The 72,089-nt window shown below is 37.7% G+C and overlaps 4 protein-coding genes, 3 long non-coding RNA genes and 1 pseudogene across 10 annotated transcripts; 3 read left to right on the plus strand and 5 right to left on the minus strand.

The window, feature by feature from the left end:
- Nucleotides 1-1,145: 1,145 nt before the first annotated feature.
- LOC144969202 (uncharacterized) lies at nt 1,146-1,904 on the minus strand (annotated as a pseudogene).
- A 9,349-nt stretch (nt 1,905-11,253) lies between these two features.
- LOC144967567 (uncharacterized) lies at nt 11,254-31,360 on the plus strand. Of its 4 annotated transcripts, none has more exons than XR_013644417.1 (4): nt 11,257-11,395; nt 17,251-17,407; nt 18,886-22,264; nt 22,586-22,716. XR_013644417.1 is itself a non-coding variant. In XM_078905014.1 (2 exons), exon 2 carries the CDS (start codon nt 12,211-12,213, stop codon nt 12,613-12,615), a length of 405 nt encoding a protein of 134 aa, XP_078761140.1. In that variant the 5' UTR covers nt 11,254-11,395; nt 11,761-12,210; the 3' UTR covers nt 12,616-15,193. The 4 variants fall into 4 exon arrangements, 1 of the variants encoding a protein (XP_078761140.1); XR_013644416.1 differs by lacking the exon at nt 11,257-11,395 and adding an exon at nt 15,243-15,515; XR_013644415.1 differs by lacking the exons at nt 11,257-11,395; nt 17,251-17,407; nt 22,586-22,716 and adding exons at nt 15,243-15,515; nt 27,276-31,360 and having other exon boundaries at nt 18,886-19,252.
- LOC144967570 (uncharacterized) lies at nt 22,121-22,723 on the minus strand. Its single transcript, XR_013644419.1, has 2 exons — nt 22,583-22,723; nt 22,121-22,257 (listed from the first exon to the last, which is right to left on the minus strand). It is a non-coding gene; the product is annotated as an uncharacterized LOC144967570 (long non-coding RNA).
- LOC144967569 (uncharacterized) lies at nt 22,618-24,130 on the minus strand. Its single transcript, XR_013644418.1, has 2 exons — nt 23,618-24,130; nt 22,618-22,755 (listed from the first exon to the last, which is right to left on the minus strand). It is a non-coding gene; the product is annotated as an uncharacterized LOC144967569 (long non-coding RNA).
- Nucleotides 31,361-32,822: 1,462 nt separating the features above from the next.
- LOC144967571 (uncharacterized) lies at nt 32,823-39,497 on the minus strand. The gene is made up of 3 exons (XM_078905016.1): nt 39,330-39,497; nt 38,784-38,852; nt 32,823-37,410 (listed from the first exon to the last, which is right to left on the minus strand). Exon 3 carries the CDS (start codon nt 37,341-37,343, stop codon nt 36,990-36,992), a length of 354 nt encoding a protein of 117 aa, XP_078761142.1. The 5' UTR covers nt 37,344-37,410; nt 38,784-38,852; nt 39,330-39,497; the 3' UTR covers nt 32,823-36,989.
- A 952-nt stretch (nt 39,498-40,449) lies between these two features.
- On the plus strand, nt 40,450-43,505 carry LOC144967565 (uncharacterized). Its single transcript, XR_013644414.1, has 2 exons — nt 40,450-40,698; nt 41,675-43,505. It is a non-coding gene; the product is annotated as an uncharacterized LOC144967565 (long non-coding RNA).
- A 24,519-nt stretch (nt 43,506-68,024) lies between these two features.
- LOC144967572 (histone H2A) lies at nt 68,025-68,522 on the minus strand. The gene has a single exon (XM_078905017.1). It carries the CDS (start codon nt 68,470-68,472, stop codon nt 68,089-68,091), a length of 384 nt encoding a protein of 127 aa, XP_078761143.1. The 5' UTR covers nt 68,473-68,522; the 3' UTR covers nt 68,025-68,088.
- An 869-nt stretch (nt 68,523-69,391) lies between these two features.
- LOC144969203 (histone H2B.1/H2B.2-like) lies at nt 69,392-71,933 on the plus strand. The gene is made up of 2 exons (XM_078908316.1): nt 69,392-69,442; nt 71,602-71,933. Exons 1-2 carry the CDS (start codon nt 69,392-69,394, stop codon nt 71,884-71,886), a joined length of 336 nt encoding a protein of 111 aa, XP_078764442.1. The 3' UTR covers nt 71,887-71,933.
- The last annotated feature ends 156 nt before the right edge of the window (nt 71,934-72,089 follow it).

Genomic DNA, 72,089 nt, shown 5'->3' on the forward strand with positions numbered 1-72,089 from the left:
GACTCACCTAGGAAAAGACTTGTTTTATTTTTAAAAAAGAAAATTTTAATTAATAATAATATATACGCGATTCTCCGTGTGTCAATTTTGATCATACGCGTGGCCATCTGGCAGCATTACTAATACAATAAATCTGACTTAACGTCTTGACACTTCTTCCTAGTAAAATAGCAGTATTCTACTCGTTGCCTTTCCGTTTCATGCTGCACCTTTTAGATATGTGTGAAATTTGAACGTTTTTGTGTGGGAAATACTACCTTCGTATAGCAGTATCTTAACTGTAGCCATTACTTTAAAGACAGTATTGTCGGAAGAACGGTCGTCCTACTGTTGAGACGGTCAGTTAAGGAATTTCTTTGATAACGTAAAAGTTGTTGAGGTTATGTTATGGCAGCCCAATAATAATCAATGAAAGATGATAACACAGAAGTGACGATTTAATTCGAGTTTATTAAATAAAACTCATGGTGATTTTCATCTGTCTAACATGGACAGGAAAAAAGGCAAAAAGGAAGTGAAAGTAGAATCTATTAATAGGTACATAAACAAAAATATCGTATAATGATAAATTCGCTCTATTATTCATGGTAATTAATCAATGATGGGATCATACTCAACACCCTCCCATGATCTCAGCATTGTGAGCATTTAACAAAATAATTGGTATTCATCAATATATATACCCTACAAGAAATACTAACTTAGCAAAATGGCATCTGTGCTTGTTACTTGTGCAATATAAAAAAAAAATATATCTACCTATACCTATTTACTGAAAAATTTGGAAATTAGTAATACAAATAACAAGCATATCAACAGTTTCATTGAATCAAAACTGTGTTAATTATTGTGTTAATGTCTAAAAGGACTTTAAGACAATACATTATATTTAAATTTAACATAAGTAGTAAATGCACAGAGTGACCATGAATCAAAATAATAATAGTAGTTTGTGATCATGAAGTATATTTGCAACTTTACTTTAAATCTTGAATAAATGATAGTAAAGAGCTAAAATAAAAATGGGATATTTGAAAAAAGGAGATAAATCAAACAAAAGTAAATTAATAGTAGATACTAAAAGTATCATGCATGTTATTTAAATCATTTAGTTTTCTTTATGCAAATGAAAACAATTGGGTTATCTACCCCATAATAGCAGTTTTAAATTCTTGCAATTTGGCCTTAGAAGCAGGTTTTGTAAAAACATCAGCAACATTTGAATCTGTTGGTATGTAATAAACAGACAATCTATTCTCAGATATCTCATTTCTAATGAAATGGTATTTTATATCAATATGCTTTGATCTTTGGTGCTTTACTGGGTTTTGAGCAAGTGCAATAGCTCCTTGATTGTCACAGAAAAGAGTGAATTGATTTTCATTTAGATCTGATATTTCTTTGAGAAAAGATGTCAAATATTTTCCTTCTTGGATAGCTGAAACAAGAGACATGTATTCAGCTTCACAGGTTGATAATGCAACTGTTTGTTGCTTTCTGGATTTCCAGGAAATTAAGGGACCAGTTTCTGAAATTCTATAACAATATCCTGAAATACTTTTTCTGTCCTGGGAAGAGTTAGCCCAGTCAGCATCACAAAAACCAGTAATTCTAAGCGGTTCCCCTGATTTCCTGAAGATCAATTTTTCATTAATTGTACCTTTTAGGTATCTTATTACATGTTTTGCCATTTTCAAGTGACATTGTTTAGCATTAGACATGAATTGAGATAGCCTAGTAACAGTGAATGAAATATCAGGCCTTGTGGCTGTCATGATATAGATAAGAGCACCAACCATAGATTTATACAATCTTAATTCATTGTTATCAAGTGGTTCAGAATGATGTTCATACTCAGATGGTTTCATTTCAGATGGAATGGCTTTAGGCTTACAATCAACCATATTAAATCTTTCAAGTACATTGTTAATGTAAAGGCTTTGGCACATTGTTATTCCCTCATTTGTCTTATCAAACTGAATTCCCAAAAAATATGAAACATTTCCAAGATCTTTCATTTTAAAATCTTCCTGCAAGACATTCTTGACTGAGTCAAGGTGACAGGGTTTAGCTGCAATTAGCAAATCATCTACCCATACTAAAATATAGATCTTTTTGTTTGGATCAAAATAGAAGCATGGATCATTAATTGACCTTACAAAACCTTCATTTGTCAAATGTTCATCAAGAGTGTTGTTCCAGTTTCTGCCTGATTGTTTCAGACCATATAAGCTTTTCTTTAATTTCAAAACATAATTATCACCCTTGACTATGAACCCTTTGGGTTGTTCTATATAGATTTCACAATCTATGGCGCATTGAGATACGCAGCCTTGACATCCATTTGATGGATCTCTAGGTCATTTTGCATGGCAATTTGTGTCAGTATTCTGATTGAACTCAGGCGTGTAGTCGGGGAAAATGTCTCAAAGTAATCAATGCCTTCAACTTGAGCATAACCTTTGGCAACAAACCGTGCCTTGTAAGTTTCTTTCCCTTCCTTGCTTGTTTTTATAGCAAATACCCATCTTCCACCAATGACTTTCCTGTCTTTTGGTAGAGGCACAATTTCAAATGTGTTGTTATCTTTAAGAGATTCCATTTCAGAAGTCATTGCTTCTTTCCATTTCTCTGCGTTGTCGCCAGAGATGGCTTCACAATAAGATTGTGGTGCATGGCTAAGACTATAACAAAAATGAGTATAGACATGGTTATTCATTTCATCATCACAATAATAATCATTAAGATAATTTGGCTTACGCCTTTCTCTCTTCATGGGTACCCCATCTGAGGATGATGATGCTGATTGGTTGGGTGAATTACAAGAATGTTCAATGTCGTCATTATTTATTTCAATTTCATCAACCGTATCATCATTCTCATATGGTGGTGTCAATGGTTCAATGTAATCAGAATTGTTTTGTGACTTATCAATCAGAACAGTATTTTATTATCATTGTCATCAGTGTTTACACATGGTTTTGAATCAAAAAATTTGACACATCTTACTTTCCTTACTATTTGTTTCTCAGGTAGGTATACAAGATAGGCGGGGCTATCTCGGTCATAACCAACAAAAACGCCTCTTTCTGCTCTTTCTTCCAGTTTCTTTGGGTTTTGGTTCAATGTATAGCAAGTTTGGCCAAAAATGTGCATATTGGATATGTTAGGTTTAATGTTGGTCATGGCCTCAATAGGAGTTCCCCTAACCTTCGGTTAAAACACCTGTTTCTTATATATGCTGAAGTCATAACAGCATAAGTCCAAAGGGACTTTGGTAATTTTGCCTCAATTAGTAAGCATCTTGCCATTGAAAAAAGCGTCCTCCAATTCCTCTCGGCCGTACCGTTCTGGTGAGGACTATGGGGGGCACTTTTCTCATGGCGTATGAAATTATCAACTAAAATTCTTTTAAACTCATTGGAAACAAATTCACCACCGTTGTCACTTCTGATTTTACACACTTTACCATAAGGCCTAATGTCAGATAGAAATTTCTTAAAGGCTTCTGCTGTATCAGACTTTTGCTTAAGAAAATATACCACTGTTAAGCTGGAAAAATCATCTACACAAATGAGTGAATATCTAAAGTCTTGAGCTGCTGGTTCAACAGGACCAGCTAGATCTAAGTGCACAAGTTCTAGGGGCCTTTTTGCCCTGGTATCAGGTTGTCTATTTCGATTATCACACATTTTACCTAAAATGCAAGTTTCACAATCTAGGTTTGGGGATTTATCTCCAGAGATTTTCATTCCATCAACTTTGTTTTCTAAACTTATGATGTCGCGCACATTTGAATGTCCTAAAATACTGTGCCAAACATTGAGGGACTGATTGTTTATTTTTGTTTTCTTCAACATGTTCAGGTAGAATAGATTGTTTCTTTTCTCAATATCAAACGCATGTCCATCCATCTGAACGACTCCTTTGTCTTTTGAAAAATTAACGAATGCACCAGCTTTGGTTGCAGCTGGAATAGAAAATATGTTTTGATCAAACGATGGGATTAAGAGCGCATCTTTTAAAACAATTTCCCTTTTTTGACCTTGCTGATCTTCGAAATACAATTTAGCATCTCCTTGTCCCTGAACAATGTTTTTAGCTTTTGTCCCATCCGCTAGTTGAATGGTATAGGACTCTGGGTTGAACAGCTTGTTAAATCTTATGAACTTTTCACTTTCTTTTACGATATGTGTCGTCGCACCACTGTCAATAAGAATATGATTATTTTCACCACATGATGACTTGCTCAGGTTATTAACGCCGAATGTGAAATGATGATTTTCATAATTAGTATCAGGATCTGTTGTTAGTGACCGTACCGACTGCTGTTTGTTTTCTCGTTTGAATTTGGACCTGCAGTATTTCGTTTCATGTGTATACGAATCACAAAAACTACAAAATTTTGGTTTGTTTGAGTTTGCATGTGGGCGAGGGTTGTTAGGTTGCCACGACTGTGGGCGTGGGTTGTTAGTTTGCCACGACGGTGGGCGTGGGTTGTTATGTTGTTGTCTAGGTTTCTTGAAGCATTCACTGGTATGGTGAGATTTTGTCTTGCAGAATGAACACCAGGTAGAGTGCCTTTGAGGCTGTGGCTCAGCGGCCATTGACATAATTGAAGACGATGTGGTTTTATTATTGTGTAAATTCTCTTGGTCTTCGTAATTTCTGAGAAGAATTTTGAAATCAGCGAAATTTAAATCACTTTCTTTTTGATTTATTACCGCTGTAAACGCTTTGTACTGCGATGGAAGAGCTTTCATGATCATGGCGATCAGAAGACCATCACTTATTATTTCGTTCGCATCGCGTAATTGTGCAGCAATTGTTTCAGCTCTTATCAAAAATCAGTTAAGGATTCCTTTCCAAGTTGTAAACTAGTAAGCTCAGTATAAAGGGTTATAATTCTTGGTTTACCCTTTGGGAGGTAATGTTCCTTTAGAATTTTCAGGGATTTTCTCCCATCATCGGTTGCGTCTCTCATAATGAGGGACAATGAACGATCATCTAAGCATTGGATGAGCTCCGCGAAGCATTCTGCGTTTTTATCCGTATCTGGAGTTTCTTCATTGATGAAGATGTGGTGTAGACCTTTAAGTCTCATAAGACCTAAGAACTTCAGGTGCCACATTTCGAAGTTTCGTTCATCGCCGTTAAAAATTGGTGTTTTGTAGGCTGCCATTGTCTTATATTTTGTTGACATTCGTTTGTTCGGTTATTTTACGTTCAGTATCCTTGTTCGGTTATTTTACCTTCAGTATCCTGGGCCCATAACCTGTTGAGGTTATGTTATGGCAGCCCAATAATAATCAATGAAAGATGATAACACAGAAGTGACGATTTAATTCGAGTTTATTAAATAAAACTCATGGTGATTTTCATCTGTCTAACATGGACAGGAAAAAGGCAAAAAGGAAGTGAAAGTAGAATCTATTAATCGGTACATAAACAAAATATTCGTATAATGATAAATTCGCTCTATTATTCATGGTAATTAATCAATGATGGGATCATACTCAACAAAAGTGACATCACTTCCCCACCCGATGGGGAAACGGTTGGGGGAAAGACGAGAAAGGAATGCCTTTGATTGTCACCGACATCTGCATATCATTAAAGCCTGACGACAGGGATACTGTTATATATGGGGGAAAAAAAAAAACACGAACGGCCCCGCAGGATGCAGTAAGTGGGCAATGATCTGTCCTGTATATGAAGTCCTAGGCTCGAGGTCATTGGTCACATTGCAAAATGTGCTCAAAGTGACCACAGCTATTTTAATAAATATCTAACATCGCGATTGGTCATTTGATTCAGTTTGACACATGGGTATGTTTATAACATTTGTAAACAAAGCAGCGTGTTTACATTTGTTAAGAAATATCCAATAGTTGGAGAGCAAGTGATTGATGACCTGGTTGGACGAAAACATGAATATAGAATTTTTTTTTTTTTTTTTTTTTTTTCGGCGGGAAATCCAAGGTGGCGGACGTGTTTACATTTCTCTCCTGATTCAATCTTCTTGATCTAAATTCTAGAAATATTTAGGCAGTGACAATAGTACTCAATATTATTATTCAATATTGATATTGAATCTTCTCGCTCCCCTCACCAGAAACACAAAACTTGAATGAAATATCGGACATCAAAACTTGTTCATTTTCGAATTAGATTTATGTAATTTCTGCCTTCGAGAGGATTCCGGCTTGTGTGTGTACTTGAGATATCTAGTTGAGATTAGTTAGATACTTATCAGATTGGAGTGAACAACAAGATACAGTGATACAGTACAGCTAAGACTTAGATAGATCTATTCATTTAACAAGTAAGAAGATGAGCTTAAACAGCAGTAGTAGGAAAGGTAGATCTGGCAGTGCCAGTACTAGTAGTGGCAGTAGTAGGAAAGAAAGCCCTGCACCGATGAGTACAAATAAGGCAAAAGCAAAAGCTGAGACTGAGACTTGCGGAAAATGTGAATATGTATGCAAAGAGATTGAGAAATGCTTACAGTGCGAGCTCTGTGACCAGTGGTTTCATACTTTGTGTGAAAAGATAGATGATGACACCTATCAACTGTTGAAGAAAGACTCAGAAAAAGAATGTCCGCTACTGCATTACTACTGCTCTAAGTCCTGCAACAAAGTGGCCTCAAAGTTCTTGGGCAATTTCATGCAGCTTGAAAAGGAAGTAGATAAACTCAGGAAAAAAGTAGAAGACGTAGATAAAAGTGTGAATATCATTCAAAAAGGTGAATTCACAGAGGAGATGATAGAAATAGTGAAATCAACAGCAAAGGATGAGATAGAGGCCTACCCTATGTCTGAGACGAGTGAGATTAAGGAGAGACTCAAGAGAAGTACAGAAGAAAAGTCAGATAGAGTAAGACAAGATATAAATGAAATGAGGAAAATCAATGAAACTGAGGAGAAGAAGCAGGCAATGGTGAAAAAGAACCTGGAACTAGAAGAGGAGAGAAATGAAAGGGCTAAGAGAGTGAAGAATGTAATTATGTATGGCATACCAGAAGCTAAAGATGGCGACAACAAGGAAGATATAAGAAAAGCCCAAATGGTACTCAAAGAGTTGCAGGTTCATGGAAACAAAGACAGCCTCAACCCTATAGAGCAAGTGATCAGATTGGGCAGAAGAGAAGATAGACCAAGACCCATGAAAATAAGTCTGATGTCAACGGATCAGCGTAACACTGCTCTTAGGAACAGCAAACAGTTGAAAGACCACAAACGGGAATGCTTACAAAAGGTGTATATTGGAGCTGACCAAACAATTATGCAAAGAGAGCAGGCCAAGGAGTTAAGAGAGGAGCTGAAGAGAAGACGAGAAGCAGGGGAAGATGTAGTCATATATAGAAAAGGGTCATTTTCAGGGAAAAGTTTAGTGAACAAATAAGAAAGAGAGACAGCGATGTTGGAGGAAATGACTGGGACTGGGATGAGGAATGACTATATTGGAAACGTGTCAGTCCAATTGCCCAAAATGTTTCTGAGCAAGGACTCGAAGACAACAAGAAAATTCAAAAAAGAGAAGTACCAGTGAATGATAAGGAGGGGCAGCACGTGAATATGAAAAATACCCTGAAGTTCATGTACACGAACGCAGACAGTGTAATGAATAAGAGAGAGGAGCTAAAGGCTATGGCAGAAGAAGAAGATCCAGATGTAATAGCAATAACAGAAGCTAAGCCAAAGAATGCAACAACACACCCAACCATAGCAGAGTTAGGTATTGAGGGATACACTATAATAGCTAGCAGAGATTTTGAAACTTCCGGCAGAGGAGTATACTTATTGGTGAGAGAGAACCTCAAGGTTAACCCCATAGAGGAACTCACAGATCACGACTTTAGGGAGAGCGCTTGGTGCTCGATTGGAGTAACTGGACAAAGTCAGATACTAGTAGGAGTGATTTATCGGAGCCCAAATAGCACAGGAGAAAATAATGAGAGAATGTTGGAGATGATAAGGAGAGCATCACAAAAAAAGCATTCAGAGATAATTATTATGGGAGACTTCAACATGCCGGAACTGGAGTGGAAAGGGATGGACGAACCAAAAGAGGGAAGCCTGGAGGAAAGTTTCATAGAAACCATTGAAGATTGCTACCTACAACAGATAATAAAAGAACCCACGAGACAGAGAAAAAACCAAAAGCCCAACGTATTGGACTTGATATTGATGGAGGAAGAAAATGACATAATCGACCTAAGACTGAGCCACCCACTGGGAAAAAGCGACCATGCGACCATATTCCTAAAACTGAGGGCGACTGTAGATGAAAAACTGACACTCAGATATAGGAAGGCTGATCTAGAGAGTATGAAAGAGGAACTGGGCATATCAAATGGGAGGAAATACTAATCGAGGACACCGTAGGAAATAACTGGAGTAGATTTACCAGAGTACTTAACCAATGCTTCGAGAAAAACATCCCGAAAAGCAGAGAGAACCGGGTTGGGAGAAGAAATCAACCTTGGATGACGCAGGAAGTGAGAGAGGCATTACGGAAGAAGAAGGCAGTAAATAGAAGATACTCTAGAAGCAAAAAGGAAGAGGATTGGGACAAATACAAAAGAGTGAGAAACGCAACTACTAAAATAGTCCGACAAGCGCATCAAAAGTATGAGAACAAGATAGCAGAGGAAACGAAAGAAAATCCTAAAGTATTCTGGAGTTATGTAAACAGTAAAATGAAGACAAGACAGGGAACCTGTGACATAAAAAAAAGAAGATGGCACTTGGGCATCTGAAGATGAAGACAAGGCAGAGGTGCTAAATCTCTTCTTTGCAAGTGTCTTTACAGTGGAGAACCAGAAAAACTTGCCAGATATTGCTAAAAGAAGTAATATAGATACTACACAATGGCCGATTACTGAAGAGAGAGTAATGAAGAGACTACAAAACCTAAAGGAGAGTAAATCACCTGGACCTGACAAACTTCATCCTTACATCCTAAAAAACTTAGCAGAGCAGCTAGTAGAACCCCTAACCAAGATATTTAACCAGTCGATGAAAGAAGGAAGACTACCAAGGGAATGGAAAGAAGCTAACGTCACAGCCATATTCAAGAAGGGAGACAGAAAAAATCCAGAAAACTACAGACCAGTGAGCCTGACATCTGTCGTCTGCAAGCTCATGGAACAGCTGATTAGAGAAGAAATGGTTGATCATATGACCAAGAACAAACTATTCAGCAAAGATCAACATGGTTTCATGGCGGGAAGGTCTACAGTAACAAACCTACTTGAAACAATGGATGACTGGACGAGAGACCTGGAATTAGGCAACAATTTAGATGTCATATACCTCGACTTCAGAAAGGCATTTGACAAAGTTCCACACTGGCGCCTAATCAGGAAATTGGAACAGTATCAAATTAATGATCAGACAGTCAAATGGGTCCGAGATTTCCTCAAAGATAGAAGACAAAAAGTGATAGTGAATGGAACAGCATCAACAGAGAGACTGGTAACAAGTGGAGTTCCACAAGGAAGTGTACTGGGACCAGTTCTCTTCCTGATTTATATCAATGACTTGCCAGACAATCTATCATCTAAATGTAAAATCTTTGCCGATGATACTAAGCTCTATGGAGTAGCTAATACAGAAGAAGAAAGAAACACCTTACAACAAGATTTGAAAAAGCTTGAAGAATGGTCCGAAATATGGCAGATGGAGTTCAATGTAGATAAATGTGCAGTTCTTCACCTAGGAAAAAACAACAGAGAAGCAAACTATATAATGAAAGAAAAACCCCTGCAGAAATCCAATGGGGAAAAAGACCTAGGAGTATTTATTGATAGGAAGCTAAACTTCAAGAAGCAAATTAAAGATGTTCAATCTAAAGCTAGTAAAACACTCGGAATAGTGAAAAGAAATTTCAAGAATCTGAAAACAAAACACATGACTACCATCTACAAGACTATGGTTAGATCAAAGCTGGAATATGCTAACTGCATATGGTATCCGAAGTTTGAGGGAGACAAAGACTGTTTGGAAAGAGTGCAAAGGAGAGCAACAAAACTTATCACACACCTGAAAGACAAAACATACTGTGAGAGATTGAAAGAATTAAATCTCCCGACCTTAGATTACAGGAGAAGAAGGGGAGATATGATCCAAACATATAAAATAGTAAAGGGAATAGACAGGGTAGAGGCAGGATTCCTTAAACCAAACAAGAACATTCAGACACGAGGAAACAGCAAGAAACTGAAAAAAGAACGTTTTAAAACAAATGAAAGAAGGAACTTTTTTTCATCTAGAATTGTAAATAACTGGAATAAACTACAAGAAACCACAGTATCAGCAAAAAATTTGAATAAATTCAAAGCAGAGTTGGAGATAAGCAACACCCTAGGAAACAAGTTCAATTATAAAAATTGGTCCAATCATTAATAGATGAGGAGGAGCGAAGGAGACTACACCAAGTCTAAAAGCTCTATACAGAGGTATCCAGGTAGGTATCCAGGTATAGCTCGCTCCTCGCTCCCATTATCATTAAAATCCATCAGAGGGTTGTGGAGATATTCGCGTCAACGCGTGCGCACGGACAATAGATAGTATGCGCTTGAGCTTGGCTAAGAAGTTCACAACATTGCCATCATTGCCACTGACCAACACACAAAATTTAGTGTAATCATGAACTTTTATAGTCTGGTTAATACAGTTTAGTGAGTATTACTCATAAACGTGGATGAAAAATAACAATAACAAAGACCAGATAGAGTGACGTCAACTTCATTCTATCAATAAAACTTGAGTCAAACTGAAACATTTGTAAAAAGGACACAAATATTAATAAATCAAAAACAAAGAGAAGAGAAGTCATAATAATATAAGGGAACAAAACCAATGAACCAAAAAAAAAAAAAAAAAAAAAAAAAGCACCAACAACAAACAAATAAAACAAAACAAGTTACTGATAGGCTTTATTCAACCACGAGAATAACGAGTTCTTGAACGCCAATCACCTTGTACCAACTTGGCATTTTAGATGCTTCTGTCGATCATATTTTTACTGCTTTTTTTTCCTTTATAAATATATTTATTTCATCCAATCCTCCCAAAAGATAATTATAATTAACGTTCTTTTACTTATAAACTGCTGTATTAAATTGCACCAAAGCAACATTTAAGGGGAAAGGTGATATATTTGGCTTTATTTACATATAAAATAAATATTATTTTATATATTAAATTTTAGAAATATGGTATCAAAAACATCTGGTAAAAAGTTGCCGCGCGAGGGCTTGTAGCAGACGACAAGTCGTCAGTCGACAGAAAGACGGAAAGATTATAATTATGGATCTCGTGGGACAAAAAATTACTTATTTCTGTATTTTTCGTCTAGACTATTTAGCTTGACCAACATTTGCAACGTAAGTAACTATATTAGCTAATGATTCAATTTTCACTATAATTGAGACTTCTCCAAAATTAAGGATGTGTATAATAATTTATCGACAGGCGACAGTAGCGCGTAATCGTAAAATCACCGGACGTATCGTGTTAGAGAGTTTTTTAGTCCAGTTGGTTAGAATAGTTTGCATATATCTAGACTGTGTCATTCCTGTGTTTACTAGAAAATCAAATCGAAAAAAATGCCACCTAACTGAATATCAAAAAAATGTCTGGACGTGTATTGTGTTATAGTGTTTCTAGGTGTTAAATTATACCTTTTTGTGTTAGCTTTATTTAATTTTTGTTTTTTGTTTTTCTTTTTCCTTTCCTTTTTATTTCTTAGCCGTTAGGGAACTTCAGTGTTGACTAGTTCGGTAGAATGTGCTTACCTGTGCCAAAAATTTAAAACAACTGGATGGCGTAAGTAAACGGAAGACCTCCCAATAAACACCAGTGTTTATTCCCCATATCCCCGCCCTACACCCGTACCCCCACCTTTTGTACCCCATTGTGATGGAGCATCTCATTTCCTCCCAACTTCCTTTGACCCCAACCTAGCGCCCCCCCCCTTTTTTTTTTTTCCTCCCTTTAAACGTTTGTTAAACTCCACTTGCTTTACCCCTTACTAAGCAAGTAAGTCCATACCTAACCACCCTCTAGCCCCCCCCCCCCCCCCCCTTTTTTAAAATTAAAAAAAAATATATATATAAATATCACCACAAGAGGGGAAATATCCCTCTATGAATTTTGTATTTACACCTCTTCTTCTCTCTCCCTCTCTTTCCGGGCCTCCATGGCAGTTCACCCCAACGTAGTTGTGGTGAAACTATCCGCAGAGGATCTCAAATTCAATGGGCCTCATCCCCCAAATACGGTTGAGGTATTCTTAAAAGGACCTGAAACGAACCAGGCCAACCACCTAAAAATCAAGCTGGCCCTCAATAATATGGGGGTCAGTATGGACGATATTGCGGGAGTCTACCGTTTCATGGACGCCCGCAAATACTACGTCACCTTCCAAAAAGGAAGGGAGTCAAGAGGTGGAGAAACTGCACGGCGTAGTGCACCCCCACCCAACCCTAAAAATAAACCTCCACATCAGGGATGTAAACAAATCCCTGGTGTCGGGGGTATTGAAATGGGTGGCTCCCTCCGTCAAGGAAGGCAGCCTCACCAGGGCCCTCGCCCCCTTCGTTAAGCCCGGCACCATCGTTGTCTGCAAACCCAGACGGGACGAGCTGGACTCGTACACATTCCGTCTGGAGAAGATAGATGGGGTAGAAATACCCCACTATCTAAAATTTGAGGTAGGTGGCGCCTTCCACCACGTAAAAGTGCACATTCCTGGGCGTGTACCGGCATGATCCACATGCTACAATGTGGGGCATCCCTTCTAGTTGTGCCCCACTAGAGCACGGTACACACCAGGAGTGATTTCGGCACGAGATCCCACTATCCCTCCTCCTATTCCATCTTCATCTTCACCTATTGTTTCTATCACGCCTTCCGGCAACCCCCTGCCGGACGCACCGTCCCAATCCCAAGAACCTTGGAACCAGGTGGTGAAAAAGGGGAAGAAACACTCCAACACACAAAAAAACAACACACCAAATACACCACAACCCACAAGCTACACCACTAAACCACAGACACCAAACATAAACCCACAAAACCCACAAGACAACACTCCAAAAGATACCAACACAACAAAAACTGCACCGAGTAAACAACCAGAACAGGAACCACACAACTCCCCATACACACCAAAACGAATGTCATCCATGACAAATCTACACCAACACATCACACCAACACCACCAGTAATAATCCCTTTAGAAAGGGCAACATCCCCCCCACCCCCATCCACACCCCCCAACCCCAATAACAAACCCACAAACTCTCCCCAAAAAAATAAAACCACACCATCGCCCTTCAGAGCACACACTTCACTCACACGTTCACCACCTGGGGCTTGCCCAAGAGCAAGGAAAAGTCACAGAACACACCACCCAATACCTACACAAACACAAGCATACACACCACACCAAAGGAGCTCTTCCCTCAAGAGGAAGACTCCACCCATCCAAAACATTGAGAGAGAAAGGTCACTGCCCAGACCACCACGACACATGGGAGACGCACCCCACAATATTTAAACAAAACAATACACACACTAAACCCTAGACATGCAGCCTACAGACCACACGTATATACCTACATACATACGCAACTCTAGATACAATAAACACACCACCTCTAGAGAACAAGCAAAATCATACACTAAAAACAAACCATACAAAATAAAAACAACCTAAAAAGAGGATGACCTCCCACCATTGACAATCATAACACTCAACATCAGAGGTATGAGACAGAAAATACAAGACATAAAAAATTTAATAAGGAAACAAAGACCAGACTTCCTACTGTTACAAGAAACGAACATACATGACAAATACACACAAGAACGAACACTTTTCGAACTTAAACCAGAAGTTAAAAGTATATTTTGGACAATCGACAAGAAAAAAAGAAACTTTAGAGGAGTAGCCATAATAAAAATCTCCGACAATTGGACTGTCACCCAACACGACCATGACAACACAGGATGAATAGGGAAAATAGACGTGACTCAAGACGGCTACAAATTCCAAATTTACAACATCTACGGACCTGCCTCAAGAACAGACGAAAAAAAGACAACTTTCCTAGACTTAGAGAAAAGAATGGAAATAAACCCATCAACACCCATCATCCGAGCAGGGGATTTCAATAACACAATACACCCCTGCGACACAACCCACCATAGAACATAACAGTCATAGACAAACAAATACTACAACGCATTATAGAAAAACACAATTCTAACAGATACATAAAGAGAAACATTCCCACTCGGAAAAGAAACTTTTAAATCAACTACAAACACAGGATCCAGACTTGACAAAATATACATATCCAAAACAACTCCAATATCAGAAATTAAACACTTAGAAAACACACTGGACTACACAGACCACAAGGCTGTCTACAACCAGTACGGCACCCAAATTACAAGACCCAAACAAAAAAGTGCCTACTGGAAATTCAACAACAGTCTCCTGCAGGACTGGACACAAACAACAACATCCGTGAATGGTGGGATACCATCAAACAGACCATACAAACCCCAACACAAATGATAGGGAAAAAAATACAACACAAAACCAACAGAAAGGAAACAAAGTACAAAACAATCATCGACATTGACAGGGCGAGTGACAACAAAACAGAAACACACACAACAACATGTTACAAATGCCATAAATAAACTGAAAGCAATAGAACAAAAAAATACAGTGGCCACAAAGTAAGAAGCACATACAAAACGCGCAATGACTACACAGAACTAAATGACACAATAGCAAGAATAGAAAACAAATTACACAACAGACGAAAAATAGACAAAATCAGAACCACAGATGGGTCAATAACAAAAAATGAGACCGACATCCTTACGACCTATGATTTTTACAAACAACTGTACACAAGTGGCAAAATATCAACAGACATACAAGACCACTACACCGATTTCACAAAGAAGCTGACAGAATCCACCAACATCACCAGATCTGTTCGCAAGTGAACCAAACATTCAAAGACCTACAAAACAACCCTTCCCACACTCCATCCCTCAGGCTACACACATCCCTCCCCCCACATGTAACCCGTCCACCTTCTCCACCTAACTCCCTCCCCTACACCCCAGGAACTCTATACTCTTCCCTCCCTAGAAACCTTGTAACCCCCCCCCCCCCCCCCCCCCCCCCCACTCCCATAGCAAAACTCCAAATTTCAAGACACAGACACCAGAATCATTCACAAGCAAGCGGAACATCCAAAGAACACCACCGGACAGATCTTATAAAACAGCATTGACTTCTCCAACAAAAACATAAATACAAGAAGAAACGCCATCTTCCTGTTACCACCATCACAGCCATCCTATCTAAAGACAACTTCCTCTCTGGATAGGAAGAGAAAACCATCACCTCTGGAGGAAGGTAATGGAAAAGTTCAATGTTGGCCACCACACCATAAAGCAGCACAAGCATGAAGGTAAAAGCAAACTTAACACCCACATACAGATATATAGACAAATCTCCATAGGCAAAACATTCACATACAAAGACCACACATCCCAAAATCACCCAACATCACTACAAACACAGGACATGACCTACACTCACACACATACATATACACACACCCACAACCATATACATACCGACTTATAAAGCAACTCACCATGAACAACCAACATTATAACATGCATTCACCCATAACCACAATACAACACAACAAACACAATAACTTCACACAAAACACACGCACAATGACAGACAAACAACTGACAGAATTGATAAAACATACACAAACAGGAATGAAAAACGATCAACCAATAAAGCATGAGTCAAATACAAAGATTTAGCCATCCTAACACTAACATCAAAGGATGAAGAAACAAAACAAACTACATTCTTGACTTTATCAAACAAACAAACCACTGACTTCATACTTTTACAAGAAACAAACATACCTGACAAACATACACAAAAACAAATAGAAACTAAACTACACTAAAAAAATATTCTGGACAACAGACAAACAGAAACGAAATGATACTCATGCAACATTAGTGACAGATGGAGCATAGGTCACCACGAATTTGACCAAACAGGAAGACTAGGGATGATAGATATACGAAAACACAGTAGTCAATACCACTTATATAACATTTATGGACCAGCTAATAAAAATGGCGACGAAGAATAAAAGAATAACACCAACAAATACAGAACACATTGCAAGCACATTATCATTCACAGACACAAAGCAATATATGCAGTTTGGCCAACCACAAAAGAAAAGAAAACAAATGCGCATACTGGAAATTTAACATTAATTTACTAATAATGATGGCATAGATTTATAGTGCGCCAAACATTCCTTCATCTGGAGGGCTGGGGCGCATAAAAGAGATTAAGCCCTAACACAGTACACGAACAACGCTAATTATACACATAATCAGAAGAAAGCCTTTCTGAATAAGAATGTCTTCAATCGATGCTTGAAATTCTCAAATGAAGACAAATGTATCTCAAGTGTTGGCAAATTCCACAACCTTTGACCAGAATGCACTAGGGAGTCCCGATAACTCAGTTGATAGAGCACTCGCTTCACATGCAAAGGGACCGAGATTGATCCCGGGTGCATTCAATATTTCCCCCCCCCCCCCCCCCTCCCTAGCCACCCAGCAGTGAATGAGTAGCTGAGTCAGTTAGATTTGGTGGGAAAGCAATTTCTATTCTCCGTTTCACGCTATAGAAACTGGGATGGGCATAATGGCTCTGAAGGACTACTTTGACCTGAACTAAAAATAGCACTTGAAACAGGGAAACTAAGGGTTGCGGAACAAACTATATGAGTATTTTGACAGGACTTCCTAAGTTTCACACCACTTTATAATACATAATATAAGCACACGTAACCGCGCGCACCAGAATGCACATAAACATACAGAGAGGAAAAATGTCATAACTTGAATTATTGAATATAAATCGTATGCGAACATTTAAACAATAATGGCAAATGAAGGGATATTATATGCCGTGAGAATTCTGATGTAACACATGTATATCTTACAAAATCCAATGTTAAGTTATTGTGCATACTTGTATATTAGCCTAAATAATTTTAGTGTTATAAAAAAATTATATTGTATATTTAGTTGGATGTTTTATTTAACATAGTGAGCATCTCATAAGATGAGATTTTAATTTCTTTTTAAAAGATGACTGCGAATCCACAACCCCGCTCCTAACACTAAATGGTAAAGAATTCCAGACAGCGGGAGCAGCATGAATAAATGCACGATCAGCAAAGGTCTTAGATCCTTTTTTAGGAACACATAATCGTAATTGAGAGTTGGATCTTAAAAGAGTGAGAGGGTGAGTAAATATTGATCAAATCTGATAAACAGGGAGCCAATGGAAAGTCTAAAACAAAGGTGTGACATGATCACTTTTTTCTTCTTCAAAACTAATTTTGCCTCGTGCGGCAATATGATCTAGTGGTATGACACTCGTTTAGGTATCGGAAGGTCCTGGGGTCAATCCTCACTCAACGCATAGTTTGAGTCCTTGGAAAAGGCTCTTTACTCACATTCTCTCACTGTACTCGGGTGTAAAATATGTACCTGGCCATTTACAGTGTTGTCTCTGTCCTAAAAATTGTAATATCGCCTAACAGGCGTCATGTTAAGTGTTGCTGTTGTCCAGGGATCCCTTGTAAAGTGCTTTGAGCATGTTCAGTGGATATTGCACAATATAAAAGCTCAATAAGGCACTACAGTTTGCTGATTATTTGGAATATTAAACATGAGCATGTTACAGTAATCAAGTCTAGAAAACATCATAGAAGAAATGAGGGTTTGAATAGGTTTTTGAGCTAAAAAATTAGCCAATTGTGAAATTCTTCTTTTCTCGGTGTATATATTCTTACATAAATTATCTATATGGCAATGCATAGAAAGGGTAGAGTCAAAGTAAACACCCAGATTTCTAGCTCTGTCAGTAAAATACTTTTTCATTTTCAATTGTAATATTTTTATATTCTTTTTATAATTTTTTTAGGGCCATACAAAATTTCTGGGTTTTTTTCTTCGTTCATTTTGAGTCTATTTATTGTCATCCAGTTTTTTCAGATCTTCTATACAAATTTACTGGTTTTTAATTAACAAATGTAATTCAGACGGATGGACAGAGCTATACAACTGGGTGTTGTAGGGAAAATATGGTAGCTGACCTCATGCTTTTTTTTTTTAATTCTTCCCAATGGTTGTGTATAGAGATTATAAAGGAGTGGGCCTAGACGGAACTTTGGGGTACTCCATAATTTAACGTTTGTGGCTTCGATTTTATTTTGTCTATCAGGACTGGTTGTGTATGACGTCAATGTATGACTTGAACCATTTTAGGGCATTATCTCTAATATGGGGAAGGACTGTGTCACTTTGATGTTAACCAAAAACTAGTCATTCAGAGCCATACGACCCATGGAGCCTGATTTTACCCTGGTTTCTGTATCATTAGATGAACAGTGACAATTGCTTACAACCATTGTGATAGGATGATAGTCTATCACAAACTACCAGTGATCAGATTTGATCCAATGAGACAAATACCTAATCACTTATGGCTTCTGGGTGTCCAGAAAAAATCACTGCACCCGAGATTTAGGGCTAACCCACACCAGAGACTGACTCTGACGACCCAGCACTGCCATCCTCTACCATCAGGCATAGACAAAATACTAAGAATAAAGATAAGAGCCACTAGTTCTACCTTGTTCTGGTCTTTGTAGCAAACTCATAGTTAGCATGACTTTTCTTTTTGATTTTAATATATTTGAAAATTTACCAAAACAGATGCCGACAGACTGTCTTGGTTCCCCACAATTAGTCTTGAGAAATATATGGCAAATCTTCGGTCTTTGCAAGATTTCTTAGGAACCTCCTACTGCAATGCAACACTGAAAACCTTGGAAACCGTGACCACTAGATGGCGATGGATAGGGCATGTCCTCAAAATGATTCAATACCAAAGGTTACTCGTTGCGGGATATCCAAAGGCAAAAGAAAAAGAGGCAGGCCAAAGCAGACATAGCTATGGACAGTTTAGGAGGAGATAGAATGTAAGATGAGTCCTTGGGAGCTCTGTGTCAATTGGCTGTGACCAGTGACAGAAAGTGGAGATCTTCAGTGCTAACCTACACGTCAGTGGGCTCAGAAGACAGTAAGGTTTTTTTGTTTTGTTTTTGTTTTGTTTTGTCCTTTGAACACAGTAAAGAGTAGAGAATGATTAAAATTCGATTTTGTATTTTACCATTTTTCTGGCATTCAGAAAGCCTCATAATTGGGTGGGGTTCCTGGCCTCCCATAGTGGGCAGGGTGGTACTTACTGTGTCTTCTATCCCTTTATATATGTTTTCCATTTGCCTTCTGTCTTTGTCTTGGAATGAAATTGCTTGGTTTTCTCCTGGCCCTGGACGTCCTTGGCTGGGAGGGAAAGAGTCAAATTCATAGTTAATGTTTTGGGAGTTATTTTTTTCCCTTGTAAATCATCTCTCTGTTATGTATTGTTATATATGTTATTTTGAATGTATAATGTAAACATTCGAGTGTATTCCTCATTGTTAAATCCTGTTCCTCTGTCTGGATGAGACTTATAGGTTATTTCAAAGTGCTTGTACATTGATGGGATTCTACATCTGGTTCCTATTCAAACCAATTACACTTTTTCTTACTTTTTCTTGGGTGCTTTAATTGTAATTCTAGAATTTGATTATCCCATTTTCTTTCTTTTGTACTGACGCCAATATGCCCTAAATGTGTTGCAAACCACACAAAAACAAAGCCTCCTAGTCACTACACAGGGGCTTTAAGACTTGAAATAATGTCACGTCATTATTCTCCTGTGATGCATCAAAGATTGTATGTTTGATTAGCAATTTAAGTATCGAGTGCTCTTTAGGTTTAGATCTGGAGGTCTCAAACTCTAAGAAAAAAGATATCATTTGGACTGTATTTTTCTAAAGGTACAACCAACCACTTACATTCTAGCTGAATATCAAAATGTCTGGACGTGGCAAAGGAGTATATAATGGAGTATAATTTAGTTCTTTTTGTGTTTGTGTTAGTGTTAGTGTAGGTTGTTTGTAGAATGTGCCCCTTCTGCGTACATACATAGGTTTTGTTTTTTCTTTTAATATTATTTCAAATATTTTGTGAGCATCGTTCAACATCTAGCAAGAGCTGGATGGCATAAACGGAAGCCTGCTGGTAAAATCAGGTAGTGTATTATTCCCATCTTACTGCCCTACACCCACAACCCCATTCCCTTGTGTCCCTTAAGGGGGGACCTGTAGTCAAAAATCCATTTTTGATTGTAATGCTAATATTGCTATTCCCTTGTTATTTTAAGGTGGTAGGAGGTCTAATTTGATGATTAACACCAAAAAAAGCCAAAAAAAAATTTTTTTTTAGACATAGTGAGAAAAAATAGGCTAAAAATAGACCAAAAATCCCAAAATTTCTTACAGTAATGCAGCCAAAACCAACGAATAGATCTCTTCCAAATTCACACACAATGTTTCTTACAACAAGAGCTATACCATGACGTGAAGGTTTAGCAATAGTCCTGAAAATAAATTTTTAAGAATTTTTTTTCGATTTCGGCTGAAAATTTGGCGCGGAATTACAGTAAAAATTCGATTTAAAAATTCATAAAACTGCTCAATTTTAGTTTACCCCAAAACCCCTACGTCATGGTACAAAACACATTATAAAAAGATTCTGACCAAATTTGAAGACAATCTGATGGAAAATGATCCAGATATGAATGTTAGAAAATCAGAAAATGACGCAAAATGGAGATTTGAGAAAACGCAAAATTTGTCTTTAATTTGATAATAAAGTTAATTTTGCAGACAAGCAAAGGAAAACATCCATCAAAATTTCAAAGTATATTCAATATGGAACAAGAAAACAGTTAAATTTTGTACATTTATCAAATTCTGAAAAAATTATGATCGATTCGCTAACCCATACCCCTAAGAAAAAATTTGCGGAAAAATTGAATGATATCAGTTTTTTACAAAAAAATTAATTTAGCGATCAAATATGCTTTATATTTATAAAATTCATCAATTAAATCTCATAAACTAATAATGTGATGTATAATTTGATGTTAAACACCCAAAAAAAACTCAGAATTTTTTAAATAAAATTTTTAAGGGGCATTATAGGCTAAAATTAGACGTAAAACCCTAAAATTTCTAACATAGATGCACCAAAAACTAGCATATAAATTTCTTTCAAATTTAAACACAATGTTTCTCACATAAATAGCTATATCGTGATGGAAGAATTTATCAATAGTCTGGAAAATAACATTTTTAGAATTTTTATTTGATTTTGACTGAAAATTTGGCGCGTATCGACAGAAAAAAATGAGTTTAAAAATTTATAAAATTGCTAAATATTAATTTACCCCCAAAAACTTCCATCATGATGTAAAAGACATCATAGAAAAGATTCTGAATAAATTTGAAGATGATCTAAAGGAAAATGGATAAGATAGGATTGCTAGAAAATCAGAAAATGACATAAATCGGAAATTTGAGAAAGCGCAAACTTTTTTAATAATTTGACATTGAGACTGATTTTGCAGGCAAGTAAAAGAAATGATCCATCAAACTTTCAAAATATGACCATTATAGGACAAGAAAACAAGAAAACTTTAAAAATTTATAATCGATTCGCTAACGCATACCCCTAAAAAAAAAAATACTATAAAATTCAATTTTTTCCGTATTCAGAGATAAAATAATTTTGAGGTCAAATATGATTTATATCTTATGAATTCATTATTGTAATCACAAAAACTAATTATTTACTGTATACAATAGATTATAAAGAGATTTCTAGATATATTAAAAAGTCTCGAAATATGATTTTGTAAAATATGATATGGCGCGCTACCCTCATTTTTCAATGCTGCTTGAGAGACAAGTCATATAAAATTAGATATCTAGTCAATTTTAACTGCAAAATCAATTCTATTTTAGACAATAAAACAGCTAAATGATGCAAATAGATATAGCTCAGAATAAAAAGCAATTTGCTTTCCCGAGCCCCTTGGAAATAAATTCCTTTCGCCTCAATGCAGGAAAAATCAACACCACTTGTTTGCCACCGCTTTTTTAGTACCGTAGTTCCACAAAGAGGGTTGATCTTGCTCTGGTTGGTAAAAAAAAAAAGAGATATTTGATTAGCAATTTTTGGAAATACATTATAAGTCATTGACATAAAATGCATCTGTCAAAGAAAGACCAAAAATAAAATGGTCATCATTCACACCAACACAGTTGAAATTTCATTGTTTTTACATCCACAGAACAGAACTCTTGGCGACAAACAATTTTCTGTTATTAAGTTAATATATTCAGTAGTAATTCATTTCAAATGATGTTTTATCATTTTCATTTAGAAAAATGAGTATTTACTTTATTGATCATTAATCAAAAATGTAAAGGCGCTATGTAGATTTGGAAACATTACTAACCAGTGTCAAAAAGTACATGCAGACACTCTGCTGTGCTGGCCCAGATGATGGTTTGCTGGTTGATCAGTTTGCCACAGGAGGGCCTCAACACACCTTTCCAGAATAGCCCTTGAGCCAGCATCTTTATTTATTGTCAGGACACCAGTACAGTCAACTGAATTCTTTCATGTTAGCTGTCGATGAAAACAAAAAATTAAATTAAATTCACTGCAGTGAAAATGGCACATATGCCAATGCCATTGCTAAAGTTTAAAACAACAACAACAACAATAATAATAATAATAATCATAATATAATAATAATAATAATAATAATAATAATAATAATAATAATAATAATAATAATAATAATAATAATAATAATAATAATAAAATAAATAATTTGGAAAAAAAAAATTATCTAACACTGTCATTATCATTATCCTAGACATTTCAAACACTACTAAAACTGCTACCACTACAGACCTTATCATTATCTATCATATAGATATTTACTCTCCCTATCACTATCTCTCGAACATAACATTCCATACCCAATTTTCCGATATAAATCCCCCCCCCCCCCCCCCCCCCCCTCCAAAGAAAAAAAATTGAAAAGTGTGGACGATGTATGCAGTATCAGCCAAAATAAAGATAATTACAATAACTGAATGAAAAGTATTTTTTTTTAAAGGGTCCTGAGACTGAGAATGTCTTTTCTTCTTGTGAGTCGCACGAACTTCACGAACCCTCTTGAGTCTTGACAGTCTTGATCTTGACAAATTTGGAAACATATTGACTGGGAATCGAACCTTGAAACATCTGATCAGGTCTAGGTTTTATCGCCTGACATGGAGGGCTGATTTTGTTTGGAGAGGGAGGGGGGGGGGAGTAGTATTTTATTATTGTTTGGCCCTGTTATTTTTCATAAAATAAACTTGCGATAACAACGAGTGTGTCAGCTGATGCACAGTCGAACAAACACACAATCTCACAAGGCATGTTTAGTTATAAAAATAAGTAATAAATTAAAATGTGGTGTATTTCTTATGCTTACCTTGTAAACTGAGTATTCTGTGACTTGAATAGAGTGAAGAATTACCAAAGTTCATCAAAATCAACTTGTAATGCGATGAGTGAGGTCCAAAAGCGAATGAATTCATAATATTGTAAACAAAGGCAGGGTCAGTCAGGGAGCGGCCATTGACGCTATCGTGGTGCATTGTGGGTCACTATTGCCACGTTCGAGGATAAATTTAGATCGGAATCATGTTTTGTTACTAAATTTAGACGCACCGTGACCTGACCTCTCAAATCAACCAATGAGAGCTCGTGACATTGTATAAATGGTATTCACTATTTGACCTTGTGATAATTCATGTTTATAATCATGATGTCGATGTTGCCAGATTGAAAAAGAGAAATGGCTAAGCTTTCCATCGATATGCGCCATGACCGGGTGGATAGGCTTTGAATAGCTGTTGTCAAGACCCAAACATTTGACAATATAGACCTTTAGAAAATAAAACGTGGATACCTACGTTATAAAACTGCATCAAAAACACGTTTTTAATTGAAAATATGAAATTGTCTTTATATTTTAGGATTCTAGAATAATTAAACTACCTGAAAAGTGGACTAGCCCAATTTGGCCGAAAAAATGTTTTTTAACCAAAAATGACTACAGGTCCCCCCTTAAACGTATATATTTATGACATAGTGTTTCTTTTTTATTATCGCCCTACCCCTGGTCAAAACTGCTAAAAAAACAATTTGGAAAAAAAAGATCCACCCCTTGCCAACCTTCCCAGACCAAAAGCTATTGAGGAGGACATATTCCGAGAATGTCCAGCCTCATCTTCACCTACTCCTACTGCTCCCACGCCTCATCCTCCTACCCCTACAATCCCAACCTCTATGAACGTCTCAACTACAACAACCCACACCCCATCTCCTCAGGTCACTCCACTACACCCACGACCCCACCAACCCCCCCCCACGTAACCCATCCTCCTTCATCTAAACCCATCTCCCCGTCACCCCCCTCACACCTCAGCACCTCTACAACACCCCCTAGACCCCCCGTAACCTTAAAAATCCATAGCAAAGCATCAACATCTCCAGATCCCTTCACCAGCAGACCAATCATCCCAAGAAAAAACCTACAAATTAGCACCGACAACAACACAAGCAAAATTAACAAGAAGACATTCCATTTCATTGATACCTCCTCCCTCTCACCATCCCCCCCCCCCCCTCACAACTCAGTACCTCCACAACCCCTCCTAGACACCCCCTCCACCCTGTAACCCTAAAAATCCACTCCCACAGCAAACCACCGACATCACCAGACCCGTTCACCAGCAGACCTATCATTCCAAGAACACCTGGAGAGAACATACAAATCAGCCCTGACAACACCAATAAAAAGAAGACACTCAATATCACTGATACCTCCACCACAACCTATCTACTTAAAAAGAATTTCCTCTTGTACAGAAAGAGGAAACCATCACCCTTAGAAGACGGTAATAGGAAAATGCGTTGGCCACCACACCACAAAGCAGCGCAACCATAATATTATAAGCAACGAACAAAATAACCACACATACAGACATGTAGGTATATCTCCTTAGACAAACAACAAACTCTTTCACATACAGACACAGCATACACCACAATAGACTAACACCACCACAAACACACACACACACAAACACAAACATATATATATATATAATTGCCGCAAGTAAGTAACCTAACATGAACAAGCAACATTACTTTGCATTCACCCTCAACCACAATACAACATAATACACACTATAACTTCAGGCAAGACACACTTGAACAATGACAAACAGACAGAACTTAACACACACACGCACACACACACAAACATACATTAGAATGAACAAGGATCAAATGACAAAACACACGCCATATATAGACTTGGCCATACTAACACTAAATATAAAAGGATTAAGAAACAAAACAAGCAACATCGTCAACATTATCATGCAAACAAAAAACAAACCACTAGATTTCATACTGTTACAAGAGACAAACGTACACGACAAACATGCACAAAAACAAATAGAAACAAAACTACATCCACACGTTAAAAACATATTCTGGACAACAGACAAAAAGAAACGGCATTCACGCGGCGTAGCCATACTCAACATTAGCGACAGATGGAAAACAAATCACCACGAATTCAACCATACAGGAAGACTAGGGATGATAGACATACAAAAACATGACGCCCAATATCACTTATTCAGCATATATGGACCAGCTAAAAACGACGAAAATTTCTATACAATACTAACAGATTGGATCGAAAGAAACACTCAAAAATAATAATTGCAGGGGATTTCAACGTGACCATAGACCCAAATGACAGCTCGACAGATGAAACATGGAGATAAAAACAGAATCGGTAATGCTCTCATACTTATGGCATGGCTAACACAGATTATTTTAATGATCATTCAGTGTTGACTCTAATAAGTCTGCAGACTTGTCTATTGAAGGATTTGGCAACACAATTAGTACAAGTGCGTTATTTACCCAGGCATTATACTCGCTTGTTATTTAGCCTACGGGTATGATCGTCCGGAATCAGGACAAGCATCCAAAAATATTTTCAATTGAGGTTAGAATACCATACTTGAGTCAAATTCTCAGGGACAATCAATTGACTTGGTGATGAAATATTTGCTTTCTGGCTTATGCAAAGCACAGCCATCTTGTGCGATTGGGTCTTTTTTGTATTATATGACTCAATAGACAGTCCTCCGTTACCCGATTGTTGACAAGATTTTATTTGGCAAGACATTATTTATCTTTACATTTTCTTTACGAAGTGGCAAATAAATAAACTAAGATTGGCCATGACGGTTGGCTGCCTTATTTAAGTGGTTGCAAGCATAAGTTCGACTGAACTTGGTTTCATCCTGGCCCAGAAGGAAGCAGTCAGATAATATAGTATTAGTTTTGGGATATAATGTCTTTTCTTGTAAACTATGTCTTATGTACTTTTATAGTTTTTATTTTGTATATTGTAAAAACATGTGAGTGTATTTCTTTTAATAATGGAATCTCGTGCTTGTGTCTGGATGGGACTTTTTGTTGATCTCAAACTTACGTGGTTTATTTGTGCTTGGAATCTACATCTATTCCCGATTTGAACCAATCCCCTTTGACACTATATCTTGAGTGCTTTTAATTGTAAATCTATAATTTTTAACTCTGATTTTCTTCCTTTTTACTGGCACCGAAATGACGAAGTTTCACAAGTACCATAAAACCTTTAAAAGCAAACTTATCTTTGTACATTATAGATTTTATTCAAAACCAACTGCTTGTTTCCATCAAGAGCATCTTTTTCACCTTAAGTCTGCAAACTGTACCCATTTTAAAGGTTTCTTGTATACTAACTGCAAATGAGTTTGTAATATAAGACAACAGCTTTTTTTAACAAAACATTTACGTAAAAGATGTGTGCATAAAATTTTTGTGAAAAGACATGTTCGTCCAAAAAGGCCTGGCTTAAGAACCCTTAAAAACATATTTATAAGCTGCAAAGTCTACAAATAAAAGTACCTTTTTTTAATGTCCCAATTTGTAAGCAGCTTACTTTGAAGTTCGTGTTTTTTTAGATAGGTAATCACAATATAGAGAATAATTATTGCTCTTCTATTATCTTTCAGATGATGCCCACATATCATATTCAAAATGAGTCTACCTATATTCAGTGCGAGATTAGCTACTCTGACACATTTGTGAAGCTTTTTCAAGACTTGCTGTCTCAATGAACCAACAGGTTGTGAGGATAACCAATATCTAACTAACAAGCTCAATCAATTTATTTTTCATAGAATTTGATCATCTTTTATCCTGATGAAAAATTTGAAATATTATAATTTATACACACAAATTGTATTTTGAATCCATGACACATATGAGGTAAAAAATTCAACTGCTTCCACCACGTGGGGGAATTAGGGACATGGGCAAGAGGTTTAGGAAAGGGACATGGGGTTTTTATGTCAAGACATGCTACGATGTAGCTGTAAACAGTTTAGTTTTAAAATATATTTTTTAAAAAGAGCCAACAAAAGATTGTCTTGATCTGTTTTAAAACTGATATATTCCCTAAAGTAGGTGCTGTATCAAATTGATTGCAGGCTTTCCACCAATCACATGTAGAGAACATAATACAAATTAACATTACAAAGAATCTTAAAATCATTGCAAATTTTGACTGATGGATTAATTTGATTTAAAACAGGTGTTTTGTGGCCTGTTCCATTTTATTTTATAGGTAACATTTATGTGGATAAGATCTGCGGGCACAGTGTGCCTTTTGCATCTTTTGGTCTGGGAACTTGAACTATTATTGACAATTCAAAAACTGAGAAATCTAGGATTCTTCATTAACAAACACCGTACGATGAACGATCATGTTTCAAAATTATGCCAAGTCGTTAATTATTGTATAAAATGTATTAGTAGAATTAGAAACCTCATGGATGAAAAATGTACGAAACTGGTAATGTACATACTTGCCATGTCTCACTTTTGACATCTGGCGCCAGTTTGTCTAGACTGACGTCATTAAAATGGGAGTGTCACCAAAATTCATGCAACTGAGCACAGGTGTCAAAATATGACACAAAGCATGATGGGGATTTTGTCATGGATCCACCATTTGACCTGAGCTTTTATTAGAGGAAAATATTTGACACGGCAAAATCAGCGGAACATTTCTTAGGAAATCCCAAAATCCCAGAATTCTGCGGAAACAGATTTAATAGTACTTGACTTTTCAAAAGCCATTGATACAGTACCTCACAAACGACTTCTTCAGAAATTAGAAAACTACGGAATACATTTGAAAATTATACAGGCCATCTTGAACTCAACTTTCGGCTCGACAGACAACAAATGTAGTTGTTTCAAAACAGGGATAAATTTTTCCGCGATTGCCACTTGGTTTATTAAAATAGGGTTGGTGGCAATATAAACAGTGTCCGTTGATTAAAACTGTTGGTTATGGTGAGGTGGTAAAATGTGTGTCAGATCGATAAAAGTAAAATGTCTTCGTTAACATATTGAAATACTTAGTTGTTTGATAAAAATGGATAAAATATACACCGGGATGCGTACAGAAGATTCACAATAACACCAATATAAAATCCATAAAAAAGAAATGAATATATCCAGGGGAATTTCATAAAAGAGTAGAGCACACAAGCCATGCGAGGTGTGTTACACAATGCATATTGTATATAATATATTGTTGATATTTGTCCTTGTTTAATTTCATTTTGTCTATGATTCTGTTTGCTGACACATCTACAATTTCTTTGACGTGTCTTTTGTTTTGTGTTTGTTTTTCAATGTTTTGGATGATTAGTTCTAGTATATTGTTGTTTGTCCTTAGTTTTTGACTTCATCTAACTTCTGTCCATTTCAAAAGTTTTAGATCTTGGGAGGTTGGCAATGCTTGGCTTAGCTTGAATTCCTTCTAAAATATATTTTTTCTGTATTTTTTCCAACACCATGAAGGCATGTTAAAGATTCTTCATTGTTTAGAACAATGAACTTTCTCAGGTCAGCGAACCAGTAAACACCTAACACTGTCCAAATTCCTTTGAAGATGGGCTATGACTTGGCACCGACGGCGATATTGCTTGCATCCACATGGACGTGCTCAGGCGCTGATTCATTATAATATACTATCCCATTAAACACACTTAAAAATGAAATCCACCATTGTAATTCAAGATGAAATGAATATGACAAAATTATTTTATGCTGCTGCTGCTTTAGAGGCTTAATTATGTCCAGGACACGACGTAGAAAAATCTCCCTCCACGAATTGCCTGGCATGCGTAGTTCAATGAGCCTTCGAGACTCTGTAGCTGCTGTTTGTTGGCACGTTTTTTCTTTTTGAATGCATTGAGCTGCTGCCTTAAACGAATTATTTTTTCCTCGCCTAATTCGACAGTGCTGTTAGAAGTATTGATTGTTAATCCAAGAAACAATGTTTTGGGTCGGTCCCACAACTTTATTATAACTAATATAAAATCCAAGTTCACGAAGTAGCTACATAAGTGTAAGCATCCAATATTTACATTCCTCATACGTTGGGGTAGTGATAAAAGAAATCATCTAAATAAGCTACAACCCCATTGCATCCTTTACGATTCATGATTCGTTTAATAGCTTGTGATAGCGGTGAAAATGTCCTGGACCTTTAGTGCTACCAAATGGTAACCTAGAATCAAATAGGAAGGTGGGGTGACTGTCACCCTCAAACGTCCAATGAATACCAGTGGCTACGTAATTTTCTGGATGTATAGGCACTGATCTATAAGCTGCTTGGAGGTCGATTTTTGCACAGTAGAAAAATGGTTTGGCTAATTTGCATGCATCACGAACGGTTTGAAATTTGGTGCTTTCTGGTAGAGAATAATCATTAATAGCTTCTCCTACTGGTCTACTGCCGTCATGAATTAGTCGAATATTTCCATCCTCTTTCGGGATTGCAGCAAGAGCACTAGTAACTGTTGGCTGTTTAGATGCTACAACATAATGACCTTGAGCTATTTGATTCTTTAATTCCTTCTCCACTAATGTTTTAAAACGAAAGGAAGAATAATGGTTATTTTCTATCACATTTTTTAGTTGACTATCTTTTTCAATAATTCGAAATAATCCATGCTCTACTCCGTCTAAAATGAAATCTTTATCTTTATCGCACTCTAACATTTTCCTCCAGGAATTTAATTTACTACTAATGGATGCTTTATTACCTAAAAATTCACATTGGTGGGGATTGATAGGAGGAAAGGGGCTTAACACTAATGGGCTTTCCTTACTACTATTTGTCTGCTGCTGTGTATCCTATGCTGAATTGACACCCACATGGTGATCTCTGCCTCCATGCTCTTTGACTGCCACACAAGCTACATACGTGGTTAAATCGGCATGTTGTGCCATATGTACAGGCACCTCTGTTGAATTGTCGACAGACCTCCTTGTTGCTGAACTGAAGGGTATTGGGTCCACGAGACGATTCCCAGTGGTTTTTTTGTCGTTTGAGGAGTGTGATCACGAAGCACTACTGTCGCCAGGTGAGGGGCGTCTGTCCCCCATATGAAGTTGTCCACTGACTGTCGCTGATGATATTCGTCGTCGAAGATGAGAACTGACTGCCATGTGTATCTCATGGCAAGTTCACCCACCATCTCTGTGTATTTGATGTATTGATGTACATCAAAATTTGGCGATAATCCTATCAACTTAGCCAAAATCCTTGCATTTGCTATCCACATGGCTGGCGAAACCTTGTCTAGTTTCACTTTCGCGTTTATGCGAAGGCTAACACTCTCTGTGATAACTTCCTCGTCGGTAACCAGCGAGGGAGAAATAAAATCAACAATTTTAATGTAGGTACTCCTACCTGAGACACTCGACTCTTCAGAAGGTTTGATTCTTACAGCACCAAGGAGGCTAGATAGGCCTCCATCATCATTCGAAGACGCACACATAGGTCCCTTGCCTTGAAGACATTGCAGGTTTTTGACTGCCATCTTTAGAATGGCTTTGTGTCCTTTTTTAATATCTAATTCACCAATATCGCTGTCCGTGGCACAAAGAAGGGCTGCCAAACTGTCGAACCCCTCTTCAACCAAAACATTAGCAACTCCATTTGGAAAGTCTTTAGCGAAATCAACAAATGTAAAATCCATGGCAATTATAAAGGTAATAAAGATTGAAAAAGAAATTAAACAATGTATAGAAAAAGTTGATGCTGCTGCTGCTGCTATATTACAAATGATACCTAATGCAATTCTCACCTACTAACACCCTTCCTTTCCCCCATCCCGCCCCATCCCTCCAATTCAACACTGTACTCATTGTCCTCACTTTCGACCCCCATACTTCACACATACCGACACACACACATACGCACACACACACACACATACGCACACACACACATACTCACACATACGTGTATTCGGCCTTAAATGAGGTCTGTGTCATTCAAACGCACAATGAGGCCCTATAGAAAGAACTGCTTTAAACAGTTTTTATAAGACGTTCTGGCAAGAAGCAATCATCCACAAGATGACTGCAACTTTAAATTTGAGTTAAATATTATTTGAAGCTTTATATTGCCACGAATCAAAATGGGGACATGTGGCCAAAGGAGGTCCAATGATGGGTAATGTGTAACCAGTGTGTATGTGGAATGAGGCCTTATGATTTGTGTGAGAACAGATTGAGGTCATAGAATAAAAAAACCCATGACCATAACTTGGTAACTAAGACTCATGAGAGTTGGAGCTTATTCCAGTTTGGGTAAGAATGAAGTAAGACACCAATGATGCATTACTCTCAATAGGATTCAGGATGCTAGTATTATCGCAGAGACACTTTCCCCCAACAAAACCGGTACTTGTTACACCTAGGTTGAATGGAGCAATCAGTAAATTTTCTTGAAAAATTGCAATGGACTTAGCCAGGTTCGAATTTGGACCGCTTGATCCATAGTCCAATCACCTGCCCATTAGCCCCATAAGTACAATGCATCTCATATTAAGCGATATGGTAATGAATAGTAGATGAAGATTAAAGAAAAAGGATTTTTAAAAAAATCAAATGAAACCAATGCCAGCTCAACATGCCTTCTCTCTGTGCCTTTCTGGCACTGATTTGCCTTTAGCTAACTTGTACAAATTATTAATAGTAGTTATAGAGGTTCAAATCCAATACATGCACAAATTTGCTTCCAGACAGGTAAGAGTCGTATTGAATCAGGACCACATCAGCACAATGCATCTTGTACAAGCCGAGCTGGATCTAACCAAACTCCAGTAGCACTGTTTGTTCTTTTGATAAAAACTTCAAACAGCTCTCAAATTTATTTGCAATTTTTGTGAAGAGAACTGAAATACCCATTTTGTTTTTCTATAATCCAGCTACAAAATCTCCCCATGAGCAATATGGGAGCAGGCACTGATAAAACATGTGCAATTGGTGGATTTGTATGGGACAGTGCGATACAACCCTACTGATTGCATACAACCTCCATCCAATTAAACGTGACCTCTCCAGGCATGGTGCACTGTATGAAACAAACTTAAAACGCCATCATGAATCATAGACGTGTGACAAAACAAACCACAATGAAACATTTTAAAAATTGCCACAACTGTTGAATAATTATCAAAAGGCAAGAATAAATTTTAAATGAAACTTTATTAAACACGTTTCGATTGACTTTGTATTAATTACAATTACGTTGATTGGGAATGTTCACGAAACTAAATTAAATAAGTGTTGTCATGTTTATCATGAACCAAGAAAATTTCACTTGATTGTTAGTGATATACAACCAACCAAATAATATTTCGAGGGTTCAAATCATAGATAATTTTAGTAGCTTTGAATGCCGATTCATGATGTATAAAGATCAAATATAAAAGAAAAATACACAACAAAAATTATAAGCTACATGTAAGCATAACAAGTAAGTTTATGGGGAATATAGGATCCTGTGTTCACCTGTGTTCCTCTTTAGGATCAGGATAGAATACATTTAATAATAACATTTAAGGTTGATGAAAGAATGAGTAAAAATAAAACTAATACTAACCAGAAAAGGGTATGATAAAAGTCTGATGGACGAATGAAAGCTACTACTTTAGGTAAAAAATAAATTCAAGTTTAAAATGAGTAACACTGAATTGGATTTATATATCAAGTAACAGCATTAACCATGGCGGTAAGGGTTAGAGGCCAGGGGGAAAATAAATTAAAAAATGATCCTTTTTGAGTTCATCCCATCACACAGAAAGTGCATTGAATTACATTTATCTAAATCATACAAATCATTTAAAAAGTGAAGAAATGTAGGCATCATGATTCATATTTTAACAAATAACATTTTTAAGGTTTTCAACCAATTTTTCAAATACAATCTATATAATCATAACAAAAACATTTGTGAAAAAAAAATATGATGGTGATGATGATGATGATGATAATGGTATATCACTTTTATTTACTATTCATGTACTCAGATTAATTTTCTATTTTAACTTGATTAGAAATCTTCGGTACTTTATTTCTTGTTGCCATCAATTCCCTTCCATATTTATTGAGAATTCTAAAACATAGCATTTCCAACCTTTTCACAGTGTTAAATTCAGTACTTTTCATAAGTCGTAAGAAATTGTGAATATTAGGATTACCGATTAATCAACATTGAATTAGACAACATATATTTCTTTCATTCACATTCGAGGAAAAACTAACAGACAGTGATATTCATATTCTTGTTTGTTTGTTTGTGGGTTTAACGGCGCTTTCAACACAAATTAGGTTATATAAGAGCCAATATCCATATTCAATAATCCCACAAAGCTCACATATATACTTTTTTCTCTAACTTATTTTTACCCCATCTCCCTCGTTCTATTAGAAACAAATGCAAACTTGTTTGTTTATCCAACCCCTGAAAATACCGTATATTGCAGTGTAGTGGTCAACTGTGCACTAAACCTTAAGTACCATTTAAAGGACAAGGTCAAGTGCAAGTTGGAGATTACTATGGAACAGGAAAAATAGACAAGCAGGTGTTCAGCCCACTGTATCCTTCCTTCACTGGCTCCATGAGTAAATACACTCAACAGTATTAATCATACAAGGCCAATGAACAAGTTAATGTAGCCTATTTAGCCTCTCCCTAATGCCAACTTACTAAGTCTAATTTTTGTGATAGAAATACGGTGAGACATGTTCACCATATTCAAGTATTCTTCATATTTAAATTATGACCTGATGTTCTTGAAAAGTTTAAATGAACCTGTAATTGCCACCTCTTCATTCCATTCTTGTATATACATGCCTTGTATTCTTTGTAAAGAGACAAGAACAAATCAACATGTTTTACACTTTGTAATTCCCAATAAATCCCCAGACCACAATGGTACAATAAAGTTTTTACTAGACTAGCCCAGGTGACTGCATTTGGATTACAAACAGTCATTTTTAACAATTCATCATATATAAAATTATTAACAAAAGAGAGCATTTATACAACACAATATCCACTAAACGTGCTCAAAGCACTTTACAATCGGTCCCCAGCCACAACAACACTCAACACAAAGGGCGAGTCATGCAGCATATTAGACTCGAACATTAGTTTTCGGGACATTGACAACATTGTTAACAGCGAGATACTCATTTTACACCAGAGTATGATGAGAAAATGGGATTTAAGCGCTTTTTCCAATCAAGGACTCAACTACTCAATGGGGTTTGAATCCATGACTTCAGTTAACACTGGATCAGAAGTCGTGTTGCTAACCTCTAGACCACATAGCAATACAAATTATCATGTAAAGGAAATAATTTTAAAAGTACTCATGTCACCACAAAAGTTATGTGTGATAGTGCAAATATAAAACACAATCGTCCATTAAAAACACTATTGAATAAAAACTATGTTTGAGTTTCATAACAATCATCCATTAGCTAAAAAAAATCTTCTTTAGCAACAGGCAATTTTATAGACAGACATGTTCAGCCATCGTAAGAGTCATTGATATCTGAAAGATATCATGTACACAATATTTCTTATATCAAGAGGAGGTTAAAAAAGAAAGTGACAACAATTTTTATATGGATTTGATATAATCAATCATGTAGGTTACTGTTATTTTTGGACTAATACTTTCCTACAGATTTTTTTGTTTCGTTGTAACAGAATCCTTAACATTTCGCCATGACCTTGCATTTAGACATTGTTCTTGATTTATTGCTCTTTCAATATCTGCTTTACCGGGTACTTTTTTCATTCTTATGAATACCGAAAGGTGTTAAAGAACTGCATGTCTTTCTGCTTGTGTCCATTTATGCCTTTTCCCACTTTTTCTCGTATCAGAGGAATTCTCATTCAATCCCACACGTTCATATCTGTCTACAATAGCGTATGGCTCCTTGATCTCACTTGGCCCTAATTCTTGTGTCTTTTTGGCATTTCTCCACTTCTTCATCCATATCTGACTCTCCTGAGCTACTGTTGTTATCTGGTTCCAATTCAAAATTTCCTTCCAGTGAGTAGTCCTCCACAGAAGTGCTTTTCCCAGCGTTGATTTTCATAAGTATTTTTGCCACTTTGGCCTTTTGGAGAATGTCATGAGGTAAGCGATAAAAATCGCGGTGAACGCGGATATCATGTCCCAGAAATTGAGCTAACTGGTCTTGTTCAGTGTCAGAAATTTCTAAAGCTTGGGATATGGTTGTAACTTGTTTTCTTAAAGACGTCCAGGTAAAAATATGTGGATTGGAAACACCAGCTTCAATTGCCATAACTCTAATGACATCGCTTCCACAATATGGCCTCTCTCCATTTGGAGTAGCGAAGAGGTATTTGCTCTTTATTGATAATCTATCTCTTTCCCTCATGATGGTGTCAATCTTGGTCAACATTGAGTGTGTCAGTAGTACAGCTACCCGGCGATTGAATTTGCCTCTGATTTCTATGCGAGTGGCTGTTTGAACAAGTCTTCTTTCTGTTTCTGTAAGAGATTGAATGATCTCATCATCAACGGGTTCCTGATTTTTTTTGCCCATTTCTAAATTCTCTAGAGTCAAACGCTGAACCTCACCACCTCTTTTTCTGTTGAAAAGAGAAATTTCACACAAAGCTCTTTTGCTACAGAGGGATAATCACCCACTTTTAGATTCTTAACATAACTGTACAGTTTTTCTACATCCTGACAACAAGGGAGTAGTTGGGGGCTGTTGAACTTCCTTCTTTCTAGTGATTGGCTTGCTGATGATGAAATGTGATCACACCAGTTTCCAGTGAAAAGGGATAAAAAATTATCAGCATTATCTTTCTGCATTTGGTCACTCTTTTGGATGGCATGTGACTTCAGTATGAATGCACATTTCTTTACAGAGAATCCGAGCTTGAGAGCAAGGGAACCCTTCCCAAATGAATGTGTTTCATCCGAATACTCTGCAACACTGCGGACAGATTCGACAAGGGTGTCAAAGTTTTTCACAAGGAGAGCATCTGTGAGGGATTTAATATTTCCATTTGACCAATCTTCTAAATCTATTACGAGTCGCGCAAGATCTCTCATTCTACCACTAATATGGCCAGCAGTGTGCTCTTCAACATCACGTTTGTGGTATGTTCGCTCTCCAAATGCAATAATCAATGCATCGCTTTTTGCCTTCGGGGATATCGAGTCATCTTTCATCTTTAGTAAGACATTTTGCCACAAGGACTTTGAAACATTCTTTGGTACAGGTAACATAAGACTCCCTTGCCTATAGGCCCGTCTAGGTTTTCTTGTACAGCGGGTTAAGGAATGAGCTGCTACTTTCTATTTGCGATATAAGCCTATACAAGTGGGACAGGGAACAAGTGCATCAACTTGTACATTTTTTCCTTGATATTTTGGAATCAATATACCTTCTCCTTTTTCCAATACATCAAAGTTATGTTTGTAATCTCCTTCTTTTATTATCTTCACCCAAGCTTTCCTTCTCTCATTAGACCCTTTTGGCAATGACAATATTTGGCCAACAGATAACTCATTTTTGTGCTTCATTTCTAAATGTCTAGCCATTTTGATAATCTGTTTATCACAATAAAAACATGAATGATATTTACTCCATTTCTTAAATTGTGGCTGTATATCAATCGGTGGAGCGTTCGTGTTTGTTGTGAACAGCATGGGATACTGAGGGCTTGCACTTCCAGAAGAGGAGCAAGAATCGCTGATGCGTTGATCCACCGGGTAGCTGAGAAATAAGAAGAAATAGAACAATTATAATGTGGCTGGATAAAAATGGAGTGCGATTTTCTTATTTTTCTCAGTCCACTCATGAAAAGATACAATTTACATGAACATTTCAATGAATTTACACTCTAGCCAAAAGCAGTCAGTTAGGTCGGCAATTTTTTATCTTCATTTTTTCACCCCATCCACCCACCATCACAATGGATTCCACACATGTTGGACCTCTATTTGAAAATGTCCTCATTGTGTGGCTTGTGTAACCTATGGATGTCCTCATTTTGACGCCTTTACAAGAGCACAAACACACACATGCAAATAAAAAAGAAAAGAAAAGATAAAAAACATTACCACACAAAGCAAACGTCTACAAAGACCAGAGATAAAGAAAAGACGTGTATCATAATAAGACAGAAATAAGTAAGCCAAATGGTTATGTCACTCGCCTTTGGTCCTTGAGGGCAGGGGTTCGAATCCCACAGTGGAATTTTTTTCTCAAAACCAGAGTTTTCACGGCTGTATCCCATAGTTCTATCGCACACATACTTTAAATCGGAGGTGTCGCCTTTTATATAACTTATTCTGTGTTTAAAGGGGCGTTAAAAAAATACCCTTTTTTTTAAGATAAATAACAATATAAAGTCAATTTCACATTCAAGCACACTTTTCTCTCCTCACAAACACCGTGCTTGAATCCGGCATCTATTGTAGTAGTTGTAATAATAGTGGTCGAAGTGGAACCACGTCTCATCAATTGGAATAGTCAAGCCATATTGAACATGATGGGTGAACGGATGGGTGACAAAAAACTTGTCTCCCAGAAATTATTGTCAGGGCGTTGTGTCCTTTAAATGCAATAGCTCACTCAACTCAGGTGTAAATGAGTACCTGGCAGTTAAGACAGCTCTGCCTTTGTCCCATTACATTGTAACGCACCTAACAGGTCGCCTGTCTTGTCCTATGTGTTACATGTTTGCTGTTTATTGGGGAAAGTGAATTGTCATTGTAAAGTGCTTAGACCGTAGATAAGCGCTTTATAAATGCAACCTTTTTTATTCTTTTTACCATACTTTGTTTTCATAGGAGATCAGTTAAAATGAGATCTCAATTATAATGAGACATTTTGATTGGAATGGAGGTCACAATGCTTAATACGAAATGTTTGGGAACAAGAAATTACCTCAGATTAACCGTCTTTCCAGATTATTCACTATAGACAATACAATAGAGAAATAGGTTGGGTTTGTTTTTTTTGCATTCGGATTAACCCACAGTTTTGGACTAGCCTTTCCGGAGCTTATGTATATATTTAATTTTTATTTACTTAGCAATATAATTAACACTGGACTAAGAATTTTCAAATCCCCATTTGCCTACCTTGAACTTTTATTTGATATCTCTTCGTCTGAAAGTTTAATGTCTTCTTCATCGGTGGAATTGGGCTCCCTGGAAGAAAATGGTTTCATATATATATATAATAATAATAATCTGTATTTGTTCCTTTACAGAACAATTGAACAAATAAAATATTTAAAAAAATAAAAAAAAAAAATTGCTACATAAAAAAAGAAGAAAAAAGAAGGAACAGGTACCACAGAACATATAATTTATTCTAACAGCTTCCTGGAAACTTACACAATATTCATGGTAGTGTAGTACTCTCACCATATTCACATCTGTGATGAATGTCGTAATAAATGTTAAGTGTCTCAAAAGGTCACACCGACCAGACGGAAAATCACATATTGCTCATGGTCATTAGTCTGACCACTAACCATCAAAATTATTATCAATATCAATATTATAGTCAACGTGATTTCTCTTAGTAATTAAAAAATGTTGAATCATTCCAGGATAGTAGATAATTAATTTTCAAGAAATAATGAGGTTAGCAATCCCAATTATTTTACTTTTAAAACATACCATTCACTAGAGGAACTATCAGTGAAAGGATTTCTGATAGAATCAGGGTCACTCGGGTCAAGTTCTGCTTCTGGTTTTAAGATGTCGTGTTTCCTGTTTACTTCATTATCTTCATCCTCTTTCGGAGATTCTGATACTTTGTTGTCTCTTTGTGATTTTCTGTGTATGAAATATCAAAACCCAGTGATTAGGTCTACCATTACAAATGATAAGACGAGATGAGCAAAGACTCATTAAAAGTAAGTGACGATAACAGCAACAATGATAATATTAAAGGTAAAAGTTAAAGCATTTTTGTTGACAATGGTGATGATGGTCATGATCAGAGTGTGAGTTCAGTGACTGTAGGTAGTGGTGACAGAGAAAAGGTTAGTGACAGTGATGGAGAACGTTATGGTCAAGTGGTGTTCTTACTTAACTTATTTATATTAATAAGACATCAAGTTGGGGTTTTTTTTACATGACTTGATACAAGAAAGCGAGCACACAGGAAAATTTCTATCAATGCATTATTTAATTATATATCAATTGGAACTGTTTCAGTGTTCACTGCCAACTTAGTTTCCAGCCTGTTATAACCCCCACCCGAGACACAACAATGTAGATCGAAGTAAGCGCGTCATGACCAGATCTAAACATTGACTTATATTCTTACAACTACACATTTGTTTCAAATTTTACAATAGATGCTGACACAATAAGGATATATTGCCATAGAATATTTAATCCGAAAGAAAAACTAATGACACGGTTGGTATTTTTCTTCAATAGTCAAAAAAGAGCACAAGTACAAGGCACAGTCACAACTTTGTCGAAGTCGAAACTGTGTTTACATGAAAGTCTGAAAGAAAGTTATGAAGAATAATTAGTGTGACTACTAAGTAATAAAAACAAAATACTATAATTTAATATCTTACCTTTCATTTAATTGCTGCAAATGCGAAAAAAAAGTTCTTGAAAGTCAAACGTTTAGTAGACATGTTGATTTTAGAACCTCGCAAACTTTTTCCAGGAAATCGAAACTAGAACAATCGGAACTGCTATTACTACCTAAACTCTTATTTGATTGGCTGAAATCAGCCAATCAAATAAAGCATTTCAAAAGATGACACGAGAATAGGATTCCACAGTCTGACGTCACGTCCGCCTAGCAACGAATCGGCTGGCTCTAAACAAAAAAAATCCGTGCTTGGTCCAGGCAAGGAATAATTGGAAAATCGCTCAAAAAAACAATTTTTATCTTAAATATGGTCCAGTATTTTGTACCAGATTGTCTACACCAGTCAGAGAGTCACTCCTGCAAGTTTTACAGATTTCCAAATGGACAGGCAGACAAAAAATTGAAGAAAAAGTGGACCACTTTAGTCAGGTAAGCACGCACGCCTCGTCGAACATTTGATAGAGTTCGTAGTCCAGATCTAGGTCAAGTTCTAGCTTACGTAGACCTATATTTTATGATTAAAGTGTACAATTGCACGAAATTATAAATAAAAATACATTCCAAACTAGGTTTTTATTGAAGTTGAAGCAAAAATGATATCTCAATCGTTTTGATGTTAAGGCTGATAAACTGAATGAGAGTTAAGTTCTACTGATAAGTGATAATTTTTTTAAAAGGAGAACAAGAAGAAAGAGAATAAAATATTTGTTAAAATCTTACTTTAAACTCGATACCTTTATGGCAAAATGAAAATAAATAAATAAAATAACGCAACCTCTCCCCCCCCCCCCCTCCCCTCACGCAGATCTCTATCTCTCTCTCTCTCTCTCTCTCTCTCTCTCTCTCTCTCTCTCTCTCTCTCTCACACACACACACACACACACACAAACACACATACTTTCCTCTTTTTTTTTGGAAAGTTTCTCTGATTCTCTGCCATGCCTCCCCTCCCCGACAGCCGAGGTGGCAACTCTGTGTGAACAAAGCAAGATGGCGGCAGGGACCTCTCTCCTTTACCTGTGCCCGATTGTTGACACTCCAAAGTTTCCATCACCGCACTGTCCAGTACAGTACTGACTGAAATAAAGAGAAAACGCAAGTCTTGCCACACTCAACCCCAAGATCAACTTTAACTGTGTAAATTTAAGAATTCTTATTTTTATATATACCTAGTCAAAATCATCAAAAGAAGTAATGAGGAAGTGCGACATTTTGCTGAATGTGCGATTTCATAAAAGACAGGCGAGAGACCCACCAGTAACCTAGTCTCTTGCACACCTTTGATTTATCATGCATTGAGCTGGTGTCAAACAAGATAGTCTAAAACAAAGTACTTATCAAATTAAATAATATACCCAATATGCCCAACAGAATTATTGTTTTTTTTTTAATCTTTTCATTTCAGGTGAAAGGACAAAAGATCCAACATCATCATCAAGAGTGTGTTCTTGTCACTTCAGAGATGGTGACAAAGCCAACCTCCCTGAATTGTTTGACAGAAATAAAAATAAATTGTTTCCATCAGAGCCAGAAAGAAAGAAAAGAAAAGTGACACAAGGAATTCCCACCCCATCTCAATTGGCACCAACATCAAGAAGTCCACCACCACCACCACCACCACTACCACCACCACCACCACCACCACCACCACCATCATCATCATCATCATCACCATCATCATCATCATCATCATCATCATCATCATCATCATCATCATCATCATCATCAGCTCAACTCTCTTCATCATCATCACAAAGTCCCACCTTTAAAAAAACCAGATTCCTCATCATCATTATTTTCCTCCTCATCATCATCCTCATTATCTTCTCCCTCATCATCATCTCAACTCTCGTCACCATCATCACAGGATTCCATCTTTTAAAAAAAACAGATTGTAGAACAAGTGAGGATATTTTAAATAGAACAACAAATTTAATTCAAGAACAAAAAATTACAGACAAAAATAAGGAAATAGCTAGCTTTAAAAAACCCAACTAAGTTAGATTCAACGCACTTACACTGTTTCAAGCCTTACAGAAAAAGTTCTTCGAATGGAGACAGGTGTACATTCTTTTAAAATATTTAATATTATTATTCAATATGTTGAGTGCTTTAGAGGTAACATTATTTATTATAGTAGATGGGAAGTTCAGGAAGAGACAGTTGCATTAAAAGACCAAATTTTCATTATTACACTTATGAAACTTAGACAGAACTACGCTAACCTTCATATTTCACAATTGTTTAGCGTTAGTGAAAGTACTATAACAAATATTATACAAACTTTTATTCATGTTTTACATAAGCCATACGCTTCTCTTTGAAAATGTTATGAAGGTTACATGCCCTTCTAGACATAAAAATAAACTATCAGCTCCATCATCATTTTTAAGATTTCCAAATTGCAGAATGATCATTGATTGTACAGATGACCAAATTGCTATTCCTAAAGAAATGGATAAACAACGGTTAACTTATTCTTCTTATAGGTCCATGAATTCTGTTAAAGCTCTTGTTGGTCTAAGTCCAAATGGTGTGATAAATTTTATTTCTAAACATGATCCAGGGTCTGTCTCGGATAAGGTCATTGTACAAAATTGTGGATTACTAAAACTTTTAATTTTAAGCCCTGGAGAATTAATTTTAGCAGATAAAGGTAATAAAGGTAAAACCCCATCCTGATTCAAGATATTTTACCTCAAGGAGTAACTGTAAATATCCCTCCCTTTTTACATAATAAATTTACTGAAAATGAGATTTTATTAACAAAAGAAATTGCTTCATGTAGAATTCATGTTGAGAGGGCTAATGAAAGACTGAAAAATGTTAACATCCTCTCATATATTCCAACCATGTTAAGAGAAACATCTGATATTATTTTTCAATTTGTTGCAGCACTTGTCAATCCCCAGTCTCCTCTTATTAAGGAGATTGCATTTTGTTAGCTTTGCCATTTATTTTGTACAACACACATATTTTGTTCATCATCATCAAATCACCATTCAAAATAATGGTTTTGTAGGTCCATACATGATTTTACATGATAAACATGACAAATTATGGCATTGTTGTATCAATGTATGCTCAATGTCATTAACATTGTTAAATAAAACCACACAAATTAGTTTTGGACTGAATCAACCCAAGGCATCATCAAGATAGATCTGTGGAAGTAAAAGAATAAAAGATTCAAATTTAGAGCTGCGACCATGCTCAATAGGCAAAAAACAAACAAACTAATAAAACGTCTGTTGTGGTCTTGTGGTATGACACTCGCTTTCAGATCAGAGGGTCCTGGGTTTGGGCCTCGCTCGGCACATAGTTGAGTCCTTGGAGAAGGCTCTTTACTCACAATCTCTCACCGTACTCAGGTGTCAAATGAGTACCTGGCGTTGTCTCTGTCCGAAAAAATTGTAATATCGCCCAACAGGCATCATGTCCCGTCTTACATGTTAAATGTTGCTGTTGGCCAGGGACCCCTTGTAAAGCACTTTGAGCACATTTAGTGGATATTACGCTGTATAAAAACTCAATTAAAAAAACAAATTAAGTGATTCTTTCATTCATCTTGCTTTGTTGATAAGGGGGAAACCCGAAACGTCCATTTTATCTGTTTTCGTATATTAAATTGAAGTTCACATTCAATTTCACAATGTTATTGATTTCTTCGAGTTTCAAGCAGCAACATTTACATTACACCTTAACCCAATAGGAAGTTTAGTTTACCGTGACTAACACTGGTCTAAATAAATCCTTTATTCATCCCATAGAGGAAATTTATCTCTAGGGTCTATTCCCAGGGAAGACTGGAATAACCACGGTGCAGCGCCGCAAATTGAGCTAGGGCGAGGTGACTTGCTCAAGGCCACACAGCGCAGCGGCGGGTGAACGAACTCGGTACCTTTCGGGTACGAAGCAAAAACCGTACCGCTGATCCACGCTGCCCCACATGAAGTATGATAAAATGTCTAGCGTGATTGGTGATTGTGATGCTTATATAAGTATTATAATAAAGGTTACAACACGATACTAAATAGTATGTAGTAGACTATAGTCAATAGCAACGAAAATTAGCGAAGCAAGACTAAGACCTCAAAGACTCAAAGTCCGTGGTCCATAAGATAAAAACACAATAATTCAATGACTCCCTCTCTCTCTCCCTAACTAAAATCGAACGTAAACAGTTAAATCTTTCCATTGGATATACTAAATCTGCCTAAACTCAAAGTAAACTGATTATTGTCCAACAGTAGTTTTACGGAGATGTGAGATTTTGAGAGTGAGAATGAGAAGACGAAATGACTTACCTTCACAGAATACTCTTTATTCTTCATGCTGGCTTGAACTTTGCCGAACATCAAGCCATCTGAGTAAGTGAAAGTCAAAACAGGACCTGACTGATGATGATTTTCACCTCGCGAGACACTTTTATGCTCATTGGAGAAGTATTTCATAAGGGCGGTGATGGAAATAGAGTTCGTGTCAGCCATTTTTCTCGACTGTTTAGAGCCAGCCGGTTTGTTGCCATGCGTTGCTGCGCAGGATTACGTCAAGACTTAGGAAGCCTATGACTTGCTCATGAGCCCGTGGGTTGTGTGTGAAAATAAGATCAAAATATGTGTATAATGGGCTATACACACGTTACCAATGAAGTGGACAAAATGAGGTCTTCGTTTTATTTCCACTTCAGGTCCTCATTCTAGACATTACATAGACCATAGAGGTCTTTAAAAAATGAGGTCCAAAATGTTGGACCTCTATTTGAAAATGTCCTCATTGTGTGGCTTGTGTAACCTATGGATGTCCTCATTTTGACGCCTTTACAAGAGCACACACACACACATACTCACACACACACACACACACACACACATACTTGCCCACCTACCCACCCTGTACCCATCCAAGATGAATGACAGTATTATTATCATAGTATGTATCAAGTATCTCATTCATTCCGCCTAATCCTTGCCCACCCACCCACCTACACCAGCTTACATTGCCGTTTAAATTAACCTTAGCCTCATTCTGTCCTCCGAGATTCATGACTTTGGTCTTGTTAATATTTAGTTTGGCACCACTTGCGAGGCCGAAATTTTTGAGAGTTTCTAAAAGTTTGTGTATGCTAGGTATATCTCTCGGAATCAGGGTTGCATCATCAGCATACGCGATGAGTTTTTTGTTGGCTTTTCCAGGAATTCTGGTGCCTTTAATTTTCGGGTTTCTCCTAATTTTTTCCAAAACGGTTTCAAGACATAAGATGTATAGTTGGGCCGAGAGAGGGCAACCCTGTCGTACTGACCGACCGATTTGGAAGGGATCAAGATATTTTTTGATTGACTATTACACAGCTGGAGGGGTTGTTGTATAGTATTTTTATCCATATTCTGTAATAAGGGCCTATGTTGTTGTGTTCTAATATTTTGTGTAAGAAGCTATGTTCTAATCTATCGAAAGCTTTCTCTTGATCGATGGACAAAATGTATGCATGTGTGTGTGTCTGTTTTACATATCCTATGTCTCTGATGAAGTTTGTGTGCTGCTCTATTGTTCTGTTTTTTATGCTACATGTTTGTTCTTTGTCTATCAATTGGGGTAGGTAAGTTTTGATTTTGTTGCTTAAAGTTTTTGCTATAATTTTGTAGTCGGTGTTTAGGAGGGATATGGGTCTGTATTGTTTGACGTCTGTTGTGTTGCTTTCTTTGGGTATGAGGGTTATGTATGATATCTTTTGGCTGTTCGTTAATTGTCCTTCTTTGTGTATTTCTTTAGTCAGTTCTAGGAGGGGTTTTTTAAGGAGAGGGAAGAAACTTTTGTAGAATTCTACTGTTAGTCCATCAGGGCCTGGGGATTTGTTTGTGTTCATGTTGTCTAGGCTGTGTTGTAGGTCTTCTATTGTGATCTCTGTAACTAATTGTTCTTTCTGTTCGTCTGTCAGCTTCTTTGTATAATCGGTGTAGTGGTCTTGTATATCTTTTGATATTTCGCCACTTGTTTATAGTTGTTTGTAAAAATTGTAGAAGGTCTTAAGGGTTTCTGTCTCGTTTTTTGTTATTTGCCCATCTGTTGTTCTGATTTTGTCTATATGTCGTCTGTGTAGTTCGTTTTCTATTCGCGCTATTGTGTCGTTTAAATCAGTGTAGTCGTTGCATGTATTGTATGTGCTTCTTACTTTGTTGTGGCCTCTGAATTTTCTTTGTTCAATTTCGTTCAGTTTTTCTATTGCTTTAGTAACATGTGGTTGTGTTTGTATTTCTGTTTTGTTGTCACGCGCCCTGTCAATGTTGATGATTGTTTTGTACTTTGTTTCCTTTCTGTTGGTTTTGTCTTGTATTTTTTTCCCTATCATTTGTGTTAGCGTTTGTATGGTCTGTTTGAGGGTGTCCCACCATTCTCGGATGTTGTCATTTGGTATATTGTCCATATAGTCTAATATGATGTCGGTCATGTATTGTATGTAATAATGGTCCTGCAGGAGACTGTTGTTGAATTTCCAGTAGGCACTTTTTTGTTTGGGTCTTGTAATTTTGGTGCCGTACTGGGCGTAGACAGCTTTGTGGTCTGTGTAGTCTAGTGTGATCTCTAGGTGTTTAATTTCTGATATTGGGGTTGTTTTGGATATGTATATTTTGTCGAGTCTGGATCCTGTGTTTGCGAGTGATTTAAAGGTGGTTTCTTTCCCGAGTGGGAATGTTTCTCTGTATGTATCTGTTAGATTGTGTTTTTTCTAAAATTCGTTGTAGTATTTGTTTGTCTATGACTGTTTGTTGTGTTCTATGGTGAGTTGTGTCGTGGGGGTGTAGTGTGTTATTAAATCCCCTGCTAGGATGATGGGTGTTGATGGGTTTATTTCCATTCTTTTCTCTAAGTCTAGGAAAGTTGTCTTTTTTTCGTCTGTTTTTGAGGCAGGTCCGTAGATGTTGTAAATTTGGAATTTGTAGCCGTCTTGAGTCACGTCTATTTTCCCTATTCGTCCTGTGTTGTCATGGTCGTGTTGGGTGACAGTCCAATTGTCGGAGGTTTTTATTATGGCTACTCCTCTACAGTTTCTTTTTTTCTTGTCGATTGTCCAAAATATATTTTTAACTTCTGGTTTAAGTTTGAAAAGTGTTCGTTCTTGTATGTATTTGTCATGTATGTTCGTTTCTTGTAACAGTAGGAAGTCTGGTCTGTGGTTCCTTATTAAATTTTTAATGTCTTGTATTTTCTGTCTCATACCTCTGATGTTTAATGTTATGATTGTCGATGGTGGGAAGTCATCCTCAATTGTGTTGGAAGAGACCTAAAGCAACAAACAAACAAACAAAAAAATCATCCTCTTTGTAGGTTGTTTTTATTTTGTATGGTTGGTTTTTAGTGTATGATGTTGCTTGTTCTCTAGAGGTGGTGTGTTTGTTGTATCTAGAGTTGCGTATGTATGTATGTAGGTATATACGCGTGGTCTGTAAGGCTGCATGTCTGGGTTTAATGTGTGTATTGTTTTGTTTAAATATTGGGTTGTGTGTCTCCCATGTGTCGTGGTGGTCTGGGCAGTGTCCTTTCTCTCTCAATGTTTTGGATGGGTGGAGTCTTCCTCTTGAGGGAAGAGCTCCTTTGGTGTGGTGTGTATGTTTGTGTAGGTATTGGGTGGTGTGTTCTGTGACTTTACCTTGCTCTTGGGCCAGCCCCAGGTGGTGAACGTGTGAGTGAAGTGTGTGCTCTGAAGGGCGATGGTGTGGTTGTATTTTTTTGGGGAGAGTTTGTGTGTTTGTTATTGGGGTTGGGGGGTGTGGATGGGGGTGGGGGGGATGTTGCCCTTTCTAAAGGGATTATTACTGGTGGTGTTGGTGTGATGTGTTGGTGTAGATTTGGCATGGATGACATTCGTTTTGGTGTGTATGGGGAGTTGTGTGGTTCCTGTTCTGGTTGTTTACTCGGTGCAGTTTTTGTTGTGTTGGTATTTTTTGGAGTGTTGTCTTTTGTGGGTTTTGTGGGTTTATGTTCGGTGTCTGTGGTTAAGTGGTGTGGCTTGTGGGTTGTGGTGTATTTGGTGTGTTGGAGTGTTTCTTTCCCTTTTTCACCACCTGGTTCCAAGGTTCTTGGGACGGTGCGTCCGGCAGGGGGTTGCCGGAAGGCGTGATAGGAACAGTAGGTGAAGATGGAATAGGAGGAGGGATAGTGGGCTCTTGTGCCGAAATCACTCCTGGTATGTACCGTGCTCTAGTGGGGCACAAGTAGAAGGGATGCCCCACATTATAGCATGTGGAGCATGCTGGCACACGCCCAGGAATGTGCACTTTCACATGGTGGAAGGCGCCACCCACCTCAAATTTTAGATAGTGGGGTATTTCTACCCCATCTATCTTTTCCAGACGGAACGTGTACGAGTCTAGTTCGTCCCATCTGGGTTTGCCGACAACGATGGTGCCGGGCTTAGCGAAGGGGGCGAGAACCCTGGTGAGGCCGCCTTCCTTGACGGAGGGAGCCACCCATTTCAATACCCCCGACACCAGGGATTTGTTTACATCCCTGATGTGGAGGTTTATTTTTAGGGTTGGGTGGGGGTGCACAACGCCATGCAGTTTCTCCACATCTGACTCCCTTCCTTCTTTGAAGGTGACGTAGTATTTGCGGGCGTCCATGAAACGGTAGACTCCCGCAATATCGTCCATATTGGCCCCCATATTATTGAGGGCCAGTTTAATTTTCAGATGGTTGGCCTGGTTGGTTTCAGGTCCTTTTATGAATACCTCAACCGTATTTGGGGGATGAGGTCCATTGAATTTGAGATCCTCTGCGGATAGTTTCACCACAACTACGTTGGGGTGAACCGCCATGTAGGCCCGGAAAGAGAAAGAGTGGGAAGAAGAGGTACAAATACAAATTCGTAGAGGGATATTTCCCCTCTTGTGGTAATATTTTTTTTTAAAAGGGTGGGGGGGGGGGGGGGTTAGAGGATTGTTGTTAGATATGGACTTACTAGCTTAGTAAGGGGTAAAGCAAGTGGAATTTAACAAACCCTTGAAGGGAGAAAAAAAAAAAAAAGGGAAGGGGGTAGGTTGGGGTCAACGGAAGTTAGGAGGAAATGAGATGCTCCATCACAATGAGGTACAAAAGGTGGGGTTACGGATGTAGGGCGGGGATATGGTGAATAAGCAGTGGTGTTTATTGGAAGATCTTCCGTTTACTTACGCCATCCAGTTGTACGTTTTGGAAGGAGGTCGGATGAATAGTATTCACGGAAGGTGAACAAAATGGAGAGACCGAAAATATAAAAAATAAAAATTCAGTTTTAAATTATTAGCACAGGGAAGCACATGCTAACAAACTAGTCTAACACTGAAGTTCCCTAACGGCTAAGAAATAAAAAGGAAAAGAAAGAGTAAAAAAAAAAAAAAAAAAAAGGCTAACACAAATAGGACTAATTTTACACCTAAAAACACTATAACACTGTTGGAAGCCTGGGGTCTATCAGTTTGCCTGATCGATAGCTTTAGAATTGAAGTTTTTGAGTATATTAAAGGTGGGAAACATATTAGTGGAAGGTTAGGTTTAGGTCGAGTTTGTTTTTGTTTCCATTGGCGAATTGCTGGGTACAAGGACCAATCGGCTTACAGGATTATTTATTTGTCTTTGATTGATTGTAATTCTTTGGGTATTTGTACAATATGGGGACATATATGAGTGATAATGAAGGTGGTTATCTTGGTTTTTAAGGGAACCTTGGATTAATTGTTAGTAACCTTGCTCCCTAAGGAGTCCAAGGGTGCCCACTCACTTTCCTGCTCTCTGGCTGAGCATCGTTGGCTGCTTATCTACTGTGCATGTGGTCTTTCACTGTGCAGCATTGGGTATTGTATTACACTATGAATGCGTTTAAGGTTATGTTATCTTTTGAACTAGAGTCTTGACTGGAAAGGTGGGGCTAAGGAGTACAAAGTATTGTACGTTTTAAATATTTCTTATAAGTTGCCTTGACCGATCCTGGCTGCATACGTGGTGTCTGTGACAATCTAGGCACCGCAGCACAGCTTTTTCGGATGAGCCAGGACCATACCCCTCCGGCATTCTGCGCGGCATACGCATTGTCCCGCGCCGCCATTTCGCTGGACCGTTGCGCCTAGTTCGCCGAGGCGCATCGGAAGTTCTTTATTTTATTTATTTATTTCTATCACATGTACACTCGGGTATTGTGGCCTTTTTAATATTTACTTTGGCACCACTTGCGAGGCCGAAATTGTTGAAAGTTTCTAAAATTTTATGTATGCTAGGCATATCTCTCGGAAACAGTTGTATCATCTGCATACGCGATGAGTTTTTTGTTGGCTTTTCCGGGGATTCTGGTGCCTTTCGAGTTCCTAATTTTTTCTAAAACAGTTTCAAGACATAAAATGTATAGTTGGGCTATTGTTCAACGATGCTCACAAAATATTTGAAATATTAATATTAAAGAAAAAAACCCAACAAAACCTATGTATGAACACAGGACACATTCTATACACAACCTACCCTAACACTAACACAAAAATAACTAAATTATACTACAGAAACGGGAACGAAAGTCCCTCCACAAAGTCCTCTTCCGTAAGCTCCAAATCGATCATAGTATTTTCTGTCTCATACCTCTGATGTTTAGTGTTATGATTGTCAATGGTGGGAAGTCATCCTCTTTGTAGGTTGTTTTTATTTTGTATTGTTGGTTTTTAGTGTATGATGTTGCTTGTTCTCTAGAGGTGGTGTGTTTGTTGTATCTAGAGGTGCTTATGTATGTGGGTATATATGTGTGGTTAGTGGGCAGCATGTCTGGGTTTAATGTATGTATTTTGTTTAAATGTTGGGGTTTATGTCTCCCATGTGTCGTGGTGGTCTGGGGAGTGACCTTTCTCTCTATATATTATGGATGAGTGGAGTCTTCCTCTTAAATGAAGAGGAGCTCCTTTAGTGTGGTGTGTTTGTTTGTGTCGGTCTTGGGTGATGTGTTCTTTGACTTCTCCTCGCTCTTGGGCCAGCCCCAGGTGGTGATCATGTAAGTGAAGTGTGTGTTCTGAAGGGTGATGGTTGTGTGGTTGTATTTTTGGGGGGAGAGTTTGTGAGTTTGTTATTGGGGTTGGGGGTGTGGATGGGGATGGAGGGGATGTTGCCCTTTCTAAAGGGATTAGATTATTACTGGTTGTGGTGGTGTGATGTGTCGGTGGAGATTTGGCATGGATGGCAATCGTTTTGGTGTGTGTGGGGAGTTGTGTGATTCCTGTTCTAGTTGTTTACTCGGTGCATCTTTTGTTGTGTTGGTATTATTTGGAGTGTTGTCTTGTTGGTTTATGTTTGGTGTCTGTAGTTTTGTGGTGTGGCTTGTGGGTTGTGATGTATTTGGTGTGTTGGAGTGTTTCTTTCCCTTTTTCACCACCTGGTTCCAAGGTTCTTCGGACAGTGCATCCGGTAGGGGGTTGCCGGAAGGCGTGATGGTAGGTGAAGATGGAATTGGAGGAGGGATAGTGGGGTCTTGTGCCAAAATCACTCCTGGTGCGTACTGTGCCCTAGTGGGGCACAAGTAGAAGGGATGCCCGCATTATAACATGTAGAGCATGCTGGCACACGCCCAGGAATGTGCACTTTTACATGGTGGAAGGCGCCACCCACCTCAAATTTTAGTGAGGTATTTCTACCCCATCTATCTTCTCCAAACGGAAAGTGTAAGAGTCCAGTTCGTCCCGTCTAGATCTGCCGACAACGATGGTGAAGGGGGCGAGAGCCCTGGTGAGGCCGCCTTCCTTGACGGAGGGAGCCACCCATTTTAATACCCCCGACACCAGGGATTTGTTTACATCCCTGATGTGGAGGTTTATTTTTAGGATTGGGTGGGGGTGCACTACGCCGTGTAGTTTCCCCACCTCTGACTCCCTTCCTTCCTTGAATGTGACGTAGTATTTGGGGGCGTCCATGAAACGGTAGACTCCCGTAATATCGTCCATATTGACTCCCATATTGTTGAGGGCCAGCTTAACTTTTAGGTGGTTAGCCTGGTTTGTTTCAGGATCTTTGATGAAGACCTCAACTGTATTCGGGGGATGAGGCCCATTGAATTTTAAATCCTCTGCGGATAGTTTCACAACTACGTTGGGGTGAATTGCTCCCGCCATGGAGGTTTACTTACGCCATCCAGTTCTTTATAGGGTTGAAAAGGGTTTTAAATAGTATTCACAGATCCAATGGACTAATGTACTAACGTAACAAAAAAGGAAAACAAAAAAAAAAAGAAAAAAATTAAACACAGGAATGGCACATTCTATACACGAAATATAACAAACTGATCTAACACTATGTCTTTTGCTTTTTCTGATATGTTGTTTTTATGCAGGTTGTGAAAGGTTTGGATGAGGTTGGTCTTGGTTAATCCAGTTTCGAGTGCTACATGCATATCGTTCTGTTGGTATGACTGCTTTGTATATTTGCTTGCTGGTGTGATTTTTCCCTAATGGGTTGCTGTTTTAATTTTGTTGTAGAAATCTGGGGGCTGTGATCCGCTGAAATGGGGAAATGTGTGGTTCAGTTTCGTAAATTTGGTTATATGCATTCCTAAGTAGTATGTTCCTATTGGATATGTTCCTTTGTGTTGTACTATGTTGTCAATGTATTTTAATCTTGCGGTTTGTAGTTTTATTTGGATGTTGTGTAATCCTACTCCTATGTGTATTGGTAGTGTTAGTGTCTTGTAGCTGATGTTTTGTTTGGTTGTTTGGAGTATGTATTTCTTTATTGCGGTTTTAATCTGTTTTATTACTTCGTAAGGAGGTGTAAAGATTTTTAATTGATATATTATTTTTGGTATTATGTAGGTGTTTGCTATTTTGGCTCGTTCAAAGATTGATGTTTGTATATATTGGTATTTATATAATTTTCTTATTTATGTTGTTGGATGTCTTTCCAGTCTTTGTCTGTTTTCTTGTTTGTTTTTCTGTATGTTATACCTAAAATCTTAATGTTCTCTACTCATTCTAATTCATTATTTTCTTGTTTTTTATTTTTTGTAGTGTTGGTTAGATTACCTATTTTCATTATTTTGGATTTTTTTATATTGATTTTTGACCCACTGCCCTCTCCAAAATGTTAAAATTTTTCTAATATTCTATTGATGCTTTTCCTATCCCTTGGAAAGAAAGTTGTCATCTACGTAGGCTATCAATTTTTTATTTGTAATACCAGGTAGTTATGTACCTGTAATCATGGGGTCTTTCCTTACACTTTCTAAAAAAATTTCTAAACACAGTGTATTAAGTATGGCTGAACGGGGGCATCTTTGATGGACGGACCTGCCTATTTGAAATGGTGTTGATATATCTTGGTTTATGATGACACAGCTCTCTGGTTCTTTATAAATGATTTCAACCCTGTTTTGAAAGTATTCTTTTTTATTCTCTAGTAGTGTTTTATGTATGTAACTGTGTTGTAGCCTGTCAAATGCCTTTTCTTGGTCAATTGACAGTATGTGTGTTGTCGTGTCTGTTTGTAGGGTATATTCTATGATGTCTCTTATGTTGTGTCTATTTTGTTCTATGTTTTTGCCTGGTATGGCGCATGTTTGTTCAGGGTTGATCAGTGTTGGGAGAACTGGTTTTATTTTTGTAGCTAGTGTTTTTGTCAGAATTTTGTAATCTGTATTTAATAGTGAAATGGGTCGATAATCTTTCATGTTTGTTATTTTTATTTGTCTTAGGTATTAGTGTAATGTATGAGGTGATTGTGATCTGCTAAGTCTTTTTTGTTTATACGCTTCTTCTAAAACGATTTTTAGAGCTGGGCCGAGATGGGGAGGGGGGGGGGGGGGGGGGGGGGAGAAGAATTGATAAAATTCAACGGTTAAACCATCAGGGCCAGGGGTTTTGTTTTTGTTCATGTTTTTGATTGTGTGTTTGATGTCTGCTAGAGGTATTGGTGTGTTTAATGTTTCTCGTTGGTCTTCTGGTAGTTTTTTTGCGTGTTTTGTATATTATTCTTCTATTTTTGCATTTGTTCATATTCGTAAAGTTGTGTAAAATTGGGTGAATGCTTTTTGGATTTCTGTTTCGTCTGTTGTTGTGTTCCCTGACATGTCTATTATTTCATTTGATGTTTTTTTTGTTTTGTGTTTGCGTTTCTATGTTTTGTATTGATTGTTCAAGTGTAATGTTTGAGTTTGTCCTTAATTTGTAGCTACATCTAATTTTACATCCTTGCAGTCTTGTCTGTTCTATGTTGTCTAGTTTGTCTTGAATGTCAAGTATTTGGTCATTGTCTAGATGTCCAATTTTTTCGCCTTCTAATATGTGTTTGTATTCTTTTTATTTTTGCCTTAATTGTTTTTGTATTGCCGTTGCTATTGCTATTGTCACTGTCTTTACTGCCATTTTTATTGTTTCCCACCAGTCTATGTCGTTTTCTGGTAAGATATTAGTGTATTCTTGTAGGATAATGTTCATGTAACTGGTGCAGTATTTATTTTCGAGCGGGTGGTTGGATGGGAGCATCACCCTTGAATCATATACCTATGATGTTCGCATGGGTGTACGATCCGATAGTGATGTCGTTTCTTCTTCTCTTTACTAGCCTATCCTGCTTCTTTGGTTTGTGATTGTATTTTTGACAGGGGATATTTTTTTTCCTGTAAATCCTCTGCCTGTTTGTTCTTGGTTATTTATAATTTAGCTTATGATATCTTTAGGTTATGATTTTGATTGACATTTGTACTATTTTTGTTGGATTGCTTGTTTTTTTGTTTCAGCGGTCTCTCATATAACCTCAATTGTGTTGGAAGAGACCTAAAGCAACAAACAAACAAAAAAACAAAAAAAATTTATTTTCGAGTAGTTTATTGTTTAATTTCCAGTACGCGCATTTGTTTCTTTTTCTTTTGTCCAAATTGTGTATACACGGCTTTGTGGTCTTGTGAATGTTAATGTACTTGCAATGTGTTCTGTTTGTGTTGGTGTTATTGTTTTGTGGCTCAGTATTCTATCTAATCTTTTCCTATTGTATATTGTTGTGAATGTCGTTTCTTTTCCCAGGGGTGATATTGTCCTATAGGCGTCTATTGAATTAAATTTTTGTGTTATTTGTCTGACTTTTTCATTGTTTTTTTATCTCCATGTCTCGTCTGTCGAACTGTCATTTGCGTCTATGGTCGCGTTGAAATCTCCTGCAATTATTATTGTTAAGTGTTTGTTTCTTTCTATCCAGTCTGTTAGTATTGCATAGAAATTTTCATCATTGTTTTTGGCAGGTCCATATATGTTGTATAAGTGATATTGTGCGTCATGTTCTTGTATGTCTATCATCCCTAGTATGGTCGAATTCGTGGTGATGTATTTTCCATCTGTCACTAATCTTAAGTATGGCTACACCGCGTGACTCGTTTCTGTTTGTTGTCCAGAATATTATTTACATGTGGGTATAGTTTTGTTTTTATTTGTTTCTGTGTATGTTTGTCGTGTACGTTTGTTCCTTGTAACAGTATGAAGTCAAGTGGTTTGTTTTTTGTTTGTGTGGTAATGGTGACGATGTTGCTTGTTTTGTTCCTTAATTCTCTTATATTTATGGCCAAGTCTTTGTCTTTTGGCTTTTCTTCTCCACGCCATGAAGGCGTATCAAAGATTCTTTGTTGTTTAGAACTACAAAGACTTTTCTGTGGTTGTTGCTTTTTGGTAGTTTTAACCGTTTGCCAACCTTCCCTATCAGATGAGGGAGAAGTTGAAGGGGAGTGGGGAGAAGAGGGTGAAGGAGGGCTGGTAGATGGTGGTGCCGGCTGCGGCTGTTGCTGGGGTTCCCTATTACATCGTTTTGGAGCCCAAGAGGGTTCCTTCGCATGCAACGGAAGAACGGGTGTCCTTCCATCCCACAGGTGGGGCACACAGGGACTCTGCCAGGGAGAAGTACTCCTATCTTATGGAGTTTGCCCTCTATCACTACACGAATGTAGTGGTGCACTTCTGTCCCTTTGTCTTTTGGTTCTAGGCGAAAGGACCTCGTGCCCAATTCGCCTGGCCGACCCTTTCCAATGAAGAGAGTGCCGGGCTTCGCCAGAGGGGCGAACGCTCTAATCAAGGCTTTGTTTTTCAGCCTTAGAGGCACGAATCGCATAGTCCCTGCAATGAGAGCCTGACAGACATCTCGAAAAAACAATGAGACCTCTGCCATACGGCTTTTCTTTTCCACGCCATGTAGGCGTATCAAAGATTCTTACGCTGTACCCAGAGCCATCAAGGCTGGCTATGACTTCAAGGAGGACTGGTGATAAAAGAGAAAGTTAATATTGCAATTGTATTATATAAATATCTATATATTTATGACTTGCTATGATCTCCAATTTGATGGTCATGTGGTTTACCCAGTGGACATCCATGTTTTCACTATCCAATTTACTTCCTTTTTACTGATATGACCAAAAGGTGTTGCAAGCGCCGTCAAACTCTTAAATACAAAAATATGTACTACCCATTCTAGTTGGTTGTTTTCTTGTACTTCCTCTATCTCCGTTATTCTTTATTTTTTGACATTTACTTTTGCCCCACTGCCCTCTCCGAAATATATAATTTTTTCTAATATTGTTAATGCTCTTTCTGTGAGCTCTAAGTGAATTATCTTGACGGTGAGCTTACCATCACCAACATCTACCACAACAGAAGAGAAAAAAAAAACAGAAAAAAGGGGGGAGAGATGGGGAATGAGAGAGGAGTTCCTTCTTGGGCATTGGAAGAACGGGTGTCCTTCCATCCCACATGTGGGGCATGCAGAGATCCGTCCTGGAAGAAGTACTCCTTGTGGAGTTTACCCTCTATGACTACCTCTACTTCTTCATTTTTAGATTCAAAGCAAAATTATCTAGTGCCCAATTCGCCTGGCCATCTCCAAATGGAGAGGGAACTGGGTTTCGCCAAAGGGGCGAATGCTCTAAAGCATCATTTTTTAGCTTAAGCAGAACAAACTGCATGGTTTCCGCAATAAAAGCTTGGCAAAATGTCTCCATGTTTCTAAGTCATGGAAGCTTCGTTGTTTAGAACAATTTTTTTCGGTCGGTGAACCAGTAAACCACACTAATGCTTTCCAAATTCCCTTGAAGATGGGCTACGAATAGTCATGTGCAAACCTTGGTGGATGTGGCCCCTTTTACAAAAAATCTCCGTGTTTGCTGAGGAACAAACCACATGGCCCTGCAATAAGAGCCTGGCTTATATCTCGAAAATAAGGTTTGTCATATGGCTTTTTCTTTCTATGCCATGGAGGTGTATTAAGGATTCTTTGTTAAATTATCAGTCACCATAGTCCGGGATTTTGGGATTTTCTCAAATGTTCCACTGATTTTGCCCTGTCGAAACATGTTCCTCTTATAAAAGCTCAGGTCAAGTGGTGGATCTGTGAAAACATGTCTTGTGTCATATTTTGGCACATATGCTCAGTTGCATGAAATTTGGTGACACTCCCATTTTTATGGCGTCAATCTAGGCAAATTGGCGCCAGATGTCAAAAGTGAGACAAGGCAATTGATGGTCAAATGGGAGGGGGTAAATGAGTCTAGATTTTATTTGTAAGTGGGTCAAGATGGGAAGTAGTTATAGGTCTGTTTTAAAAGATAGTTATTATAACTTAGTTTACTCTTTTTATCTTTATTACATTGTTTTACAATTTTGATTTATTACAGATACTTGTCTTTATTTGTAAGATCCGTAACCACTGGGCCACCGTAACAAAGATAAAACAAGTGAAAACAAATACTTTCAGTTTAGGCCTTTTTACCAGAAGTTAATTTTAAATCTCTTGAGCAGAATTTTTTTTTTTTAAATCGTTATAAGGAAAGGACAATGCATTAAAAATGTGCATAAATTAAGTTGTATCTCTATTATTAAGAATTGATGTACAACAGAAGTAGATGGTCTACAAAACTATATTTTATGTTATGATTTTGAGTTTGACCAATGGACCGATAGACCGATACATTTTCCTCCTTTTTGACAAATTGTCATTATCATCACTGCTAATTTATTTTGTGTGTGTTTGCGTGTGTGTGTGTGTGCGCGCGCGTGTGTGTGTGTGGTGTACCTACTGCGATTATGTCCTTTAAATGTCTTAATAATAAAAATGGAATAAAAAATTAGTTGATTTTCTTTTTTTTTTCTTTGCAAAACCCAACCATTTTGGGTGAGGTCCTTTAACCTCCCATAGTGGGCAGAGAGGCACTTACTGTGCCTTCTATATCCCTCTATATTTGTTTTCCAACTTGCTTTCCTGGGTGGGGTTCCTGACCTACCATAGTGGGCAGGGGGGGGGGGTGCCTTCTATGTGCCTTCTATCCCCCTATATTTGTTATCCAACTTGCTTTCCGTCTTTGTCTTGAGATGGGGTTACTTGGATTTGTTTAGGCCCTCTGGGTGGGGTTTTTGACCTCCCATAATGGGCAGGAAGGTACTTCTTGTGTCTTCTATCCCCCCATATCTGTTTTCCAATTTACTTTCTGTCTTTGTCTTGGAATGAGATTACTTTGTTTTGCAGCTGGGAGGGAAACAGTCAAATGTATAGTTAGTTATGGGAGATGACATTTTTTCCCTTGTAAATCATCTCTCTGTTATGCAATGTATTATTTTTTCTTTTACAATATATATATATATATATATATATAATATATATATATATATATATATATAAACATTTGACAGATATTAAGATTGTTTGACTTCTACAACGTTGTTATCGAGGGTTGCTCTCATCAGGAAGTGAAAGTGTAGATTGTTGTGAAAACACAACAATCTACACTTTCACTTCCACTTCCTGATGAGAGCAACGCTCGATAACAACACTGTAGAAGTCAAACAATCTTAATATCTGTCAAATGTTTATAAATAGCTCCTTTTATACTAAAGCTGAGCACTATTATTTCCTGGTTTTTGTTTTTATAATTTATATATATATATATATATATATATATATATATATTATAATGTATATATATATATATATGTGTATATATATATATATATATATATATATATATATATATATATATATATATATATATATATATATATATATTATATATATATATATATATATATATTATTGTAAACAATTGTGTTCCTCTTGTGTGGGAAATGTGCTTGTGTCTGGATGAGAAATTTAGTGATCTCAAACCAAGTACACTGATGATAGTGTGCTCTTGGAATATGCATCTGTCCCCTATTTGAACCAATTCCCCTTTGTCTTGCTTATTCTTTGAGTGCTTTGATTGTAATTCTAGAACTTTTTACTATTTGAGTGTGCTCCTCTTAGTAGGGACCTGTACTTTTGTCTGGTTATCTCAAACCAAGTACACTGGTAGTGTGCTCTTGGAATCTACAGATGTTCCCTATTTTACCTAATTCCCCTTTGTCTTACTTATTTTTGGGTGCTTCAATTGTAATTCTAGAACTTTTTACTGTCCCATTTTCTTCCTTTTTACTGGTGCTGAGATGACCGAAATGTCTTGCAAGCGCCGTAAAACCCTTAAAACAAACAATAATGAATTGTAAACAGTTGAGGTGCTCCTCTTAATGGGGACTTACTTGTGTCTGGGTGAGACAGCTAGGTAATCTCAAACCAAGTACACTGATACTGATAGTGTGCTCTTGGAATCTACATATGTTCCCTATTTAAACTAATTCCTCTTTGTCTTACTTTTTTATTTTTTATTTTTTGATTGCTTCAATTGTAATTCTAGAACTTTTTACTATCCTATTTTCTTCCTTTTTACTGGTGCTGAAATAACCTCTATGTTATGCACTGTTATATAATTATATATACTTATAATGGTTTATAAATATTAAGTGTATTCGTCTTAGTGGGATCCTGTGCGTGTATCTGGATGAAACTTAGTTGTTCTCTAAGTGCACTGTTAGTGTGCTCTTGGAATCTACATCTGTTCACTTTTTGAACCATTCCCCTTAGTCTTATACGATTGTGTGCTTTCAATCGCAAATCTAGATTTTTTTACTATCCCATTTTCTTCCTTTTTATTGGCTCTGAAATGACCTAAATTATGTATCGCCAGCGCGGTAAAACCCTTAACAGAAACAAAACCCAACCAGATTTAAATTTATTGATAGGAAGAGGTTCCCTTTGGAACAGGAAAAGGTTTGTACTACACTGCCCATGGGCTGCAGCTACTGGAATTCAACTAAGAATGGGGATTGCTTTGTGTTCCTTGATCGGTGTTTCTTTATATGTCCATATCCTTGCTTTGCTATCCTATCTCCCTTTATTATTATCATTTGTCTTTTCCATGTGACCCGGGCGGAGTCCTTTGACCTCCCATGGTGGGCAGGAAGTCACGCTTGCTTCTATCCCCTTATATGGACGTTTTTTTTTTTTTTTTTTTTTTTTTTTTTTTGTCCCATTATATTATATATTTCGCTTTCGGATTCTTTGGTATAGATGCTAAAAATTGAGAAATTTGGTCCATAAATGAATAAACTACAGTTATTTATATACTCCACACATGTTCAAAATGGCCTGTCGGTTGACAAAAATATAATTTTTTAAAGTGTTGTTGAATCATACAGCAATATTTTTTTCCTCCTATCCCTGCTTCATTTTAAAGAAATACCATATTGATTTATATTTATTAAGTTTTAATCTTTAAAAAGGTCATTTTAATGTCAGTTTTGGGAATCAATCTTTGTCGGTGACATTTGACTCACTCCTGTAACGGTAATCAATTTCGCCTAGTTTTTCTTCCATAAAATATATTCATTCAACTGTCAACATAAATACAACAAGACATCCTTCCCCTCACATGCTGAAAGAAAAACAAGAACGTGCAGCCATCTATTTTTCATCTACCAGCTTGAACTTATATCAAAATGATGAGTTTTTACCATGACCCTCACCTCACTCCTGTAACGGGCTTTTTCTCATTAAAATTTTGAGAATTTTCAAAATCATTTTAAACATCCTTTAATCAGTGAATTTTAGTGCTTGCTTAGTCAAAATAATTGATTTATTACAATTCCTGTAGTGTCAAGTAACATATATTCTTCAGATTTTCATTCCTGTAACGCTCTCCTGTAACGGTGAACTGTGTTACAGGAGTGAGTCAACTGTTACACGAGTGAGATGAGATGCAGACTTAAAATGGTTTAAAGTAAATTACGTCTTTGTGTTCTTTCCTTCTTTATTAATGTTGTATTTAAAAAAAAACCCTTTGCAATGTATAGTGAACATTTAAGTGGGAAGAGAAGATATCAACAATAAGCGAGAGAGTCGGAAGTATAATTGACAAGGATGGAGGAACGGAAGCAGAGGTGAAAGCATGGATATGAAAGGCACAGGCTGCATTCACATCCTTGAACCGAGTTTGGAGAACTAAAGATATCTCCCTTCGACTAAAGTTAAGACTTTTCAACTCAAACGTGAAGTCTGTCCTACTGTATGGATGTGAAACTTGGAATGCATCACAGGCATGTATAAGGAGGATACAGGTTTTCGTAAGCAGGTGCATGCGTAGACTACTCAGAATAAAATGGATAGATAGGATTTAAAATGAAGAAGTATGGAAAAGAACACAGCAGAAACCAGTGGGAGAGGAAATAGGAAGAAGACGGTGGAGGTGGATTGGACACACCCTTAGAAAGAATGATTCCACTATAACAAAGAAAGTATTGGACTGGAACACTCAGGGCAGAAGATCAAGGGGAAGGCTACGAGTAACATGAATTAAAGAAGCTGATATGCAGAGAAGTGATAACACATGGAACGAGATAAAAAAAAAAAAGTTAGGTCATGAAAGAAAAGGATGGAAACTGTCTGTGGCCTAGACCCTGACCCATGGTGAAAAAGGCAATGATGATGATGAAGCTAGAGAGTTGGTTCTGTTGTTAACTCAACTCTATCTTCGTGCAAAAACCACCAGATATACAAAAGAAGGCATGCAGGAGGAGATACAATTCATGTAAATAAGACCAGAAGAAAATTGATCAATTAAACTCCTGCTCAATCTCAAACTTTAACCAGCTATTGAAGTATTAAATATGCGTTTTGGCAACCCGATCATGTTGTGCCTTTTATTCCATTTCAAATTTCAATAAGTAAAAGTTAATTTTGTCGAATAAGCTGTTGCGGTTGCAGTTGACGTAGCAAAATCCTTTTGCTTTGTTTTGTTTTGTTCGATTGAAAAAAAAAGTGGTTTTTAGGGAACTTTGAGTGCGTATAAAGAGGAAAGCAGTAGAAATATCAAATAAATATAAAAGAGTAAGAGAGGTGAGTGTGGGGGAGAAAAGTGGATTTATAAAAGAGCATGAGAGAGAGAGAGAGAGAGAGAGAGAGAGAGAGAGAGAGAGAGAGAGAGAGAGAGAGAGAGATTCATAAAATCTGGTCGGAAATCCTGATTCGTTTGGGGCTAGTGTTGGTCCATGTATTCATGTTTTTAGATTTATCTAACGCATATTTGTTTCTATTCTGGTTAACTTCTGACAATAAAAATGCCTTATGGAATCATTAGATAATAAATAAGAACTTTGTCAGCCTTTGTAGCGTTCCATAATGATATTAATTTAAGGGGCGGTTTGGGTCTAATTATTAGGAAAATCCTTCAAAAAATTGATTTTGAGATTTTGGTGGAAAATAATATTTTATTATCTTAGAAATAATATAATTGAAGTCCAAATTCTTAAAGTAGACTATAAAGGCATGAAAAACACAAAAATGGTACAGGTAGTAAGAAAAGTGTGAAAAACGGGAAGCCATTTTGCTATTTTCTCATTATGTAATTTTTCTAAGGGTATGGGAAACTGTGTCAAATGTTTCTCAGAATCTATTCAATGAAATTGTCTGAAAATTTCCAGTTATTACAGAGATAATGTATTATGTCACCATAGAGAGATTTTTTTGATAAGATATGTGAATTTTAAATTATAATCCTAAATCTGAATTTTTTACATCAATTTTGTCATAACATTTTGATTCTCAACTTTGTAATCGTCTAATAAAAATTCCATAAGCTAAAGCCGTAAAATCTCTCTATGGTGACACACTATAGTACAATGTTGACAAGAGGGAAGAATATGGAGGTCATTCTTTCATTAGTTTTTGTGGAACGTTTGCCACAATATTGTTATATTTTTTTATGTCAGACCCCCAAATTAGATCGCAAAATGGGAATCAACGCAGATAATTAAAATTTTTCACCATAAATGTCGATTTTTAACCTATATTGACCATACAGAATGATCAAAACTGACCAATATAGGCAATTAAATGTCTTCTATCCCCCTATATCTGCTCTCTGTCTTTGTCTTGGGATGAGATTACTTAGTTTTGTCCTTGCCCTGGCCGAATACCCTAGGGAAACAGTCGAATGTACATTTTGAGTTTTGGAAGATGAGTTTTTTTTGTCTTGTAAATCATCTCTCTGTTATGCACTTTATTATGTATTGTCTACATATTATATATGATTTGTAAACATTTGAGTGTGTTCCTCTTAATGGGGACCTGTGCTTGAGTCTGGGGGAGACGTTTAGATGATCTCAAACTAAGAACACTGATAATGTGCGCTTGGAATCTACAGATGTTCCCTATTTAAACCTAATCCCCTTTGTCTTCCTTTTCTTGGATGCTTTAATTGTAATTCTAGAACTTTTTACCATCCCATTATTTTCCTTTTTACTAGCGTTGATATAACCTAAATGTGTTGCAAGCGCCGTAAGACCCTTAAAAACAGGATCCTGTGCTGGTGTCTGGATGAGACTTTAAGGTGATCTCAAACTAAGTACATTGATGGTATGCTCTTGGATTCTACATCTGTTCCCTATTTGAACCAATTCCCCTTTGTTTTACTTTTTCTTGGGTCCTTTGATTGTAAATCTAGAACATTTTGACTAATCCATTTTATTCTTTTTACTGGCGCTGAAATGACCTAAATGTGTCGCAAGTTCCATAAAACCTTTTTTTTTAAAAAATATTAAATGCATTGAGCATGGTAAATCTGTGGAAAAGCGCATTGAACTCCTACACCGGCTAGACCACTCCGATCCCAAAATGAAGACTGATTAATGTTCGTTAGCTGAAAAATCGTTTCTCTGTCGGGACCCCAAAAGAATGGAACAAATTAGATAAAGAAATCAAAGATGCTCCCGAGCTCAGTAATTTTTGGAAACTTTTGAATTCAGGCAGGCTTTTGAAAGCCAATAGTATTTGTGTTTTGTTACCTATTGTCTTTGTCCTATTGTCTTTGTATGTGTAGCACCTTAGAGCACTTGTGAATTCTGCGAGCTGTACAAATTGATTATTACATGATGATGGCGGTAATGGTAATGATCATTATTATGATGTTCGTGATTAAAATATTTTGTGATAAATCTCCTCCTCCTCCTCCTCCTCCTCCTCCTCCTTCTTCTTCTTCTTCTTCTTCTTCTTCTTCTTCTTCTTCTTCTTCTTCTCCGGTCTGAAAATGGCAACTTGATCTTGTCTTTTAAATGCCTCATGGGGTCACTTTTCATATATTCTGGTTGCTTCTTGTTCCACGAGGCTTTGGCCTTGATCTGGATATGGGTTTTGATCTCACAAATTTCATACTTGTTTTCTTCTTGAGGCTCCGAAAACTCGAGCGATACGCATTCACCTCCACTAACATGATGTCAAAATTGAACGATAATATAAGATTGTGATAATGAAGATTATGAGGATTTGTATTATTCTTGTGATGACCAAAATAGAGGTTTGGACTTTGATTGATGATGAAGACGATCACGGTGGTGATGTTGAATTTCTGCTCTTTCTAATCCATCTATCTATTTGGGCTTGGAGTAATATTGGTTTAATGTTTTGATGGCCATTGGGACAAATGTAAATTTGTGTCGATTCGTGCGGTATTTCGACTCTCTGTATCGTTTCCCTGATAGAAGTAGAGTAAATTCGCTATGGAGTGGATGCCTTCGTGTATGATGATGCTGGAGGCTTTTGTTTCGACAACAACGGTTGAGTATGACCCAGGTTTTCTAGTTTCTTCTTGTATTTGTTAATCCATATTTTTGTCCGTCTGGTTTATTTTCGCGTGTTCAAAATGTTCAGACAATTTTTTCACTAGACATTTACTGGCCTGCCAATTACTGTTAGAAGAGAGAGAGAGAGAGAGAGAGAGAGAGAGAGAGAGAGAGAGAGAGAGAGAGAGAGAGAGAGCATGAGCTCGGCCTAGCGTAGCTATCTGTTGCTAATAACAAGAAATAAAGTGAGTAGGAAAGTTCCAGAAGAGAACAAAGAATAAAAACTTCACGGCGGCAATGTGGGCTCGAACCCGCGACCTTACTGGTACGACAACTCCGCCTGGCCAGGGAGATCGTGACTCTACCGTATCTGTTGCCTTTAGCTGTAGGCTAACTGAGTGTAATATAGCCTAATACATAACAAATTAGGCTCTTAAAAGTCCTGCTATAGGAATCCTTAAATTTTGTTAAACCAAAGAGGGAGGAAAATGGGGATTTTAAAGGCTCCTGTTATAATCGGGTGTTTGTTATATCCCCATCTGTTATTCTGAGGTTCGACTGTATGTGTAACCTTAAACGTTTATAGTCTGATTTATATAATTCAGTTAGTGGGAAATGATCATTAAAAAAGGCTATCTTTTAAAAAAACAAGAATAAAGCGGTGAGTGAAATCAATTTCGTTCCTTCTATAAGTTCGTGAGAAGTAATCACCAAATGGCTGTCTAAAAACAATAAAGAGCTGAATAGGAAGGGGAAGATTTTTATTATTGATTGATTTATTTGTTTACTCGCATGTGTATTTATTCCTTGGTTTGTCTGAGCCCAAAGCAGTAGTGCTGTTTATTGGGTTTGCAAAGCTTCAGCTCGAAGCGAAAAAAAGAAGAAAAAATGCGAAAGTATTCTCCCACTGCGGACTTTTTATTTCTGCAGTCCGCGCTCTGAAGCGAAAAAAAAAGGAAAAACGCGAAAGTATTCTCCCAATGCGGACTTTTTATTTCTGCAGTCCGCGCTCTCAATCGGAAAAAAAAAAAAAAAAAAAAAAAAGGTCTTTTTAGTCCAATCTATTTGTCAGCTCCTTCCGTGCAACCCAGCATTTTTGGGCTGCCCTGGCCGGGGGGATAGGTAGTTGAACTGAAACGGAAAGGTGACGATGTTGGATGTTGGGAATGGGGAATGGAATAATGGAATAGTTGCTTTTGCTTTTTATGGGTGGGTTGGATCTTTTGTCATGCCTTTATTTATTCAATTTGTGGGTAATTGAGCGGCGTTTGCCAACCTGTATGGGTGAGTGTACTTTCCTAAATCCGACCATTGCTTTGATTTTCATCCGCCATTAGGGTTAGTCATGAGTCTTAGTAAAGTTGCTGGGGTGTTTGTATTTGCTATTAGGGTTAGTTGAAGGTACTAGGTGTTTTTTTTTTTTTTTTTTTTTTTTTTTCTCTTAGGGTTAGTCATAAGTCTTAGTAAAGGTGCTGGGGTGTTTGTATTTGCTATTAGGGTTAGTTGAAGGTACTATTTTTTTTTTGTTTTTTTTTTTTCTCTTAGGGTTAGTTGAGGGAATATCTGGGTTGTTTCCCTTAGCACGAGGAGCTTTTGGAAGGCCTCCCCTTTTTGGATAGCTTGATGTTCTCCATTTAAGAAACCACAAGATAAGGCCAGGCATACCTACGACGACTAGCCTACTACTACAACTGCCGTCAGAGCATCATCCCTACCACCGTTACTACAACCAAGACACAACCACCACCACCACCACCACCACCACATCATCATCATCATCATCATCATCATCATCATCATCGTCATCATCATCATCATCATCATCCCTACCACCATTACGACAACCACTGCCGCCACCTCATAATCCCTAGGACTACAACCACTACCATTACATCACCATCCTTACCACAACTGCTACCACGACCATCACTACTACAGCCACCACCACCACCACCACCACCACCACCACCACCACCACCACCGCCACCATCACCACCACCTCATCATCATCATTGTGTTACCTCTAGTGCCATTGCAACCATAAACCCTAATACTCTCTTTGCGTCAGACGTTTTGTCGTCTGCTAAGACCTTACTATTGCCCAATGTATCCATAACATGTTCCTGAAATTTGAAATTGAGTGTAGGCATGCATCCGATGTTAAGATGGAATATTCATATACACACCCACACGCACACAAAATCTGTACTCGTGGTCTAACACTCCCCTGCAGACAAGTTGGTGTCCCATTCCAACAGAAACTAACCTTCAACTTCAATGCCAATTTAGTTGTGGGCGGCCCATCTCTGTGATAGATGCTCAGCATAAGGTGAGAGTACCCGACACGATTCAACACAACCGTCGCCTTAAACCGATATTCTAGGCTACAAAAAGAAGAAAAAAAAAGCCAACAAAAAAATTTGGTCACTCGCAGGCGATTCAGAAGTTCAGAACACCACACCTGTGTTGACAAGGACAGTGCCAATGCGGAAAGATAAAGGGTAGCATAGTATAACCGAGACTTCAATTGAGGTATTATTTCGTCTAGAAACTAAGACACTTCAGTCAACCGTAATGTATGTCAACGTACTCATAAGCCGTCCTATCTCCCTAACTTCAAACGGTCTAACCGGTACTTACAGTTAGAATTGGAATATACAGAGCAGTGTTAATAGCCATTCTAAAAAACCTGGTAGGTATCTGGAAGGAAAAGCATGCCACATACACAATCATAAAACTAAAAGCACTCGAGAGTGCCAGAAAGTGCAAATGCGATGTTACGTTGGGAGCCAATGGGGAAGAGTGGTGGTTGTCCTGAAAAGGACAGTTGTGTTGGGAGCAGAAAGACTGGCTGCTGGAGGTGAGCTTAGTTCTTTCCTGGTGCTTTGCCGGTCTTCTTGGGCAAGAGGACGGCTTGGATGTTTGGCAGAACACCACCCTGAGCAATGGTGACTCCGGACAGAAGCTTGTTCAACTCCTCGTCATTGCGGATGGCGAGCTGGAGATGACGGGGGATGATCCTGGTCTTCTTGTTGTCACGGGCAGCATTGCCTGCCAACTCGAGAACTTCAGCAGCGAGGTACTCAAGAACAGCTGCCAAGTAGACTGGGGCACCAGCACCAACGCGCTCGGCGTAGTTGCCTTTCCTCAAGAGTCTGTGAATTCTGCCAACTGGGAACTGGAGTCCAGCGCGAGAAGAGCGGGACTTGGACTTGCCCTTAACTTTTCCACCTTTGCCACGGCCAGACATGATTGTTTATTGTAAGTGGTTGGGTGTACTTTAAAAAAATACAGTGACTCGTGAAACGCGCCGAATGACTATTTATACGAAATCGGGCAGAGATGAATTTGCCAAACCGCTCGACCAATCAACCGTTGAGAAAATGCATACTTCTCTCCGATTGGCTCGTCCCTTCGCTTTTCATCCGGTATTTTTCATATAAATGGTTTTCGCGCCGTTCATTCCAGGGTTGCCAGTTTGGCATTTTAAATGCCAGATTCCAAAAATCTGGCATTTTTGAAAACCGTTTGGCATTAGAAAAATCATTTGGCATTTGGCATTTTCATTTGGCATTTTCTTTTCTTGTATATTATACTTCAAATGACACCTTTTCTTAATTATTTCTAAACGCGTAAAAACAAATCTCTTCACATCGCAAAACTTTGCTATTAAAACTGTGATGGATATTGTTTCTAATTTTTTTCTCTATAACTTCTTTGGACTCTGCACTTGAACCAGATTCAACAAAAAACATCATAAGAAACACGAAACAGTAAGTTTTCTTAATTGTCAATAATTATTTAACTGTTTACGTATTTACCTTTCATGTTAATGTATTTCTTTTTCATTCTTAAAATCCAACCGTGGTGTAGTGGTTTAGCACTTCACTTAGTAGTCAGTAGGTAAAAAATTACCCCAACAGGAAATTTAGTATAATTAAAAAAAAAAAAGAAAAAGAAAAGAAAACACGCAAGCCACCAGGATATGATAGTAAATTGTCTATCAAAAGTGAGTAGTTTTCTTAGTGGGGGTGGGAGTCAACAGACTTTGGCATCTTTTTGAGTGTTTTGGCATTTTTTGAGTCTTCTCCTGGCATTTTGTTGAAAAATAATCTGGCAACCCTGGTTCATTCTTCTACTAGTTTCACTAGAAAATCAAATCGGAAAAAATGCCACCCAAAGGAGGAGTTTCTGCCAAAGGCGCCAAAAAAGCCGGCAAGGCAAAGGCCGTTCGCACCGGCGACAAGAAGAGGAAGCGCAGGAGGAAGGAAAGTTACAGCTAGTGCTGGGTCGAGTTTGAAACGATCAAATCGAGCGGGTTTTCGATCGAGTCCTCTAAAATCGAGTCGGTTTCGGGCGGGTTTCGAGTCAGTGACGTCATCGAGCAGTGATTCGTTTGAAAAAAAAAAAAACACGAGCAACTCGTTTGCCACAGGAAACTTCACATACCCCTCCCTCTCTTATGTCTGTGGCTGGCTTGACTGCAGCTGGTTATGATGGGGGCTGCCAGATGGCCAAGTTCAAAATTGGTTACTAAGAAACGCTTTTCTATTATTATTCATTAAAAATAAAATATTTTGTTTAAAAAAAATGAAAAGATAAGTTTATCCAACTGTAGTCGATTGTTTTGTTAATCAAAACAAATGAGTTTTTCAAGGGAGTCAGAATGCTTGTGGTGTTTGGCTATTTGGGGTCTATTTGACTACTTGGTACTTGGGCAAGAAGAAATCTGGCTGTCTGGCAGCCTTGATTATGATCGTTCGTCGCATCACACACACATACACACACACACACACAAACACACACACACACACACGCCATCAAACAGTTGTTGATAGTGAAGGGTTGAGACCCCCCCCCCCCCCTCCCACCACCATCATCCCGCTGTCACCTTAACATTTCATATTTATGTCGCGCCAAAAGTTGTCGGCCGCCCCCACCTCCCATAATTTGTCACTGGTCGTCATCGCCTCTTGTGTGTGCGGGAAAGGTCGTGCCTTTCATTTCATTATTTGAAAAATAAATGAACAAGAATGGTGTGTTTTTATTAGGTAGGTAGATAATAATAATATTTAGCAGGTTCCACACCCAGACACACACGGATTGCCCGGACACGATGATAACGATGCCGACGACAATGGATGACGATGATGATGATGATGATGATTATCGTGTTTCTGTTTAAAAAATGAAATACTTTAGCAGGTTCCACCCCCACCCTCCACACGGATAGACCGGACCCGAAGATGATGATTGTGGTTTTGCTGGCTGTTACGGCTGTGATGAGGATGATGATAATGATGATGATGATGATGACGATGGCGCAGATGGTGATTATTTGTTCGGTCGCTCAGTGGTACGGTGTCTCTTGTCACAAAATCAAGCCTTGTCAATGGCCGGATGAGTGACAGTGATTGTTGAAAATTGTGATCCAGACGTTAAGTCCGTGTGTCAGGCACTTGACTCAGGTGTGAATGTATTCTTATCTTATAAGCAATGACGGGTATTGTAAAGAGCTTTAATACAAAAAGACTCCAAACAGCGATCGGTACCTACTGTACGAAATGGATGTATGGTCGATATGGCGTGCCGGAGGAATAAATTAAATTAAATATTGTGAAGTTCATTGAGCATGGTAAATCCTTGGAAATGCGCTTTGAACTAATACACCTGCTAGACAACTCCGATTCCAATATAAACGACTGATTAATATTCCCATATATAAACTATAGTTAGCTGAAAATCTTTCTTTGTCGGGACTCCAAAAGTATGGAACGAATTAGACAAAGAAATCAAAGGGTCTTTTAGGAGCACTGATTGATTTTAGATTGATTATTACATTGAAATGTGTTGATATTTATTTTATCCATTATTATTAGGGTGGTGGTGGTGGTGGTGGTGATGATGATGATCCCGCTGATATGATGGTGATGATAAATAAATTAAACATAATTCCCTTTATTCATCCCATAGGGGAGATTCGTCTTTCGGGTCTATTCTAAGGGAAGACTGGAATAACCCAAGCGATAGCCGCAGTGCAGCGCCGCAAATTTAGTTAGGGCAAGGTGACTTGCTCAAGACCACTCAGCGGCGGGTGATCGAACTCGGTACCTTTCGGGTGCCTACCAAAGACCGTACCGCTGCCCCTGATGATGATGATGATGATGATGATGATGATGATGATGATGATGATGATGATGATGATGATGATGATGATGATGGGAACTAACAAAGAATACACAGGCATCTAAAATCGTCTCAAGCTCACAACTCGCCTGATCGTTTTACGATCGAGTAATCGTTTTACTAACTCGCTCTTCCGGCATTGAGATCGAGCACTGACTCGTGGCTTGGCGCTCGATCGTCGATCGAGTAAAAGCGATCAAATAACCCAACACTAATCTACATCTACAAGGTGTTGAAACAGGTCCACCCCGACACTGGTATCTCTTCTAAGGCCATGTCAATCATGAACTCTTTTGTGAATGACATCTTCGAGCGCATCTCCGCCGAAGCCAGCCGCCTGGCTCACTACAACAAGAGGAGCACCATCACCTCCCGAGAGATCCAGACCGCTGTCCGTCTCTTGCTCCCCGGTGAACTTGCCAAGCACGCTGTCAGTGAAGGCACCAAGGCTGTCACCAAATACACCACCAGCAAGTAAATTGCTCGATGCCCCTCCCCTTCACACCGGCCCTTTTCAGGGCCCCACACTTATTCCCGTTTGACTACCCGGTTTTCAACGCATCACCCCCCTGTATTACTTTTTTCATTTCCTACTTTACGAAATTCTTTGTGTACAGACTTATGCGTGGCTTCGTTTTAGAATGAAAAGATAGAGACGACGAGTTAGTTTTCGTGTCACGT

This window comes from Berghia stephanieae, chromosome 3, assembly GCF_034508935.2.
Source record: "Berghia stephanieae isolate SIO BIC M18660-M18661 chromosome 3, UCSD_Bste_1.3, whole genome shotgun sequence".
Lineage (NCBI taxonomy): Eukaryota > Metazoa > Mollusca > Gastropoda > Nudibranchia > Aeolidiidae > Berghia > Berghia stephanieae.

Excerpts from the sequence above, each read along its gene's own strand:
- LOC144967567 (XM_078905014.1), top strand. The coding sequence starts at position 12,211 with ATGGCAGTTCACCCCAACGTAGTTGTGGTGAAACTATCCGCAGAGGAT.
- LOC144967571 (XM_078905016.1), bottom strand. The coding sequence starts at position 37,343 with ATGCTGTTCACAACAAACACGAACGCTCCACCGATTGATATACAGCCA.
- LOC144967572 (XM_078905017.1), bottom strand. The coding sequence starts at position 68,472 with ATGTCTGGCCGTGGCAAAGGTGGAAAAGTTAAGGGCAAGTCCAAGTCC.
- LOC144969203 (XM_078908316.1), top strand. The coding sequence starts at position 69,392 with ATGCCACCCAAAGGAGGAGTTTCTGCCAAAGGCGCCAAAAAAGCCGGC. Across the intron at positions 69,443-71,601 it reads GCGCCAAAAAAGCCGGCAAG|CGATCAAATAACCCAACACT; the intron begins GCAAAGGCCGTT and ends ATCGAGTAAAAG.